The sequence below is a fragment of the Hemiscyllium ocellatum genome, chromosome 14 (assembly GCF_020745735.1).
Source record: "Hemiscyllium ocellatum isolate sHemOce1 chromosome 14, sHemOce1.pat.X.cur, whole genome shotgun sequence".
Classification (NCBI taxonomy): Eukaryota; Metazoa; Chordata; class Chondrichthyes; order Orectolobiformes; family Hemiscylliidae; genus Hemiscyllium; species Hemiscyllium ocellatum.
The window spans coordinates 66051075-66123163 of NC_083414.1; the positions used below are offsets into that span (position 1 = coordinate 66051075).

The following is a 72089-nucleotide window of genomic DNA, read 5'->3' on the forward strand; positions in this document are numbered from 1 at the left end:
CCCTAAAGTCTGCTCCTTAATTCATGGTTGATCTGACTGTGAACTCAACACTACTTTCCTGAATATTCCTCATAACCTTTGACTCTTTTGTGAATCAAAAATCAAACTGAACCTTGACTATGTTCAATGACTCCACTGCATTCGGGAAAGCAAATTTCACAGATTAATGACCGTCAGAGAAAACAAATTCCTATCTCTATCTTAAATATATCTAATCTTTAAATGGTGCTCCCAAGAGTTGGTTCTCAGAGGTTCTGTGGGGACTTTATTCTCTATCAATTATATTTGAAGAAATGTTTTGACCATCAGAACATTTAAGGAGACTTACTTTGTTTGGGATACTTAACTTTTGTGTAGACATCTACACTTATCTGCTGTTATTAATCTTAAAGATTGGGAAACACATTTGAGTGGAAGCAGAGGGTTATTCTTGGAGATTTGCTTGGGATCAATAATGGTATATTTGACAAGTTGTGCCTTTGGAGTTATGGCCATTTGGAGTTTCAGTTCCTCTCCTGTTCCTTGGACATACTGGACTTAGCTTGCACATGAGCTCACAGTCAATAATTGTAATAGAACATTCACCACAGATTATTAGCAGTCTTAGAATAAAACAAGATAAAATGTGTTATATTGCACAGTGAGTACATGTTTCATATTGACTTCAGTTGACTGCTAAAGTACAAAGATATAGGGGAATCTTATTATTTTTGTAGTGCTCGAACAAAGATATGAATTAGGAGAAGTACTAATCATTTGGTTCCTTGAGTCTGCTCTGCCATTCAATAAGATCATGGGTGATCTGAGCCTCTCCTTTCCAGTTTACATCTTTTGACTCGCTTATTGGTCAAGAATCACTCTCATTCAGCCTTAAAAATATTCCACCCAATGTGTTCTGATTTTTGGGGAAAAGAATTCCAAAGACTAATGATCAAAGAAATCAAACAGTGTCTTCAAGTTCCAGTCTCTCCTCAACACTCCCTTTCAGCATCCACTCTCTTAAGTCCATTCGGAATCTTACATACTTCAATAAGATCAGTTTGTTCTTCTAAACTTCAGAGAATGCAGATCCAGCCTTTGCAACCTTTCCTCATGAGACAATCCCTTCATCCTATTTTGATAACAATATTTTTCGTTAAGTTTAATTTGACTGCATTGATTAATCTGCAAGATTTTCTCAGTATTGCTAGCTTGTTTTTGTTTCTTGTGCAATATCTACCTCTGGACTCTAGTGCAGCAGGCCAGAGACAGAAACGTTGGCATGGGAACATGGTGCTGTGTTGAAGTGGCAAGCAACCAGAATCTCAGAGTCATTTAGAGCGAGAAGTTCCACAATGCATTCTTTCAGTCTGTGTTTCATCTACTCACTGTAGAGACCACTTTATAAGCAGTGAATAAAGTACACTAGAGTGAACTACAGCTAAATCACTCCTCTACCTGAGGAGGATGTATGTGGGGCATTGGAAGGAGGAGGTAAATCAGCAAATGCTGCACCTTTGCAATTGCATGGGAAGGGGTCTTGGGAATGGGGGAAAAGTTGGACCATATGTCCCAGAAGGAAAGGCCCCTGCAGAATGCTACCAAGGGAGGGGAAGGGAAGAAACATTTGATGAAATCTTGCAGAGATGGCAGAAATGAGGCTTATGAACCTTTGTTACTGGAACCAAATAGTTAACTTTGTTTTTCTCTTCACAGGTGCTACCAGACTTGTGTTTCTTCATCACTTTGTTTTTTGTTTCCGATCTCCAGCATCAACTGATCTTCATTTTGTTAAACTGAATATTTACTCTTTCTCCATCTTGTTTTTAATGCGCAAGGAATTGGACAGATTTGGGCACTGCCAAAACAGTGGAGACAACTTTGGCCCTGGTGATGTATAAAGAATGCAACTCTTTGTAAACATGGATATTTGACTAATCTCTCCTTCAAAGTTGCATTCACAGGTTTCATGCAATATCAAGTTAGCATTTTAATTTTAGTTCTTAGGTCATTTTCCTTCAGCATTTCAGTTCTCTTGGTAATTTTAGCTTTCATTTTTTGAAGGCAGGTAAAAGTAATATTCATTTATTACAACTTCAACTAGACAGTGAGTGAGTGTAGACAAATTCTTGGACAGTCCAGTACTATAAAAAGAGACACATTTTTGCAATTATGCAAAACAGGAAATCTGATACCAGCTATTGGATCCATCTAATCTGAAAAAATTTAGGAAGTTTAATAATATTTTCACTACAACTTATTTACAACAACAATATATTACATTTATTAACTTTGTACATATAAAACATTAGTGGAGCTGATATTGAACAGTTTGAACTGAGTCTGGTCCTACAAAGACAAGCAGCAGAAAATTAACTCCGGTTTTACTTCAGTTTTCTGTCAGGGCATCAAGTGCATTTTATACAGACTTGCATGCAGTCACAAACAAGGAGATTTGTATCCTCTGGTCCTCTCAGCAGGAACAGTAGTGTAAGATGAGTCACTCAGGTATAGGATAGCAGGTTGACATCATAGGAACCATCCACCTGTGTACAGGATATGCATAAAATATAGTAAGACTACTTCATTCCTATATTCTATTGGTGTCTTAGTTACTTGCCTTTCTGAAAAAAAATCTTTCAATAACTTCTCCTTCTGTACAGAGGTAAGATTCTAAAGCTGTTAACTCCCTTGCAGTACTTCCCTTGAGGCCCTATTTCTTATAAGGGTCTAAACTGTTGAACAAGAATTGCATAGGCTATCACAGCATATCCCCAATGAACACAGAATGACTTTGAGCAGGCCTTACTGGATAGTGATCAGGAAGGGCCCGCAAACTTCAACAATTCTGTCAAACTCTACAAAAATAATTAGAAAGTGTGTTGATCGGGAGTGAGAACATCTGATTTTCTCCCTTCTTAGTCCATAAATGTTGAGATCAACTGTGGCTGTCCTAAAGTGACCTGTCAGCAGATATTAGTTAACCCAGCACAGGGTTACAAATCAGAGTTGCATCAGATCAACACATTTCCACTTCTAAAAGAAAATGTATAAATGTGAGGCAGCACCTTTAAACCTAATAAATATAAATTTAGCTACAATATAAACTTTCATTTCCATTGTTCACTTTCCATTCTAGTTGTTGTAAACATACATTGAGAGGGTGGAACAGCACTTACATCAAACCGTCCAACCCGTGTGGTTGCTGGATTGCTCCGGACCATTTCAGTTAAAACCCACATCTGCTGAACACTGGAAGCTACAACCTCTGGATCCGGTAATCCCTGTGAAAGGATATCTATAGTTGAAATAAAACGAACAGTGTGCAGTGACTGCACCTTATCCTCTGCATCCATGATCTATTCCAGTAATACCTCACACACCATTTGATGCTGACACCATCCTTTACATTGGTTCCTCACTTCAAAATTGAACTTTTCTGACCTATTCAGGTGCTGCCACTAACTCTCCTTTGCCTGCTACTACGCCCTCATTCCCACCAGTTACACAGAACTGTCTTACCTGATGTACCATGGCAGCTGATGGAATTCATAAATCTGGTATCCAAAGCTTGTCTCATTAATGGTGATCATGACAACAACTAGTTCACTTCTCTAGTTTGGCCGACATGTGACCACAAACCCTTAGCAATGTGGTTGACTCTTATTTGCTCTCATTCAAAGACAATCAGACAATAACAAATGCTGGCCTTGCCAGTGACACACATATCCATGAAAGAATTAAAATGAAAAAAGGATCCATGAAAAGGCTCTGACAGCAACCTCAAAAACTGACTTTGGATTGCTCGAATTAACCCTTCATGCTGCTGTAGAAATGTGTAAAGACAGCACAAAGACCAAGACCTTCTCTCCTTCCCATATTTCGGTTAGTTGAATAAAGCAGTGCTCAGGAGCGATCTGCAATTCTAGCTTGATGCAATAATTCATGTTGATAGTGTGCTGCATGACCCTTAAAGAGAAGTAAAATCTAATCTCAGTTTTAAATGCTCAACCCTTGACTTTTAAAAACAGTGACCCAATTCTAGATTCTCCCAAAACAAACATTCTTTCTGCATCTACCCGGTCAAGACCCTCAGGATTTTATATATTTTAATTAAGTCACCTCTCACTATTCGAAATTCCAGCAGGTGCAAGCATACCCTGTGCAAACTTTTCTCAACCTGTTCCCCCCCCGCCACCCCCCCCCCCCCATTCCAGATATTAGTTTGTAAAACTTGCCTGCAATACTTCCAATGTGCTTAATCCTTCCTTTAAAAATGATCAACACTGTATACATTACTCTGGATGTTGTCTCTCTAGTCATATTATGAGTACTATATAAGGTAGTCCACTAGAGTCGAAGAGTGTGGTGCTGGAAAAGCGCAACAGGTCAGGCAACACCTGAGGAATGGGGCAAGGGGCGGCAGTGGTGAGAGGAGAGATGGGTGGGGTTGGAGACGGGGAAGGTAGCTGGGAAGACAATAGCTAGATGCAAGTGGGAGGTGATTGTGATAGGTCGGTGAGAAAGCTGGAGCAGGTAGGTGGGAAGGAAGATGAACAGATAGGACAGGTGAAGACGGCGGTGCCGAGTTGGAAGGTTGGATCTGGGATAAGGTGGTGGGAGGGGACATTTGGAAACTAGTGAAGTCGATGTTAATGCCATATGGGTGAAGTGTTCCAAGGTGAAAGATGAGGCGTTGTCCCTCCAGTTGGCGAGTGGCTTGGACTTGGCAATAGAGGAGACCCAGGACTTGCACGGCTTTGGTGGATTAGAGGGAGGGAGTTGAAGTGATCGGCCACAGGGCGGTGGGGTTGTTTGGTGCGTGTCTTCCCTGAAACATTCCGTGAGTTGGTGTCCTGTCTCCCCGATGTAGAGGAGACCACATCGAGATCAACGGACACAGTAGATGAAGTGGATGGATGTGCAGGAAAACTTTTGTTGGATGTGAAAAGATTCTTTGGGGCCTTAGATGGAGGTGAGAGGCGCAGATTTTACACCTCTTGCAGATGCAATGGAAGGTGTCAGATGTGGAGGGTGAATTGGCAGGGGGCGTGGACCTAAAAATGGAGTCATGGATGGAATGGTCTCTGTGAAATGCAGATAGGGGTGGGAGGGAAATATGTCTCTGGTGGTAGGCTCTGATTGTAAGTGGCAAAAGTGGTGGATAATGCCCTGTATCCAGATATTAGTGAGGTGGAAGGTGAGGAACAGGAGGATTCTATCCATTTGCAGTTGGAGGGGTGGGGTTCAAGGGTGGGAAGTGGTGGAGATGCGCTGAAGGGCATTGTTTATCACATGAGGGGAAATTGCAGTCCTGGAAATAGGAGACTATCTGAGTGGAACTGCTCCTTCTGGGACTAGATATGGTTGAGGCTGGAGTCCCTCTTGTGGTTTAGTAAAAATAACCTTACAACTAGACCAGGAGACCTGGGTTCAAGTCCCACCTGAACAGGTTGATTAGAAATATTCATGCTTGTCAATAAATACTAATCTAACTGAAAAGGAGTCACAGAGAAGTACAATATGGAAACAGACCTTTCAGTCTAACTCGGCAATGCCAACCAGATAACCCTAAATTAATCTAGTCCCATTTGCCAGCACTTGGCCCATATCCCTCTAAACCTTTCTTATACATGTACCCATCCAGATGCCTTTTAAATGTTGTAATTGTACCAACCTTTATCATTTCCTCTGGCAGCTCTTCCGTATACGCACCAACTTTTGCATGAAAGTTTCCCCTCATGTGTCTTTTTAAATCTTTCCCCTGTCACCCCAAACCCATAACTCCAGTTCTGGACTCCAGCTTCCCAGGGAAAAGACTTTGTCTATATATCTTATCCATGCCCCTCCTGATTTTATAAACCTCCATAATGTGACCCCTCAACTTCCATCACACCAGGGAAAACAGCCCCAGCCTATTCAGTCTCTCCCTATAGCTCAAGCCCTCTAACCCTGGCAGTATGCTTGTAAATCTTTTCTGAACCCTTTCAATATTTACAACATTCTTCCTATAGGAGGGACACCAGAACTGCGCACAATGTTTCAGAAGTAGCTGAACCAATGCCCTGTACAGCCACAACATGACCTCCCAACTCCTATACTCAATGCTCTGACCAATAAAGGAAAGCATACTAAAGGCCTTCTTCCCTATCCCATCCACCTGTTATTCCACTTTCAAGGAACTATGAACCTGCACTCCAAGGTCACTTTGTTCAGCAACAGTCCCCAGGACCTTACCATTAAGTGTACAAGTCCTGCCCTGATTTGTCTTTCCAAAATGCAGCACCTTGCATTTATCTACATTAAACTCCACCTTCCACTCCTCAGCCCAAGGCCTACCTGATCAAGATCCTGTTGCACTCTGAGGTAACCTTTGCTGTCCACTACACCTCCAATTTTGGTGTCATGTGCAAACTTATGAACTATACCTACCATGTTCACATCCAAATCATTTATACAAATGATAAAAAAAAGTCCTTCAACTCAATCATTACGCTGCAGAAAGAAGCCATTTGGCCAATCATGAGAATCATTGTGTTGAAGATAACATACAAGCAGGAGAAATATATTGGTAAACCCTAGAAGAACGTCAAAAAAACCTCACAAAAATGTAACTATAAGAAATAAACCACAAGGATTCAGGATATTTGAATGGAGGTGAAACAGGTATTTTGTAAGTAGAGTCTTCAATTTCTTATGCCATATGTATCTGTAGCATTTCAAGCTGTAAAAGTCTGCATCATACTCACGTCACTTAATTTCAAAGGTCGGTCTTGAGGAGTGAGTTGAGAAAGCCATGGTCCTTGTACCTTCTGTAAAATAGAAATCATTACAATCAACCTGAATATCAAAACAGTTACAATTTCCACATTAACATGTTGCATGTTATGTGTTGTCCCAAAGATAGATTTTATAAATATCCAAGATGGCTGACTTCAGACAGATGCTTAGTACTGTACTTACATCCTTGTCATGGTCACATTCGTACATTTTGATGTCCTCTATTGTAAAGTTCAGCCAAACTGGAGATGGCTGCCGGAGGATCAGGCGCACTGTCACGACACCATCTGGTTCAAACAGCATCTAAGGTTAAAGCCCAATATAGAAGGTATCAATCAACTTAACAGCTTGCACATAAGCACCCGACAATATCCCACTGTCTTATTGCACAGTAATTCCAGTAACATTGTGATCCACGCTGTGTGGTTTTAGATATTTGAATCTCATTCATTTTTGGATTCTTGAATTTTAAACAAGTGGTATAGAGATTTTGTGCATCTGAAGGGGTTCAAGGGCTAATTTGAAAGCATTTCTGTAGCAATGCTAAGTTTTTTTTAAAAAAACACTATTAGGGGGAAACTTTTTAGACAGCTTACATTCAAATAGTATAGTGCATTAGGTTTTCAGATAGAAGATTCTGGAATTTTTTGAGGTATTTTGAAAACATCCATGGCTTGGGACAAAAATTTAATAGTTTTATCTGGGGAAGTTTGAAGTAATTTTGACTGATGCTGGATATGTAAACCAGCTGCTCATGAGAAAGGGAGTTAGATGTGAGAGTGTTTAAAAAAATGGTTACCTCTGGGTAAGGAGTTTAGTTTCAATGTTTCAGACAAGAAATATTTGGTTAAAAACCTGAAAGAGTTATTTAAAGCTGAGATGGTCTAAGCTAAGTTGTACAAAAGCTTCAAGAAGAGGCTATCACATTCTAAAAGCGAGGACTCTGAAGCCTTCGTTAAATTAAGCCCTGTGGATGTGAAACAAAGATATTCGCTGGTGTACTGTAAAAAAAATGATGTTGGCATTACTGGAATTGTACTTTATTATATATTTCAAAATCCTTAAAATTGTGTGTGTAAATAGTTTGGTTTATTGTAAAATCTTCATTTATTTTGCAAAATGAACGTGATTCATTATTAAACCCCACCTGCGTTTTTGTTATCAAGTTGAAGGTGTGTACTATACCTTAAAGAGAAAGTGAATGCTGTTTGGACTCAGGGCTTACAAGCACCTGCCATATGACTAGTTAGCAGTCTCAGAGTGTACCGGAAAAATGTAACATTTGGCAGTGAAATAGTTACCCGAGTTGGTTGCTGTTTTGACAACAATTCGAATTTAACCAGTTTAAATTATGTTCCAGGATATTAAAACCCAATCAAGTTCGAATTTATTGTTTTTGCCAACATCAAACCAATGAGATGATCCAATGTTTGGGCTATTACAAAAGTAGGCGTTTTGAAAGTCAGACAGAGTAACTGCCATCGCAACACTCTCTATCAAAGGTACCTTTACATATAAAAATATTCCCAGTAAAAGAGACGACCAGGGAGGTCTTTAGCTGGAAGAAGATACACACTGATGATGATAGCCGCTGTATGGTTTTGAAGTTAAGTTGATGTAATTTATGAGTATTTTTATTGGAACAGTATATTGTTATAGAGTTGGAGAAGGGGGGATTTTAGAGTTGTGAATAGTTGTTGTTTAATGTTCACTTTTAGAGTTAAGGAATAAATTGATATTATTTTCTTTAAATAGTGGAACTTGGGAGTTCTTTGTTACTCATATTTTAACAGATTATGAGGAGAGGTGAGCTTTTCTGGATGTTTAGTTTAATTAACAGAAGGTTTCATCGCTGTGTCATAACACTGTGTATTTCAAAATCCTTAAAAGTTGTGCGTGTAAATAGTTTGGTTTAGAATGGGTTGCAGGTTTTGGTTCAATTAATATGTAAATCCCAGTTCTAAAAGGTGAAAGATTTAAAAGCAATCTAAGTTTGTTCAATATATCATTTCAGTTACATGACACTGTAATGTTTTGCTATAAATTCTGTGTCTTATGGTCCTGCCTGATGAAGGAGCAGCGCTCCGAAAACTAGTGCATCCAAATAAACCTGTTGGACTATAGCTTGGTGTTGTGTGATTTTTAACTCTGTTCAGTAATAATTTGGTTAGGATCATAGTAAGGCAAGGGGAATATCAACAATGTATTGCTTTGCCCATTGTTGCTAACAGTAGCTTCAATTGTAGCAGCAAATTTCAAGAGCTGAGGCAAGAGGCACTTTGAGATTACACCTCTGAACACAACCAAAACACCAGGCATCTCATCACTAGAGAAGCCATACCTTGTAGATGATTCGAACTGCTGCCACTGTGCATCTCTAGCAGAGGGAGTATATGTTGAAGGTTATGGATGGGGGTGTCAATTAAGTCAGTTGTCCCAAATGATGTTGAGCTTCTTGAGCTGTTGGAACTGCATTCATCCAAGCAAGGGGAGTATTCCACCACACTCCTAATTTGTGTCTTGCATATGGTACACAGGCATCGAAGAGTTAGGAGGCAAAGTATTCGCCACAGAGTTCTTGCTGTGTTTGAACACTGGCAGCTTTAATATGAGGAGTTGTGAATGGTGCTGAACATTGTGCAATGAATAAGCCCACTTTTCACCTTACATTAGAGGGAGATGAAGCAGTTAAAGGTGGTTGAGTTTGAGACATTATCCTGCATTTTGTCCTGGGGTGGAAATGCTTAGTCTCAAACAAAAGATAACTATCTTTCTTTGTGCTAGGTATGATTCCCACTAACTCTAGTTTTGTTAGGGCTCCTAATACCATATACAATCAAATGCTGCCTTGACATCAATCATCATTACGCACTTGCTATCAGGATTTTAGCCCTATTGCCCACATTTGGGCTGAGGTTGTATTTAGCTCATGAGATAAATGGCTCTGGTGGCACTCTGAGGACCAGTAAGCAGGTAATTGCCAAGGAAGTGCCAATTGATGGCACCATTATGACACCCTCCAATACTTTGCTGATGGTCAAATGAAGACTGATGGAGTAGTAACTTGTTAGGTGGAAATTGTCCTGCTTTTTCTGGTCAGGATATACCTTGACAACTTTCCACCTTTCCACATTTGCAGCATAGATGCCAAAGTTGTAACTAAATTATTACAGCTTGGTTAATTCTGGAGTGCAAGTCTTATGTGAGGCTAGGTCATTGAATATATTCAAGACTGAGATACATAGGTTCTTGAGTATCAAGGGTTGTGGGAGAATGGAGTTGAGAAACTTATCAGCCATGATTGAATGGCAGAACAGACTCAATGGGCTGAATGGCCTAATTTCTGCTCCAATGTCTTATGGGGTTTTGGATTCCATATATATAATTCTACCACAGCTGATGGCGCTCAGTGCCTCTTAGATGCTCAAGTTTTCAGTTTCTATATCTGTTTGAATTTTTTCTCATTCAGCATGGTGGTAGCATATACGTATCCTCAATGTTAAGACAGGATATGGTCTCCACAAGGACTATGACTACTACCAATGCTGTCATAGACAGATGCATCGATGGCAGATAGATTAGGGGAGGCATGAGGACAGGTAAGATTTTCTATCTTGTTGGTTTCCTCATCATTTCGAAAAAACTCAAACTAGCAGCTCTGTCAGCCAAGACTCGGCCAGTTTGTCAGTCATGGTGTTACTGAGCCATTCTCAATGCTGAACAGTGAAGATCTCCCATGCAGAAAACATTCTGTGCCCTTGCCACCTTCAGTGCTTTCTCTAAATGCTGTCTAATATGGTGGAGAACTGATTCATTAGTTTTGAGATTGGAGCAGCATGCTAGTAGCTGCTAATCAACCCACTTTTGACTTGAGCTTTTCAGACTGCATAGTGTCTAGAATAAATGTTAAGGACTCCCAGGTCTACTTCCTCTCCATTGTACTGCCAAACAGCTGGACCTGCTGTAATGGGAATTGCTTTTAGTTATGACAATTGACATCGGCTAGCCTTGATTTACTGAATTTAAATTCCACCAGCTGCCTTGGTGGGATTTGAACCCATGCAGTTCTAAATTATTAGACCAGTGATATTATTTCTCTGCCACACTCCCCAAATCTTAGTTATCTCAATAAAATAGATTGTTATTTTATGTTCTTCTTTGTAAATAATTTACTGTGTCTAGCCTGTTCGTATTTTTCTCAGCTGTAAGGCATGTTAGAGTTGATAAAGTGTGGCGCTGGAAAAACAGCTGGTCAGGCAGCATTGGAAGAGCAAGAGAATCAATGTTTTGGGCTTAACCCTTCATCAGGACTGGGGAGGGGAAGGGGTCTGAAAAATAAATGGGGGAGAGGGATGGGCCTGGCAGAAAGGTAGTTGGGATGGTGATAGGTAGACGAAGGTAGGAGGTGATTACGATAGCACAGTGGGAAGTGTGGAACGGGTAGGTAGGAAGGAAGATGGACAGGTCGGTCAGCCAACAAAATAAATGGTGCTTGTGATTTCAACTTGAACTGTGATTGCATTACTTAACATGTGTGCGACACGGTGGCTCAGTGGTTAGCACTGCTGCCTCACAGCAGCAGGGTCCCAGGTTAGATTCCAGCCTCAAGTGACTGTCTGTGTGGAGTTTGCACATTCTCGACGTGTCTGTGTGGGTTTCCTCCGGGTGCTCCGGTTTCCTCCCACAGTCCAAAGATGTGCAGGTCAGGTGAATTGGCCATGCTAAATTGCCCATAGTGTTAGGTGCATTAGTCAGAGGGAAGTGGATCTGGGTGGGTTACTCTTCAGAGGGTCGGTGTGCACTGGTTGGGCCGAAGGGCCTGTTTCCACACTGTAGGTAATCTAATCTAATCTAATCTAACTTTAAAATGGGAGTTATAAGAATTTAGTTAACAAATCCATGCTGGTTGCTATGTAGTTGTCGGTAGAAATGAAGCTGACATACTAATTACAGACAGCCTATTTAATAAGTCATCAGAAAGATAAGATAAATCAAAGAAAGGGAAGTGAGGATGGAAATTGTGGAATCTGTAGTCATAATTTTCCTATTCCTCACGGATATGGAGTAGGGTGTCATAAGACTGGAAAATTGCAAATGTGACACCCTACTTCAAAAGATGGTATACGGTCAAGTTCAGTACTATAAACCAGCCAGCTTAACCTCACTGGTGGGAATGCTTACAGAAATGATAATCCTGAAGAAATCTGATAATTACTTGAGTAACTGTGGCTTAATCAAAGGAAAGCCAGAATTAACAGCAAAAATTAGCTAACATGCTTGAGTATTTTGATGAGACAACATAGAGGTCTGATGAGCGTGTGTGTTTTGTGGTATTGCACACATACACTGCTAAAAGTAAATTTATAAAGAGCTGCATAACAGCCTCATCAGCAAAGGTATAGCTTATGGAATAATAAAGGGGACAGAGCAGCATGAATATTAAAATGACAAAGTGATTGATAGTGTTTTTTAGATTTGGGAAAGTCGAAAGTACCTTTTTAATATATTTATCCCTGGGCACAATTTTTAAAATTTTCAGATGATACAAACTTGAAATTATTATGAACTGTTAACACTACAGAAATAAACTTCAAAAGATCAAAGATAGGATGATGGAAAGGACAGACATGTGGCAGGTGATATTTAATACAGAAAAAATATAATTTTAATAGGAATATAAGGAGAAGTATACAAAACAAAGGGATGCAATTCTAAAGGGATTGCAGTACAGAGAGATCTGGGGTATTTATGCACAAATCAGTGAAGACGGCAAGTAGGCCAAGAAAGTGGTTAATAAAGTATATGGGATCCATGAGTTTGTTAAAAAGAAAAGCTATGATAATTGCTGTATAAAATCTCGGTTCATCCTCAACTAACTCGTGTCAAGTTCTGTCCCACGTTTTAGAGAGATTGTGAAAGTGTTTTTTAAAAAAAAGGTGTAGAAAAGGTTCACAAGAATGATCCCAGGGAGGAATTTTTAATTAGCAGGATTGATTGAGAAGAGATTTGATACAGGTGCTCAGAACTGAGGGTTATAGATAGAGTGGATATGTAGACTGATGTAGAGAACACCAATTTGAGATGATTAGCCAGGAGGAAAAACATTTTTAGGCAGTGGGTGGTTAGGACAGAGTGATAGAGGCAGATTCAGTTGTGAATTTCAAAAGAGAATTGGATACTTATCAAAAGAGAAAATACAGGGTTACAGGGAAAAGGCAGGACAGTGGAACCAACGAGTTACACTTAGGGTCCCAGCACAGAAACGACAGGCCTTCTTTTGTGCTGAACACATGGTACAAATCATTCTAATACCAGACTTATCAATTCAGCACAGCACTCTAAATTGAACTAGGGTGAAGTACAAATATAAAGTAAACATTCCAATTATTTCAGTCATAAATTCTATCTGCAGTTACCAAAACACACCCATAATTGATAACAGGGAAAGAAAAAGTAGTCTTTGCAAGTTTGCTATTTAATCAGTAATCTCACTCTATGAGACCACAAGAATGATTGGTGTAGTATAACTAAGTTTTATAATGGTGTTCTGAAATAATATGTTTTAAAATTAGTGGAAAGGAGCTTGCTTTTGCATCTGTCCCAATTTAAGCTGATCTCAGGGTGCATCAGATGTTCCATCCTGCACATTGATGGGTTGAAAGTAAAAATAAAAATAGTTAAATCTTTAACTCAAACAACATGTGGTTTCATTTTCTTCCCCTCACTTTTTAAGGTAATTCAGACATTATCTCATGAAACTCTCTCCAGAATATCTAGCAACAAAAACACGAGACGAAATTCTTCTAAACTTGAAAATCTAATCTTTGTAGGTTTGTAGAGTTTTACTAATTTCATGGAACTGTTTTGCAGGTATTTATTATGGTCCAAATATGGTCTTAGGAGTGTTTTATCACCAGCCATGGTACCAAACATCTTCCTTGAAAATATCTGTTGGCAATGCTGTGCTGTGAGAAGACAGGGGAAAAAATGAGGTCTGCAGATGCTGGAGATCACAGCTGAAAATGTGTTGCTGGTTAAAGCACAGCAGGTTAGGCAGCATCCAAGGAACAGGAAATTCGACGTTTCGGGCATAAGCCCTTCATCAGGAATGAGAAGACAGGACAGGGACTTGTTGCAGCAATTCGTCAACTAATTATGCTGCTCTAGTCACTTGCTAGTACAGACTAAGCACCCAATAGCATAAGTGGTCTACTTTACTATCAAATTTAAGAGCCCTAGGCAAGATACATATAAATTAATCTCTTTCTGATGCTGAGTGGGCGTGCAATCACTGCTCATATTTTGGTGCAAAGATGCAAGATCATTCAGTGACTCTACAAAACAGGTGAATCTGGGAAATTTAAAACTATCACATTGAACATATAAATATGTGGCCATTGAGCCTGCTATGCTGTTAAATAAGACCAATGCTGATCTGATGTTAATCTCAACTGTATATTCCTGCTAATCTTTCATCCCTGTGATAATCAAAAATCCATCCACCTGTGCCTTAAAAATATTTAAAGATCCTGCATCCACCCCCTTTCAACAAAGGGAATTCCAAATTCCTCAGGAAACAAAATGTTTCTTTATCTCTTTTAAATTGACAGCCTCTTCTTTTTAAAACTGTGACCCCTATGTACAGATTATCCTATAAATGTAAACATCCATTTGACATCCACCCCGTCAAGTCTCCTCAAGATCTCATATGTTTCAAATAAATTCTCTCTCTTCTAAATTCCAAAAGGTACAGGCCTCGCCTGTGTCATTGCAAATAATAAACTAATAGTACACTAAGCTGCACGGACAACCAATTCTTCATTTGTGTAACTTTTGATATGCAGTAGTTTAAGTGCCAAAAAGCTAAACAAGGAGAACATTCACCTTCACTTCTTCTAACCATTGTTCCCGGCGTGGTCTCCTCTACATTGGAGAGACCAAGCACAGACTTGGGGACGAATTCGCAGAGCATCTGCTCTCTGTATGCTCCAATCAATACCACCTTCCGTTGCTAGTCATTTCAACTTCCCCAGCAGCATGTCCGTCCTGGGCCTTCTCCACTGTCAAAGTGAGGCCACATGCAAACTGGAGGAACATCTAATGTTCTACCTCAGGAGCTTACAGCCCCAATGGTCTTAACAGAGTTCACCAGCTTCAAAATCTCCCCAACCCTTAATTATTCCATATCCAGCTCTCCCTCTCCTCGCCACCTCCTTGACCGGACCTGTCCTTCTTACATATTCGCTCCACCCTTGCCACTAAACCAATCACAATAACCCTACCTGCATCCACCTGTCACCATTCCAGCTATCTCTCCCGCATCCACCTTTCACCATCCCACCTATTTCCCCCCCACCCCCACTCTACTTATTTCTGAGCTCCCTTCCCCCTCCCAATCCTGACCCAAAATGTCGACTTTCCTGCTCTTCCGATGCTTTCTGATCTGCTGTGCTTTTCCAGCTCTTCATTTTATCGACAATGAGAACACTTAGTTTGTTAAACCCACCTGATCTCGGTGGATGGAAAAGTAATCCTGTGATCCATTCTCAGTGTGGGGATTAGGCATCAAACACATGTCCCGGATGCAGGTCTTCCATTTCAACAGCTTCCTGTCAGACTCTGAGTTCAGTCGTCTTTGAAGACGTACAGTTAAGAATGCGGTGTAATAATTCTTAAATGCAATTGACTGAAGCTGGTCAGTGCAGAGTAATATATTAGTGATAAGAATCAGCTGAATGACAAGTTCCTCCAATAAAGGAGATAAACATGCTGAAAAAAATTAATACAAATAACTCAATAAAAAGAAAAACATAATCATTAAAAGTCACAACACAGAAAAAGACCATTCAGTTTATGGTATCTGCTCCAGCTGAATAAACTAGCTGGCCATCCTAATTCCACTTATCAGCACTTGGTCCTTTGCCTTGGAGATTGCAACACTTCAGGCACTGGTTCCTTTAAATGACTTGAGGGTTTTCACCTCAACCACAAATCTTGGCAGCAAATGCCAGATACCTACCATACTGAGTGCAAAAGTGTTTCTTCATGTCCCTTCTCAGCCTCTACCAATCAATTTAAATCTGTGTTTCCTGGTAACTGACCTGCCTGCTCAGGCAAGCAGACCTATCCACTCTATCCAAGCCCCTCATTATTTTATGTATGTCAAATAAGTCACTCCCTCATCTACTTCTATTCCAAGGAAAATAACATCAGCCTTTCCAATTTCATTTGCAATTTTCAAGCTTTACCAACATTCTTATGAATTCCCTCTATAATCTCTCTGAAGCAATTATATTCTTCCTGTAACATGGTGATCAGAAAGTTCTAGCTGTGGCCTAACCAGTGTCTTCTATTGTTCTAGCATTACATCCAATACCATGCTCAATGAATAAAAGCATCATATACCACTTTATCTACCTGCCCTTCCACTTTCAGGGATCTGTGGTCATGCAATCCAAGGTCTATCACTTCTTCTATCCCTCTCAATTCCCATATTCCTCTATTTTATATTTTTGGGACCAGTCTACTTCTTAGCACCTTGTCAAATACCTTACGAAAAATCTATATAGAAATTACAAACTGCACTTCCCTCATCAGTCTTCCTTGTTACCTCCTCAAAATATTCATGTCAGCTCATAAGACAACTTTCCCCTCACAAAACCATGCAGACTATCCCTGATTTATATGGGCCTTTCCAAATAACAGTTATTCCTATTTCTCATATTGATTCTAGTAATGTGCCCACCATGATGATCAGCCTATATTTATTTGGCTGTCCCTCATAACTTTTTGAATAATGGTACTAATATTCGCAAATCTCCAAATATCTGGTACCATGCCTGTATTTGGTAAGGATTTGCAAATCATCTTCAGAATATCCGCTGCTGCATTCCTTTAAGTATAGGATGTAATTAATCTGGCCCTGGTGATTTATCTGCTTTCAAGCAGGTCAGTCCCTCCAGTATGTCTCTACTTATCATGCTTACTTTATTTAATATTTCACATGACTCTTCTGTCTTCATCAGCCTTCTACTTTGCGAAGACACAGTATTTCTTAAGGACCCTGCCCACATCTTCTGCAGTCTTACACAAGTTACCATTTAAATTTCTGATAGGCCCAGAACTTATCCTCCTGCTCTTGATGCATTGATAAAATATCTTTGGATATTCCTTAATCTTTCCAGCCAATTTGTTTTCATATCCTCTATTTTCTTGATTTCCTTTTTATGTTACCTTTACTTTTTATACTTCTCTAAGTTTCCTAAATTATTACTTAATGAGATTGTCATAAATACTATTATTCTGATTTATTTTACCTTGCATGTTTTTAAAATTCATTTGTGGGATGTGGGTGTTGCTGGCTGGGCACCATTTATTGTCCAGTTGGCAATTAAGGGTCAACTACATTGTTGTAGGACTAGAGTCCCATGTAGGTTGGACCAGGGTAAGGATAGCAGTTTTCTTCTCTAAAGGACATTAGTGAACCAGATGGGTTTGTCTGACAATCAACAATGGTTTCATGGTCATTATTAGATCCCTAATTCCAGATTTTTATTGAATTCAAAATCCACCATATGCCAGGGTGAAATTCAAACTCAGGCCCCCAGAACATTGCCTGAGTCTTTTGATTAACAGTCTAGCGATAATACCACTAGGCCATCATTTCCCCTGAATGACAGGGGACTCTAGATTTAGCAGTCTCACCCATTTTCTTTGGACAGGTCATCACCGTGCCTCAAAAGCTTGGCTTTTGAATGCCTTCCACTGAATTGTCAGTGACTTTCCTTCAAGTAGCCTTCAGGTCAACCTTTGTCATATTATGTCTCAATTTTGTAAAATTTGCCTTCTTCCAATTTTGGACCTTTGTTCTAACATTTTCTTAATCATGCTGAATCTAATTATACAACAAACCTTTTATTAACTGGCACCCATGGGACCAGAAGTGTGCTGGCTGATTAAGAGGTCTACATATCAATGTAAAAACACACTAAGTAATAGAAATGTAATGCAGAGGCACACACGTCAAACCAATGACATTGGAAGGGAAAAGTTTGAGACTCTGAAGGGAGATCACAGAGAGTTAGGCAGAAATTTAAAAAGGAGGTCCTCAAGGGTAGTAATATCTGGATTACTTCCAGTGCTACGAGTGAGTGAGGGCAGGAATAGGAGGATAGAGCAGATGAATGCGTGGCTGAGGAGCTGGTGTATGGGAGAAGGATTCACATTTTTGGATCATTGGATTCTCTTTTGGGGTAGAAGTGACCTGTACAAGGAGGATGGATTGCACCTAAATTGAAAGGGGACAAATATACTGGCAGGGAAATTTGCTAGAACGGCTCAGGAGGATTTAAACTCGTAAGGTGGGGTGGGGGGGTGAGTCAAACAGTCAGGGCTGGCAGGGACAAGGTAGGTCTAATAAATTAAAATGCATTTATTTCAATGCAAGAAGCCTAACAGGGAAGGCAGATGAACTCAGGGCATGGTTAGGAACATGGGACTGGGATATCATAGCAATTACGGAAACATGGCTCAGGGATGGGCAGGACTGGCAGCTTAATGTTCTAGGATACAAATGTTACAAGAAGGATAGAAAGGGAGGCAAGAGAGGAGGGGGAGTGGCATTTTTGATAAGGGATAGCATTACAGCTGTGCTGAGGGAGGATATTCCCGGAAATACGTCCAGGGAAGTTATTTGGGTGGAACTGAGAAATAAGAAAGGGACGACCACCTTACTGGAATTGTATTATAGACCCCTCAATAGTCGGAGGGAAATTGAGAAACAAACTTGTAAGGAGATCTCAGCTACCTGTAAGAATAATAAGGTAGTTACGGTAGGGGATTTTAACTTCCCAGACATCAACTGGGACTGCCATAGTGTTAACGGTTTAGATGGAGAGGAATTTGTTAAGTGTGTACAAGACAATTTTCTGATTCAGTACGTGGATGTACCTGCTAGGGAAGGTGTAAAACTTGACCTACTCTTGGGAAACAAGGCAGGGAAGGTGACTGAGGTGTCAGTGGGGGAGCACTTTGGGGCCAGCAACCATGATTCTATTCATTTTAAAATAGTGATGGAAAAGGATAGACCAGATATAAAAGTTGAAGTTCTAAATTGGAGAAAGGCCAATTTTGACGGTATTAGGCAAGAGCTTTCAAAAGTTGATTGGAGGCAGATGTTCGCAGGTAAAGGGACGGCTGGAAAATGGGAAGCCTTCAGAAATGAGATAACGAGAATCCAGAGAAAGTATATTCCTGTCAGGGTGAAAGGGAAGACTGGTAGATATAGGGAATGCTGGATGACTAAAGAAATTGAGAGTTTGGTTAAGAAAAAGAAGGAAGCAGATGTCAGGTATAGACAGGATAGATTGAGTGAATCTTTAGCAGAGTATAAAGAAAGTAGGAGTATACTTAAGAGGGAAATCAGGAGAGCAAAACGGGGATATGAGATAGCTTTGGCAAATAGAATTAAGGAGAATCCAAAGGGTTTTTATAAATATATTAAGGACAAAAGGGTAACTAGGGAGAGAATAGGGCCTCTCAAAGATCAGCAAGGCGGCCTTTGTGTGAAGCCACAGAAAATGGGGGAGATATTAAATGAATATTTTGCATCAGTATCTACTGTGGAAAAAGATATGGAAGATATAGACTGTAGGGAAATAGATGGTGACATCTTGCAAAATGTCCAGATTACAGAGGAGGAAGCGCTGGATGTCTTGAAATGGCTAAAGGTGGATAAGTGCCCAGGACCTGATCAGGTGTACCCGAGAACTCTGTGGGAAGCTAGAGAAGTGATTGCTGGGCTTCTTGCTGAGATTTTTGTATCATCGATAGTCACAGGTGAGGTGCCGGAAGACTGGAGGTTGGCAAACGTGGTACCACTGTTTAAGGAGGGCGGTAAAGGCAAGCCAGGGAACTATAGACCGATGAGCCTAACCTCAGTGGTGGGCAAGTTGTTGGAAGGAATCCTGAGTGACAGGATGTACATGTATTTGGAAAGGCAAGGACTGATTCAGGATAGCCAACATGGCTTTGTGCATGGGAAATCAGGTCTCACAAACTTCATTGCATTTTTTGAAGTAGTAACAAAAAAGATTGATGAGGGCAGAGCGATAGATGTGATCTATATGGACATCAGTAAGGTGTTCGACAAGGTTCCCCATGGGAGACTGATTAGGAAGGTTACATCTCATGGAATACAGGGAGAACTAGCCATTTGGATACAGAACTGGCTCAAAGGTAGAAGGGTGGTGGTGGAGGGTTGTTTTTCAGATTGTGACCAGTGGAGTGCCACAAGGATCGGTGCTGGTCCCTCTACTTTTTGTCATTTACATAAATGATTTGGACGTGAGCATAAGAGGTACAGTTAGTAAGCTTGCAGATGACACCAAAATCGGATGTGTCGTGGACAGCAAAGAGGGTGACCTCGGAGTACAACAGGATCTCGACCAGATGGGCCAATGGGCTGAGAAGTGGCAGATGGAGTTTAATTCAGATAAATGCGAGGTGCTGCATTTTGGAAAAGCAAATCTTAGCAGGTCTTATACACTTAATGGTAAGGTCCCAGGGAGTGTTGCTGAACAAAGAGACCTTGGAGTGCAGGTTCATAGCTCCTTGAAAGTAGACTCACAGGTAGATAGGATAGTGAAAAAGGGGTTTGGTATGCTTTCCTTTATTGGTCAGAGTATTGAGTACAGGAGTTGGGAGGTCATGTTGCGGCTGCACAGGATATTGGTTGGGCCACTGTTGGAATATTGCGTGCAATTCTGGTCTCCTTCCTATTGGAAAGATGTTGTGAAACTTGAAAGGGTTCAGAAAAGAGTTACAAGGATGTTGCCAAGGGTTGGAGGATTTGAGCTACAGGGAGAGACTGAACAGGCTGGGGCTGTTTTCCCTGGAGCGTCAGAGGCTGAGGGGTGATCTTACAGAAGTTTACAAAATTATGAGGGGCATGGATAGGATAAATAGACAAAGTCTTTTCCCTGTGGTTGGGGAGTCCAGAACTAGAGGGCATAGGTTTAGGGTGAGAGGGGAAAGATATAAAAGAGACCTAAGAGGCAACTTTTTCACGCAGAGGGTGGTACGTGTATAGAATGAGCTGCCAAAGAATGTGGTGGAGGCTGGTACAATTGCAACATTTAAGAGGCATTTGGATGGGTATTTGAATAGGAATGGTTTGGAGGGATATAGGCTGGGTGCTGGCAGGTGGGACTAGATTGGGTTGGGATATCTGGTCAGCATGGACGGGTTGGACCGAAGGGTCTGTTTCCATGCTGTACATCTCTATGACATCACAACTATACTTGATTTACAGCATAAATCATAAATATTAATGCAACTTTGTTTTAAATAATACTTACTGGTAGACAGCCTTCTCATTCGCGCCCTCAACTGACTAATCAAACATCATGGAGATTGTGATAATACAGTACACCTCTCATATTTCATATATATAATTATGATTACTATCTCCAAAAATGGCGATTCACTGCAACTACATCCACCTATCCAGTTTATTTTCCTAAAACTAGATCGAGAATTGTGCTCTCTCTCGTTGGGCTTATCTGCTGGCTAAAATAATTCTCCTCAATGCAGTTCCAGAATTGTGATTCCTTTGTGCCCCTCACACTGTTTGTATCCCAGTTGATATTTAGGTAATTGAAGTCACTAAATATTATCACTACTATTTCTGCAGTCAAATTTTCCTACACGTTTGCTTCTCTCACACTTGGGAATGAAAGTAATACTCGGGAGTTAAAAGGGCATGCTCAGCAGTGTGGCTGCCCCTAGTTTCAGAGCTCAACCCATAGTCTCATTTAATGCTTAATTTTCTATATCATCTGTCCTCACAGCTGTAAACTGATTCTTAGTAATGCTAGGCCCCACTTAGAGCTTTTGCAGTGCAGTGATAAAGTCCTTGTCTCTGCTTTTAATATATACCTTTTCATACAGCCAAATTCCTGCACTATAGATTTTATACTCTCTGCATCCTCTGTCTTTGAATGTCATTCACTAATTTTCTGCCTGCTATACCTTGCTCTGGATTTGCCCTCAGATCCCCATCTCCCTTGTTTGACTTGTACAGGTTCCATCTTTTTCAAAACTCAGAAATCTGATGCCCAACCTGCCCAAATCTGGAACGGTTTAGGATTCTTTAAATCTTCACAACAGAAAACTGACATAACCAAATTAACTTGGATTTACTCCACCTGCAGCAATACATTAACAGTTACTCTGGTTTATTGGCCAAAACAACACGACAGTTGGAGGAAGAGCGCCTCATCTTCCGCCTAGGAACTCTCTAACCACAAGGGATGAACTCAGATTTCTCCAGTTTCCTCATTTCCCCTCCCCCCACCTTGTCTCAGTCAAATCCCTCGAACTCAGCACCGCCCTCCTAACCTGCAATCTTCTTCCTGACCTCTCCGCCCCCACCCCACTCCGGCCTATCACCCTCACCTTGACCTCGTTCCACCTATCACATCTCCAACGCCCCTCCCCCAAGTCCCTCCTCCCTACCTTTTATCTTAGCCTGCTGGACACACTTTCCTTATTCCTGAAGAAGGGCTTATGCCCGAAACGTCGAATCTCCTGTTCCTTGGATGCTGCCTGACCTGCTGCGCTTTTCCAGCAACACATTTTCAGCCAAAATCTCTCCAGACCAGTAATCAATGTTGCATTGCTAATTTCTCACCAATCTTCTTTTCTTGCATCTATATTCTGCATTTCTGTGCCCAAGCTCTGATGCTAGATGCTTACGTAATCTACAGGAAAAATCTACAGCTCAATTGTTGTAATGTCAAACCATCTTTTTAATAGCATCAACTACACCATTTCAGTAAATAAAGAACTATAAATGGTCTCAATATCTTACTGAAGAGTTAGACAGACAGTCAGTTTATAAGATGAATGTGTTGGGTGTGTGTTAGGTAAAAGGGTGAAGAGTTGGAATGGAATATTCAGAAATCTGATGGAGGGGAAGAGGGCCATTGGTGTCATAGAGATGTACGGTGAGTCAGGTGCTTACCAATTTTATAGTTACCCAGAAGTTAGAACAGATTTTAATCCCTTCAACATTTCCTGAATAATGTTCCAAGTAAGTAAAAGTCTCCACTTTAACTCAGAACTGGAGAGTTTATTGGGGTCTTCCAAATGGAGGTTAATTGCCCATCACAAGTTTAAACTTCCTGGACAATTCCTGTGGAACTGGTGGATTGGAACTCTTGATGAGGCATGTCACACATCATTTAAGGCATGTTGCTGCAGCCCCTATGATCCAATCAAATGATTTGGGCTGTAAGCTAACAAATTGTACAATTCAACCACATTACAAACAGCTCAGTTGCCTGGATGGCTGGTCTATGATGCAAGATATCACTAACACCATAAGGTCTCTCCCTCTCAACCTTTCTCTTTGCCTGAGGTATGGTAAACCTTAGGTTAAAGTGCTCATCACTGTCTAATGAGAGAGCACCCATGGGGGCTGGTTTGCAATGCAGAAGACACCAGTAGCATGGGTTAAATACTGACTGAGGTCACCATGAAGGTCTTGCCTTCTCAACTATGCCAGATGTGTGATGACCCCCAGGTTAAACTGATCACCAGTTGTCCCTCTCTAACAGGAAAGCAACCTCTGGGACTGTGGTGGCTTTATTTGTATTTTTAATCAAGAATCTATACACCTGATTTAAAAATGTTCAATGTCACTGCCTTCACCTTGCTGTTGGGACATAAGTTCCACAGATTCATGATCCTGAACAAACTTTTCTTTCATGTCCATCCTAAATGGGCGACCTCTTATTTTTAAACTGTATCCCCTTGATTAGGCCCTCCCACAAGAGAAAACAGCTTTTGAGAAAAATGGCTTCACCTACTGGCAAGAATACATAGTATACTTCCATTTAAGGGGAAGCTAGGCAAGCATGAAGAAGATTGAAAAAAAGAGGGTTACAACAATGGGTTTAGGTAAGGAAAGATTGGAGGGTGCCTAATCAGAACATAAACAACAGCATGGAAGCTTGAGTGAAATTACCTGTTCTGTGCTAATGATCCCATGTCATTCTATTTTCATTTGTTGTATTTTGTAATTTTCCTACAGACTAATTTGCACCAAGCAGGCATGCTGGAGATAAAAAAAGTATTTTATGTCTACTTAAAAATCAACCTGTTCCTACTTCCTCTCATCCATCCAACACCCACCTCCAACTTTGTGAATTCTCGGCTCCTTTGCATCTGGCCTTTCATTCATTGCCCATATTTTTGTCCAATTGCTGTTATTAAATTTCCTCCCTAAACTACCCAGACTCTCTCTCTTTTCAAGAACCTCTTTAAAGCTTACTTTCTCCCAAGCACATGCTACTTATTTAATTTGTCTAGCTATCTGCCTAACCATATAGATTAAAATGGAGTATAAAGGTATTAATATTCCCATTTTCAGTTTTGTCCATTAATGATTATGTTTGAAAAGCACAAGACTTACATACATTTATGATTCTTTCCCGTGGAAAAGTCACCTCAATAACATATACTCCAGGTTTTGCCAAGTCTGTTCTCACATCGCCAGTCTGTAGTGCAATTGGGCTTTTGATTATACATGCAATGCTTTCATCTGCCATTTTAGCTGTGTGCCTAGAACAGGAGATTGGTGTTAGATGTAGCCAAATGAGATTTGTGAAATAGTGCAAGATTGACATTACAATTGGATAGTATTTAACAATTTCAAATTACTTAATTAGAACAATTTCATAATTATAATTTGAAGCCTCTAGCCTTTTATGAAAGATTATTCAACATTATATGTACATTACCTACAAAGCATGCTTGAGATAATAGAGCAGAAAATAAATGCTCCAAAACAAAAGCCTCAATTATAACTGTGATTTCCAGAAGGCATGAAGAGGATCCTTTAAACAAAACATTGATTGTTTTTTACAAAATGGATGTTTGCCAGGTGCAAGTTGGCTGCTATAAACCAGAGAACATACCAAATCCATTATGCCAAAACCCATTATGCCAGAGATGGAACGAATCATTCCATATTTCATTATCTAAAACACACAAAGCTTTTTGACAAGATGCAGACGGATCTTGTTAATTGAAGCGACTTAACCCAGAACCCTAGCCACGTGACTTAAATGCATGGCTTGAACAGCTTTAGCTATCTTTGACGCCTTCCCTCAATCTGCTTTTATCATTAGTAAAGTATCACATTCCTGATGAAGACCATATGTCCGGAAAGTCAGCTCCCCTGCTCCTCGGATGCCGTCTGACCTGCTGTGCTTTTCTAGCGCCACACTTAATGTAAAACATGCCGCGGAACTACACAGTAGCATTATAAAACAAGCTACAGAGACACGTAAGGAAATGTAGATCAGACGAATGTTTGTTAAAGAGATGGGTTTTAAGGAGAAACTTTAAAGAAGGAAATTGAGATAGAGCGATGGTGAGATAGGAAGAAATTGCAAACTTAGAATTTGGGCAACTATTAGGCAGTGTTGGAGCAAATGAAATTAGACATTTTCAAAAGGACAAAACTGGAGGAGTGTAGATACTTTAGACAGTTCTGGGGATACCAGTAAGTTACGAGATATGGGAGGATTGAATAAATGAAGGCATTTGTAAAAAAAGGCTGTGAATTTCAAAAAGAAGGCATGCTGAACTGAGATTGAATGAGAGCTGTTAGAGCAGCGCTGAAACATGAATAGGAGTTGATGAGAGTTAAGACAGATGGTGAAATTTTGAAAACTTCATGCTTATGGTCACAAACTGTTGGAAAGCAGCCAGGAGGGGACTGAAACGCAAATAAACAGAGACAGGAGTGGCATAAAGACAGAAGAAATAGGAGCAAAACCAGTGTGGCAATTGAGCCTGTTCTGCTCATCAACACGATAATGATGGATCTTGAACACCAATTCCATTTTCCTGTCTGCTCTCCATTTCCCCGAATTCCACAAGGGCAAACACAAATTTAAATAAATTTAATGATCAACCATCCACAACTCTCTGATACAAAGAAGAAATTTCTTTCATCTCAGTCCTAAGTGATAGGCCTTGTATCCTGAAACTATGCCCTGTGTTCTAGGCTCCCTCGTCAGTGGAACAATATTTCACAAACAAAGACTGAAAATGCTGGAAAGACTCAGGAGGTCTGGCAGCATCAATGGAGAGAAATCCGAATTAACTTTCGGGGTCAATGTGACCCTTCTTCAGGTTGGGATCCAAAACGTTAACTCTGATTTCTCTCCGTAGATGCTGCCAGACCTGCAGAGATTTTCCAGCAATTTTTGTTTTTGTTTCTGATTTCCAGCATCTGTAGTTCTTTTTTTGAACAATATTTAAATATTTGTGCGGTTCAGCCCCTCTGCCATCTTGGATGTTTCAATGAGACCACCTCTTATTCTTCTAAACTTTAGAAAACCTGGACCTAACCTACCCAGCCTCTTGCCATACAACAAAACCCACAGCCCAGGAATCAGTTTTGTGAACCTTCCCTGTCCTGCTTGCTATAACATGAAGCAATATTATGGAGGTGAAAATAGGCAGTTAAAGTGATACTGTGAATATGACAGCAGAAGGTCATCTCATAGCAAATGTGACTCAAAGAATGCAAACAGACTGGCTTAATCTCAGATAATTGCCGGACAACAGAATCTGTGGAACGGCATCGCAAACAAAGGCTTAGTCTTCCCAACTTTAAACGGAAGAAATATCTTTCATCTAGTACTAAATGTCAGAAAATCAGTCTAAGAACTTGGTAAATCTGAGGTAGTCAAGAGATGGTGGCAAGGTATAGAGTCAAGTTTAGAGTTGTGCTGGAAAAGCACAGCAGGTCAGGCAGTATCTGAGGAGCAGGAAAACCGATTTTTCGGGCAAAAGCCCTTCATCAGGCTCCTGATGAAGGGTTTTTGCCCAAAACGTTGATTTTCCTGCTCCTTGGATGTTGCCTGACCGGCTGTGCTTTTCCAGCACCACTCTAATCTTGACTTTGATTTCCAGCATCTGCAGTCCTCACTTTCGCCTGGTGGCAAGGTACAGCTGGTGTCACCATCAAGCATTTGAAAACTGATGCAATGGTTTTTGATGATGATGCTAAGAGGCAGAATGTGGAGAAGAGATAAACTAACAATCTATAAACTGTTGGAAATAATCAGAAAAACTAGCAGCATTTGTGGAAAGAGAAACAGAACTAATGCTTCAAGTTGATCACCCTTCCTCAGAAATGAGATAAAACAGAAATTTTATAATTTTAAAGTAAAGGATAGGCTGGTGTTATGTCTTCCATAATAAATCTTGCCTTTTGTTTTATTTCCCACCTTCATCCGCTTAAAACCTATTATTTTTCCAATCTTCCCAGTTACAATAAAAGATCATCAATCTGAAACATTAACGCCATTTCTCTCTTGACAAAAAAAGAATTCCAGCTGAATATATCTGGTATTTTCAGTTTTTATATTTCAACAGAAATATTTCCTGTTTGTCTTCAGGTCACTCCAGGGTTTGCTCAATGGTTGTGTCTAAAAATCTGGCTAACACGCACAAAGGAAAAGGGAAATCAGATGTCGAGGTTATTGCCATATAAGTATGATCTTATCTATGGGTTATGATTGCAGAGAATATTATGCTGAGCTGCGATACCTTACATTTGAAAAATTACGACACCACAATATCAATTGAGTTGATAAACACCATTCATAAGGTACGGCTTGCACCACTTGAGCCACAATGAAAATTGTAGTTATTTACAAACAGAATAACTTATTTCATGCATTAAAATTATGTTATTTTGAAGACCAGAAGAAAATGAGAGAGGGGGCTGGCTTTACTTGGGGGGGGGGGGGGGGGGGGGGGGGGGGGGGGAAAGGAGTGGGTTAGTTCAAGATTTGAGCTTTAGTAATTATGCTCCTTTACACAATAGTTAGGTAAAATGGTCTAAGTGTTTAATATCTCACATTATCATAATGTTCTGTTTGTGCTTTAATTGTTTCAGTACAAACTAACATCCATATTTAACCAACAGTCAAGATTAACGCTGAAAGATTTTGAATGGAAATTACACAAAAATGGGTCTTGAAGATTTGAAGTGATGGGACTGTGACTATTCCTTTCAACAGCTTGTTTTATTGTGGGATTGGCCTTAGGAAGGAAGATGGTTGATATGCTACCTTGGAAACAAATGGCCTTTGCAGTTTTTGTGGATAACTGCCTTTACACGTTTTATCATTGCTGAAGTGTACCAGGTACTTCTGTCTGTCAATTCCTAACAAGCCATTTTATGTTTTATAGAACATAGTCTATTTTGCTCCCTTCTTCGCGGTGATTCCTATTCCAAATCTGTTAACAAAAAAAATGCCCCATACAAAATCACATAGCACATCCTTGGAAATCTTTATTCACTTTTACCTATGATAGGTTTACTGGAAGCAACAGGATAACTAAAAGGCTGGCTCTTCAGAGCTCAAAGCATTTTTAACATTGGTTAAAGAGAACTTTGTGGTAGGCACACACAAAGGCAGATAGATGTGTTAAGACCAATAATGGTTTCAAGTATTACTAAATAAATGCGAGGCACATTAATGTAGCATTGTTTATCTAAATGGAGAGTTCAGAGGGCATTCAATATCTCCTGGATCTGCCAACTGTCATGATTTTGCTACAGCGACATAATCGTTACAGTGGAAAAGACAGTGCACAATATACTAAGCCTTATAAGCAGAAATGCGACAATGTCACTAATGCTTCTGAACTTACCAAATACTGTACTGTAGACTACACTTCAGATACAGTCCAACTATATCTGACAGGTGAACTCCTTCATATTATTTTTCTTTCTACTGATGTGTCTGCGTGGGTTTCCTCCAGGTGCTCTGGTTTCCTCACACAGTCAAAAGATGTGCAGGTCAGATGAATTGGCTATGCTAAATTGCCCATAGTGTTAAGTGTTTAAGTCAGAGGGAAATGGGCCTGGGTGGGTTACTCTTCGGAGGGTCGGTGTGGACTTGTTGGGCCAAAGGGCCTGATTCCACACTGTCGGGAATCTAAGCCAATCTAATCTAATACAACAGGTGGTAGCAGAGGGTTGCTTTAGAGACTGAAGGTCTGTGACTAGTGGTGTATCGGTGCTTGGTCCGCTGCTTTTCATCATTTATGATTTGGATGGGAACGTAAGAAGTATGATTAACAAATTTTCAGATGACATCAAAATTGGAGGTGTAGTATACAGTGAAAGTGGTTACTTAAGAGTACAATGAGACCTTGATCAGATGGGCCAATGGGCTGAGGAATGGCAAATGGAGTTGAATTTAGGTAAACATGAGGTGCTATATTTTATTAGGGCAGGACTTATACACTTAATGGTAAGGTCCTCTTTGCTGAACAAAGAGACCTTGGAGTGCAGGCTCATAGTTCCTTGAAACCAGAATCTCAGATAGGATAGTAAAAGCACCATTTCGTGTGCTTTCCTTTACTGGTGAGTACATTGAGTATAGTTGCTGAGAGGTCACATTGCAGCTGTACGAACTTTGGTTAGGACTCTTAAAATTGCGTTCAGTTCTGGACTCCCTGCTATAGAAAGGATGTTGTGAAACTTGAAAAGGGTTAGAAAAGATTTACAAGAACGTTGCCAGGTTTAGAGGGTTTGAGTTATAGGTAGAGACTGAATAGGCTGGGGCTATTTTCCCTGGAATGTCAGAAGCTGAGGGGATGACCTTATTGAGGTTTATAAGGTCATGTGGGGCATGGATAGGGACAATTGACAATGTCTTTTCCAAGGGTAGGGAAGTTCAAAACTGAAGGGAAGGAGTTTAAAGTGACACAGGAAATATTTAAATGGGACCTCAGAGGCAACTTTTTCATGCAGAGGGTGGTGTGCGTATGGATTGAGCTACGAGAGGAAGTGGTAGAAGCTGGTACAACTAGAACATTAAAAAGGCATCTGAAAGGGTATACGAATAGCAAGAGTTTAGAGACATATGGCCGATAAAGCATGGAGCTGGAAAAAGCACAGCAGCTCAAGCAGCAGGGGTGTCAATGTTTCAGGTCAGAACCTTTCATCAGGACCTGATTAAAGATTCTGATCTGAAATGTCTACTGCCCTGCTCCTCTGATGCTGCTGGACCTGCTTTACTTTTTCCAGCTCCACATTTTATTGACCCCGACTTTCCAGCATTTACATTTCTCACTATCTCCAATTAGACAGATCTGGGGCAAATGCTGGTAAATGGGGTTAGATTTATTTCAGATATCTGGAAGGCATGGATGAGTTGGCTCAAAGGGTCTGTTTCCATGCTATATTCATCTGTGATGCTGTAATGCCTTCATAGTGGAATTGTGAGCAATACTGAAGGCTTGGAAAATCTGGGTACAGTTATGGCTGATTATATTCATAGGCAGAGCTAAAGCCGAACAGGTAAAAGACAAAATAAATAGGCAACATGTACCTCATCCAACAGATTTTAACTGGGCAGTTATGAAGTGCGCATACAGGTGACTTAAGAGGTTAACCACAACCAACCAACACTTTATTGATGCGAGATTACATAATGATCCAATAAAAGGGTTTTCTGGCTTGTTGACTGAAGAGAAATTGTTTATTGTTTGTCTGAATTCGTAACAGCTTCATATAAACACTTCTAATACATATAATGCACATTATTCTTTAATTTGAAAATGTGAACTCAAAACATGTAGATGGACATGCAGAGCTTGTTTTTAGACGCTGAGCACATAAAATAACCAGAAAACACATTAACAAACGCTGTATATTTTTCTTCCCACTTCCATCAGCAAATAAATGTCATTACAACCATTTGGCAAACTGGCAGAGATTACCAATCCTATTGCCAGTTTTATTTGCGTCAATTAAATTCAGTTTGCAACCAAACTTTCTTTTCAAGAAGTCCCAGTATACGTATTCCCCACACGGTGATTTTCAGAGTTGAAGGGTCAGGCATCTTTCCAGTTATGTATGTGTAAGAAAACAAACTAAAAAGGTAAAAAAAAACAAATACAAATAAAGGACTCGGGCAAATATTGCTGGTATCAGGCAGAGGAATCTCTATTTTATATCCAGTCGTCTGAAAATTCTGTTGGCAATAGACTACATAACAAACATTTTATTTTTAAAGAACTAAATAGGCTAACAGTGACCAATTTGATCTGAATGGACTGGGCCCAAAACTCACCTAATTCCCCCAGTAGCTACATACTGAGGAAATGACGAGGCTTCGTTAAAAGGAAAAAAAAACACATCCTTACCGCCGCTTTACAAATTTCGGAAGACAGTAAACTCTCAACCACTATTTCCCAATTCTAACTGAACTGACCCAGGATTGCTGGATCAAAGAAGGCAGGTGAGGTAAGGTCAGGTCAAAACGACGCGCGACCATAGCGACCCATGACGTCATCCCGTAAGGACGTGGTTACGTGCTCAGTCCGGCATGGCGCAGTGCGTATTCCCCACTTCTCCCTCCGAGGAGCGGGAGGGAGGTCACGTGGGGCTGGGCCGTTGGAAAAGGCGCCACGCTGCACGTGATATTGATCACGTGGTCATCGTCTATAAATAAGGGGTTCGCCCACTCCCACGTGTAGATATGAAGGCTAGTGTTGGGAGTGAGGGAATTGGCTAGGTTGTTGGGCAGAGTTTATTTTTAATACGCCATGGGTTCCAGTTTGTAATAATAAAAAAGTCCTTCACGCAATGGCGTGTTGTGTGGCACCAATCTAGTTACACTAATGCAGGAATTAATTTTATTTTGTCACGCTTGTACATAGATTTTACGAGCAGAGCTTAGTTTAGAGTGACTTTCAAAGCCAAGCTTTTTGAATGTGAAAACAGCATTAAATTATTAGTCAATATTTAACTGAAGAAGAAATGCTTGTTTGCAAAAAAATGCTTGTTTAAAAAGGCTGTCGTAAAGTTGCATGCTAGAGAAACCGGTCATTATTCCTGAGGTGTAAACATTTAAAAATCCATGTGGGAAACAAATGGGACGTAAACTGTCTGAAACTGGATGCAAATCACTTTGCTCCTAAAGGAATTACCTGGAATGACTGAGCTGGAGCTCAGCTAGATTTCACTGCTCTTGTACTTTGTCAAGAGCTGACAAATGTGAGGTTGTTTTTGGATATCAATTCAAAACTTCAACCTCCCTTTTAAGTGGCTGAATAACGAGCACAACTCATCACTATAAATGTAGTTATGCTTTGCTAATGCAGTATAGCAGTGAAGCTAATGGCTTTCAAACACTCTGTTTTCTTTAGAGTCTAAACACTTTGGCAATTAGTGCTAATTTGCCAAAGCCTTGACTGCTGATCAGTAAACTTTGTTAATTTGCTTACATTCAATTCTGAATTTCCAACATTTTGGTTTTGGCCAATCTGATTTTTGGTAAGCTCTTTTACTTGAAATGTGTTCAATTGAAGCTTGTTGCCATTTCTGGAAAAATTTAGTGGATTTTAAGTGTTCTCTCCAACTGATCCAGTTAATTCTCTACACCACAATTTACACTTTAAAAAAACATATCTGTAGCTTGTACTCTAGTTTCTACAAGTACTATGGTGTACAAGACAAATAATTTGCATAAAGTCCAATCTCTCCCATGTTTGTCTACCAGAGTACTTTTAAGCAAAATCATAAGGGCACCCTTCAGGCAGTGACTAAAATGTTGGTAGTGGGCATATCCATTTATTCAAATATAATGTTTTAACTGGAATATTTAACACCTGAATTGTGAAGCAAATGTAAATTCTGAACTTATCAGAAAACTGGCAGGTAGAAACCTAGCAAGTTGGTGGTATATCATGAATTTACAAGTATCTGCAGAGGGTGCTGGATAAAACTGAAGTCAGTTTTGATGCAGCAATGGTAAAGGGAGTTAAATGAAAAAATACAAAAGTTTCAAGTACCATTCTTGACATCCAATCTTAGTGCAAAGTGGAACTACACATATTAGGCTAATGAGAACTTAAAAACTCCAACAGGTATTATGTGAAAGCTCAAGTTTTAAATCAAATTGTTGGAATTTGTGTAACACTTAAAGCTCAGTCTCATTTGTGAATGTAGACCTCTGTTCTTGTGTCACCTAAATATCTGGAATGTAATTTAAAAAGGTTGGAGAAAACCTGAGCTCCCTTTACTTAACTGACCACTCTGACCCCAACTCTATTAAAAATGCTGCTCCAGTCGCAGGGCTGCTAAACATGAACTTAATCTATTCAAGTCCATAAAGTCTTACATTCTGTTTTCCTTCCAGCCTTGTGAATCTGCTACTTCCTTCCATCCTTCAGTCTGCTGTCCAATTTTTATTAGTGTCTTGGTGTAAAATTGCTTCAGAGGGTGCTTTGAGATTTCTATTGGTGGTGATTGCTCTCCACTCAATTTTCAGAAAACACTCTTATACTGCTGATTACACTGAAATTCTTGTCTGATTTTGGTTTCAGACTTTAACATGAAATTTAAATTTGATTGGCTTCGAAAGGTTGTGTTTTGGTTGAAATCAATTGATCAGATTTGAATTGTTTTTCAAACAGCGATGAAGACTGAGATACCTATTTAATATCCAATAGGCTGTTCCAAAAGAGAGAGTCTTCCAGCAGCTCTGTATACTGGCAGCATTTACTGTACCTTAAGTTTAGAAGAGCACGTTTCTTGCTGAAATGGGATCATGTATTGTTTTGTCACATTCTACCCAGCTTCATAACATGAGATGCACAATTTGATATTTGGGTCTACCAGTTTAAAACTCTGATTAAAACATACCCACATTTCCAATGGAAGCATTAACTATTTCGGGGGAGAGATTGGGAAGCTAGTTTATACATCCCTGTCCAAAGGGCCTGCTGAGATGCTTTTACTGATCAGAAAGCTGCTTCTCAATCTTAATTCTCAAAATTTTTTTACACCTATTTGCAGCAGGCACAGGGTAACTAGTTCACACTGAAGTCACAATTTGTAGCTTGAGACACTCCTTTGTATCGCAGAGCAGAAACAGCTCCTGCCCAGAGTTCTGATAGCTTACATATGAACGTTAGCACCCAATTTCCATCTTGAGTTGAAACTACAATGTATTTGCATGATGGCTGGGCTTTGACATTGCTTGTCAATGCAACCTAATTACAGAGAAAGGTGAAACCACAGTCAAATGCAAGGTGGGGAATTCCTAGCATATGACGCAACCCACTAAGCAAGGAGACTGCTAGTGAGAGCTACTTGACTATTCTTGATGCCCAAAAGATCGATTCTCCTGTGCCTTGGATGCTGCCTGACCTGACCATCTGTGTTTTCTCAGCACCACACACCACTCTGATCTCCAGCATCTGCAGTCATCCATTCATGTTAGTTTTATTACCTGAATAACCCACTTCTCTGAAGTATTAACACCATATTACATTCCAACCTTAGTGTGAACTAAAACCGTTTCAAATTTAACTAAAACTTAAATGGATTAAAACATCCAAAATATAACATCAATGCACTTACTACATAATGCAAAAGTTAAGTTTTCAACAAATTATTCATAAAATGCTACTGAACTCCAAGTACCTTTTAAGATTTCAAACAATCACAAAACTTTTACTAGTTCGTCAATGATACAGTAAAGTGAGGGGTTCCTGGGCAAAAATCATGTAGTTCTGAATTCTTAAGATTTTCCAACATCTAATATATATTTGCCCATTTTCCTCCACTCACAATATTTTGATAAAATGACTTGCTGTTAGCCCCTTTTATCTGTTCAGTCAAGTGTCTACCCTTATGAACCTTACCTCAGGCTTTCTTCAATGCATTTTAATCCGTTTCAAATAGGTTACATTAATTATAATAACATCATTATCCTTCTTAAAAATCACATTGGGTTTCCACAGTTCTGACCTCTATGCAACTGGAGTTACGAAAATGTCTTCATTCCAAACTTAGACTCAGTGAAATAGTTCCTCAATCTTAGTATGTCTCTTGATCCTTGTGTTTTATCCCCAGACCTTATCCCAATATGAGGGAATATCTCAAGAGATGACTTAGCTTCATCCACATTTTATTAACTAGTGGTCCACCACGTGTCAATGTTGTCCTTGTAGGATACAGATTATATCACAACAAAACATTAAAACCTCCCAAGTTGGTTACTATTAACAACTGTCCTGCTTCAAACATTAGATATTTCATTAACTTTCTAAAATCCAGACCCTGATATGGGAGGGACATTCATTTTGGACATTTTCATTTCTCACCAAAGTCCCTGTAATTTGTACTTTATCCACTTAACACACCCCACTCCAAATATCCATCTCTAAGATTTAATTCACCCACTCTGATTCAAAATTTTGAGAATTCTACTCGCCTTGACTCTCATAGACTTGTCCCTAGTATACAGAGTAATTGTTAGTGCATATATGGTAGTGTGACCTGGACTGGGGTCAGCAGCACAGATATGCCATCAGCAGTCTTCAGTTCTCTGCATTGGGAAGAACATTAATCAATTGCTGCTGATCTTGAAACTAACTCAGCATCTGGGCAAAACTACAGAAGTAACTTGAGTTAACTCAAATGCTGTGTTTTGCTGGAACACTTAGTCCCTGTTCACTGGAATTGTTGGATAGTGGACAATTATATAGCAATCTTGAGGTCTCTGTATTACCTTTAGAAAATCCACTACATTGTAGATTAAAGAAATGCAAGGCTGGTTGTAATTCTAAAACAGATTATGGTCAGTTCAGCGTTTGATGTCTGTGATATTTGAGCTTATGGACTGGTACTGCTCTCCAATGTTAATTGTTCGTTTGACAGTCCATGTAGGTCTGGAATTATATTTTCCTACGTAGAAAATAGCACAAACGGACCACTTGACCCTTCCAGACTGTTCTGCAACTGGTTATTTGGACTAGACCAAGACCCCTCTCAAAATATATCAAGGACTCAAGCAACTTTTTTTTAAACTGGTCTAAATTGTGTTCCAGATGGGATTCTTACACCATAGTTAAATAACAAAAATTTAAACTATAAAGCTTTAATAAAATCTACAAATCAACTGTTTCAACATAGCAACATCCCATAAACACACTTGGTAAAAACAAATTAAGGCTATCTTCAGCCCAGGAGAAAAGTTGAAAATGTGATTCTAGCAACACTGAATTGTGTCTCCACTCCAACTCCAAGCCCTAACTCCAACTGAAAGCAAAAAAACTAAAAGCCCGGGTCTGGAAGATCCTGAATACAACTATAGTTGGGTTTTTTGTCTAATTTTCAAAACCATTTGAATCTACTTTCATGGAGTAGACTCCTTAGCACTAAGTTCACAACACTTTAAGAGAACCTGGTGAAACATGCGTCATTTGAGGCATACCATGCCTTAATCCTGATGAAGGGCTCTTGCCCGAAACGTCAAATTTCCTGTTCCTTGGATGCTGCCTGACCTGTGCTTTAACCAGCAACACATTTTTCAGCTCATTTAAGGCATACCATGCTAAGTATGATGATCAATATCTTGTTACTGCTATCTCCATTCCCTTTAGCCCAAAGAACTGTACCTACAGAGATTACGACTCGGGCTGATAATGTCATTCAGGTATTGGAATGCAGAAAGACAGTCTGCTTTAGATTCTTGTGCTAAGCTGATTGTGTTGCGGATATCTTCCGTATGAATATATAGGTGACACTGTAAAGTCTCACTTGCAACACTTCCGTCGTTCAATGTTTTTATGCTGGCTAGAGTGCATCTAATGGCTTGGCCCACCAAACCTGAACTGACACATGGTACCTTTAAAAGAAAATGCCTTTTAAGTTTCAAATCCTGATGCTCCATAGGGGCACATGCCTTTTAATTGTACCTAATCATATGTGTCACGATATTACTTAAGCATTACTATTGTATGTGCTTCCACCATCACTTCTGGCAGTGAAAAAAAATGCCCCATGCATCTCCTTTGAATCAACCTTTCACTTTGAACTGCTGGGTCCTAGTCATCGACGTCATTTATTACCCATTTAAAAAGACTATCCATGCCTCTTGTAATGCTATAAACTTTGATTAGATCACTCCTTGCCTTTGTGATGTTCAAGTAAAAACAAAGATGGTCCTATAACTAATACTACAAAGCAGGCTACATCTGGTCAATTATCATTTTTATCTGCCACTTCTCAAGTCTCCACATCCTCCTGGTATGGTGGGTACCACAACTGGATGCAATATTCCAAATGTGACCTAACTAAAGTTCTTTAAAGCTGTAATGTGACTTGCTGATTTCTATATTGAACGAAGGCAAGCTTTCCATCTACCAACTTTAACCACTAGCATAACCACTTGGAGAGAATGATGGACCTGTACACAGTGACCCTTCTGTGTTACCTTTCTAAAGGATTTGCCATTGACTGTATACTCCCCTCCTGTAATAGCACTTCCAAAGTGCATCACCTAGCATTTGGCTGAATTCCATTCCAACAGCCATTTTGCACCCAAATTCTGTGTTGATTAGCCTTACTTAAATGTACTCCAAACCTTGTAACTGGGTAAATTATGCCATGTTGCAGTGAAGATTCAATTCTTGCCTACCACCTCTCCTCTCCAATCCCCCCACCCCACTATCAAGATGGCAGTAATGTCCCATGTAAAAGTTTTTGAGCAGGTTGCTAGTTGCAGCAGCTCACTGCTTGCCGTTGTTTAGGCTCACTTCCAGCCATGCACTGCCATGATATGTAAACCACCCCTTTAACACCCATGGTCCACAGATTTGGATGTCATCAAACCACCAAGCTCACCATATGTGCCTGATTTTTGTATGAATCCTCAGCATTTCAGCTAGTTAGTGCTTCCTGTTAAAGACCAGGGCTATCTTCACCTTAGATTCTTCTGCCTGGTTGTGTTCGCTGCAGGGAGAACTTGCATCTCTATAATGGAGTTTGCAATCTTAGTTCTCACTGCTTTTACATGCCCTTAAAGACTGCAACCTTGGTGGCTTGAAGAAGGAAGTAGGTTATTTGTTACTGCCCAGAGCATTGAATATGTTGCCAGTTACCTGCCAGATTAGGCACTAAATTCAGGGGGCAATGAGAGATGTCCTAAGGAAAGCAGAATGCTGGTGTGTAGATGGAATAATGATCAGTTAAATTGAACTGAATTTATTGTCACATGTACCAAGGCACAGTGACAAGCTTTATCTTGTGAGCAATTCAGAGAGCTCACATAGGTAGCACAGATATGTAAACAGTGGCAAAAACACATGATACAGGCAAATGTAAGAGTTTCAGTCCATTCAGTAAGGGTAGAAACTGTTTCAAAACCGACTGTTGTGTTGAGGTTTCTGTACGTTTTCCTGGATGGTAGAGGTTATAGCAAAACATTTGTCAGGGTGGGATGGATCTTTTGAGAATGCTGGTGGCCTTTCCTTAACAGCGGGCCTAGTAGATGGATTCTCGATAGAAGGAAGGCCTTTGTGATTGTCTGGGCAGAGTTCACCACTCTGTACTGTCTCCGATCTTAAATGGTATAGTTGCCATACCAGGTAGTGATACATCCAGGCAGAGTGCTTGCGATGGCGCACATATACAAGTTGGCAAGGGTATTTGACGTCATGCCAAATTTCCTTAGCTGCCTGAGAAAGAAGAGACGTTGGGCCTTTGTAACCAGTGCGTCCATGTGAAGAGTCCAAGAAACCTTGTTGTGGATGACCACTCCCCAGGAGCTTGACACTCTACTCGTTTCACCTCTGTGCTGGAAATGTGTAAGGGGGGGGGGGGGGGAGAACATGAGTAACATAAGTCAATGATGGGACCTCCATCTCCAGAATGTAGATGTTATTGTAGCTACTAGGGAGCAAACCCTGTAAGTGAAGATGGTACTGTTAAAGCTCACTTGCTTTCCTATTAATAACGAGAAAACAAGAAAAATACTTAAGTATTAAAGATTCTTTTTTATTGGTTCTCACCATGTGGTGTGCAGCCCAGCAATCCTGAGTGTGTGCTTACACTAGGCAGTGCTGCAAGCTCTCACCTGCGTGATTACACAAGCAAATGCTTTTTCACCTTTTTTTGAGAAAGGTAGTTACAAAAAGGATCATTAGCATATGGTTCTCCCTTTTTATGGTGTTGCCTTCTCTTTGCTACAATTTTGTGCACAACTGCCCCCAATTCAGTTACTGCTGGGATATGTTGGGGCAAGACTTTAGTTACGTACACTCGTTATCTTGCTGTTCACAGCAGTTTGTTTTCTTAGTTTACAATCGGCCACATCCAAACTAACCTGCCCCAAAACCGTTTTGTTTGACATACATTTTAGCTTACTTTAAACTGCTATTATTCTTATAGTCAATGGCACTATGCACCTGACGAAAGCCAACTATGTAGCCACTGTCTAATGTTCAGGTTGTAGCAAAAGTGTCTAGTCAGACAGTAGTGAGGAGAAAGCAGTGGTTTGGCACACATGGCACTAGTAACAACTAGTGTATGTTTGTGGCTGAATAATTGTTTCCTCATTCTCTGCAGAAGGAGCCACATGCATAAAAGTGTAGTTGGCCTTTGGATTAGGATCTGCACCGGCTCATCTAAAAGATGTGCAGTTAAATATTAGGCCCCTGCTTCCTGAGGAGTTCCACAATTACAACATCTTAATGTGACTGGGTATCTGCTGGAGTTTGCTGCTGGCAAGGCATCTGTTAGATTTCTCAGCACCTTCAGTGCATCACAAGTATAGTATTGTTAGCGCGGATGAAATGATATCGGTCCGAGCCCAGAGTGCGGTTCAACAATCGATAATGTTTATTGATACAGTAACACAGGTAGAGACCAACCGAGGTCTGAATCTCGGCTGTCCTGCTGTTCCCGCGCGCTGCTACACATTATATACCGTTCTTTGTCAGGATGTGAGGATTTTGAGTATGAATGGAATGATAGTTCCCCAGCATCGCTGGGGTGGGTGCAAATGGTGGGTTTCCTGCCATCCCAGGAGAGTTGCAGTGTACACACAATAGGGTGCTAATTGGATTATGTAAACGGATCTGGCTACTATCTGCTTGTTTCTGTCTGAGGGCTGGAGGCTAGCACCCCCCCTTTGTTCCTTTTGGGGTGCTGGTGTGTATTAGTCTTGTTTGTTTCTGTCTGGTGGATGCCTGTCCTTTTTTTTTTACATTAAACATAGAAAAATACAGCGCAGTACAGGCCCTTCGGCCCTCGATGTTGCGCCGACCGAAGCCTACCTAACCTACACTAGCCCAATAACCTCCATATGCTTATCCTGCCCATTTAAATGACCATAGAGGGAGAGTCCACCACTGCTACTGGCAGGGCATTCCATGAACACTCAACCTGCTGAGTAAAGAATCTACCCCTAACATCTGTCCTATACCTACCACCCCTTAATTTAAAGCTGTGTCCCCTAGTAACAGCTGACTCCATATGCGGAAAAAGGTTCTCACTGTCAACCCTATCTAAACCCCTAATCATCTTGTACACCTCTATCAAATCTCCCCTAAACCTTTTTTTCTCCAATGAGAACAGCCCCAAGTGCCTCAGCCTTTCCTCATACGATCTTCCTACCATGCCAGGCAACATCCTGGTAAACCCCCTCTGCACTCGTTCCAATGCCTCCACATCCTTCCTATAGTATGGCGACCAAAACTGCACACAATACTCCAGATGAGGCCGCACCAGAGTCTTCTACAACTGCAACATGACCTCAGGACTCCGGAACTCAATTCCTCTATCAATAAAGCCCAGTACGCCATATGCCTTCTTCACAGCACTATTTGCCTGGGTGGCAACTTTCAGAGATCTGTGTACATGGACACCAAGATCCCTCTGCTCATCCACACTACCAAGTAGCCTACCATTAGCCCAGTAATCCATCATCTTGTTACTCCTACCAAAGTGAATGAGTTCACACTTAGCTACATTGAACTCCATTTGCCACCTTTCTGCCCAGCTCCAACTTATCTATATCCCGCTGTAACCTGCCACATCCTTCTTTGCTGTCCACAACTCCACCGACTTTCGTGTCATCCGCAAACTTGCTCACCCAGCCTTCAAGCCACTCCTCTAGGTCAGTTATAAAAATGACAAACAGCAATGGTCCCAAAACAGATCCTTGTGGAACACCGCTAGTAACATTAATCTCCATTCCCGGATTTACGCAGAATTTCTCTACCACTTTTAAATTATACTTGATCCCCTCATACGAATCGCTGACTAACGCAATGTCGTCTGCGAAAGCTAGTGTAGACAATGACAACGCCTATCATCTACACCTAACAACATCCCCTTTTGTCTATCTTCGATAGTGGTAATGAGGGGATCCATCACTATTAAATAAAATAGGTGATAGTGCATCACCTTGTTTAACACCTCTTAAAATACTAATTTTTTACGTCTTACATTTAAAACCTTCAATCTGCGTTACATTATTCTCATATAGGCTAGTTATTAGTTTAATAAATAAAAATGGCAAATGGAGCCTAAGGGCTGTTAAAATTAGTTTATAACCAACGGTGTCGAAGGCCTTTGCCAGGTCAACAAAGACCACCGCTAAGTCTTTCTTCTTCTTAGCTCCTTTCATGATATTCTCTAAAATTTTAATATTTTCCAAGATGAACCTATACCATCAACTACTACCCTCTGAGTCCTTCCAGCCAGCCAATTCCTAATCCAAACCTCTAATGCACTGTTAGGGCGGGGCTGCTGACCTCGTGCTCGTTTCAGAGGAATGACACACCAGGCCAGATTCAAAAGGTACAAGAACTCTTTATTCCGAGAGAGAATCGTTAACGTACAGTGAGCAGTTTCGCTCACTGGAGAAGGCGCGTGTTCCGATTTCCCTCGCGGACCCGACGATATTATAAACCCCGCTCTTCTGAGTGTCCAGGTCCACCTTCCTCGTCGGGCCTCCTCGTTGGTCCATTCGGTTGTGTGCGAGGGGACCTGGACACTCATTGGCCGTACTGAGGTGCCTGTCAAAACCCTTACTATGCCTGTCGAACCCCTACTGTGTTTGTACAATGATTCAGCCCTCATGGGTCCGGTAGTTTCCGTCCCAGTAATTAGTAGTCCATTGTTTAGTCCGTTAAGTTCATTACTATGCGTCTCTCTGCCTAAGCGTATTCCCTGACTGAGACAATAGTTCTAAAAAGGTTGTTCAACAGCCATTATAACTTATCACCGGTTTCAATGGGGATTTACGTCATCGGGGACATTGGCATTCAATTTATCCATAATCTGTTTCGATGGTATAATTTACACCTTTCAACTATTACCGGTTTTCCTTTGTTGGTTTTGAATTCCAGGTGGATAGTCTGATTCTGGCTGACATGATCTAATCATCAGGGAATGTGGTCCCAGACAGACAGTCTTGCAATTGTTAGTTTTCCTTACATGGTTGTGTTTAACCCTTTAGAGACTGAATCTGATAATGTCTGCTGTAGTACTAATAGCACATTGTCTAACCCCAACCTAGGCACCCCAGTAATGAATTACCCCAACATTCCCCCTCTTAGCCTCTTTTAGAGGCCACACTAAATAATACCGTATGAGATACGTAATAAAAAATAAATAATAAAAAACACGAAGCGACCGGGTTCTGGAGTGCCAGCGGACGTACAAAAAAGTTGCACAATAATCAGTACGGAATGCAAGAGACATAGTGCGGAGAGAAAAGGAAAAAATGAGAAAAATAAAGTAGTCTGCCCGCAGAACACAAGCCTGTAGTCCAAAAGACACCCAAGTGTAAAGATGTGTTCTGAATCCTTAGAGTATGTGTATGCTTCCAGCAGTCAGGTACATGCCAGTGAAATGTACTGCGCCCTGGTCCTTTTCGTAGGTCAGAGCTCCTTCCAACGCGACAGTTCGTTCCAGACCTCCTCCAGTGCTGCAAGTGCCAGGCAGTAACGTAGCTCGCATGAATGTGGGCCGCCATTCCCCGGCTAATAGCACGACTGTGCCTGTTTTAGGTAGTCCCTTAATCGAGCCTCACCCCCCACTGGCTAACCAGCCTTTTGTGGGGGGATCTTTATCAAGTTCATGGGCGGTGAGGGCGGATTCCAGACAGCGGCCAGCGGCTCATCGTTGTGATTGGTGGGCTGTGAGAGCAGGCGAATCCATTTAGCGATCTCGGATGATGTGGAGTCATTTGTGTAAGCTGTCCTTGAGTCTTCGGGGCATGCAGCACTTACAACCATGACTGCGGCATACAGCATACATCAATGTGTCGCCAATTTAGATGGTCGAATTGATTAAAGGGGTTTTTTGTACAACAGGCGTGACAATCCCAGGGTATGAGGTAGAAGGATTAATACTGGGTAGGAGGAGGAAAAAAGTGAAAAGAAAAAATGATAGTCATACACAGTGAAGCAATAATGCCCAACGAGGACACGCGAACCCGAACTTTAAAGGAAAAGAAACAACACCCGTGCTAATCAACATGCACCGGAGCCCTGCCCCCCCGAGGGTGCACCGTCCGTATCGGCAGAGAAGAAAAAATAACCCCGTGTCCGTGCTGTAATACTGTACAATTGACATCGTACAAGGGGGAAAAAGGAAAACCACCAGGCCCTCCCCTTTCCCCACGCGTAGCACATACTTAAATAGGAGGAAACCCGATTCCGCGTTCCCCGAGTGGAACCCATCCCACAGCATCCACCCCAGTCGTTTTGCTCCGTTTCAGGAGACCAGATCACATGCGGGCTGTCGTTCTCTCAACCGTCCATGCACAGAAGAATCACGCTCCAACTTGGTGCTGGCGTTGGCTACTGCTGGGGCCACCAAGAGCCAACGTGGGGTTATCTCTCACGCTCGACCTACACGTCTTTCCAGCTGGAGCTCAGTTGAAGACTAATAACGCCACAGTAGGTTTAAATCCGGGAGGAAAGGGCTGCGAGAACGTAATGAAAAGGTGATACCAGATGCAAATTAACGCAAAAGAAGAAATGGGGGACTGGCACTAGCTGTATTGTTACCCGGAAAAGAGTGATAAAAGGATAGGTTTTATGGAAAAGGAAGACATAGTGGCTTGTACAACGGGTACAGGAGTAATTTGTGAATCAGAGGAAAAATCTCACCCCATGGGCTGCCACAGAAGGTCAAAGTAGGGAAAAAATATAAAAATTGGACATGCATTTCTTGGAGAATTTATCTCTCGTTCTATCTAAAAAAAATTGACCATGCGGTTAGGACACACCATCTTTTGCTGAGACATCCCCTTTATTTGCCACCCCAACATTCTCGAAAAACTCAGACTGGAATCTAAAGCTGTTCTCCATTTTTTTTTTAAATGGCTCAGATTGAACAGAGGAAGATTCGCCGGAGGAAAAAATGCATGCAATGCAGATGTGATCAGAAGTCATAACCCGACGGCGATAGATCAGTTTCCATCACAGTCCCCGCTGAGCCAGTTTCCCAATGGGAATCATTTGTGCAGTCTTGTAAGACAGCTTGGTACGGTAGAGGTACATGAGGGCCTGCGTTGTCATGGTCTGTGAGTGCCCGGTCTATGGTCCGGGTTACTAGGGCCCTAGCGCAGTGAATAAAGCAACAGCCACACATAATAAGAATAGCAATGGAAATGCTCAGGCCTAGGGCTAAATGCCCCAGAATAACTCCCCAACGGCCGAACGTCTGATTCAGCCAGTCGATCACCGGTTAGAGACGCCTGATTGTGCCTTCAACTCGCTGGCTAAGGCCCGCAGCTTTTTCAGGGTTCTGGTGAGCTTCCCATCTGGTCCCGTATTATTTGCTATAGAAGTGCAACACATGGAGCCAAACGTAATGCAGACCCCCCCCTCTCTCTGCCAAGAGCATATCCAAAGCCTGTCTGTTCTGCAAGGCCATCAGTGAGGTTTGCGCAAGCTGTTCATGGATTGCATCTACAGCATCTACAGTCAGGTTGGCTAATCGTTGGACGTTATAATGAATAAGGTTAATTTTGTTGACATTCTTATTAGTGGTGACTGGGAAAATGGCAGCGAACAAGGGAAAACTCTCAAAACCCGAGGCTATCTCATCGGCCAGTTTATATTCATCTGGTATGTTTCTGGCTTGCCCAATTGCATCTATCCACACACTGTGGGTTCTTTAAGTCCACAATACCAGTGGATGGGTCCATCCAGCCGCAGGTCCCAACTGTCCGTCTATAACGACCGTGGGCATCAAGTCCTCGCGGGGGCTCTCGGAGGGTATAGTCTCCGGGGGCCCTTGGTGACAAGAAAAGTGGAGCATTGAGGGTTATCAGGACACACCTCCCTTCCCAATTCAAAGGAAGTCAATTATATAGAGTTCTACCCCCACAATACCACCATAGGTCTGCCCGACTAATGGTCAGCTTTGTAGCCTCTCCTTTGGTAAGGTGCCAAATCGTACTACAACTGGATGAGTCTATTGACCCGACCCCGGTATCCCCGGGCCAGTGACTGGGGATTGGAGAAGCAAGTGAAATTCACCAAAGGGTGGATTACGAAGTCCGGTGGAGTAACAGTAGGTGGGGCCATTGGGAAATAATGCTCCCAAGTCTTGCACTTAACCGATGGGTTAGTTTCCGACATCCGCTCGACCGCACAAGCCATTGACCCCGGCTCGAACGGGGTCCTGGTCATAATCAGTCCCGCCCTCCCTTTCGCACATATCCAGCAGTTATCCTGCTGTGCCTGTTCTGAGAACTGGATGACTCGGTCAACCCAGGCATTTGCTTCTGTGTACCCTGTGGCCACTGCCAGCCTCCTACGGGGGTCAGCCAGCTTATGTGTTTCAAATGTGTCAACAACACTCGGCTTAGCTTGTGGGTGGGCCACATTGCCGTCCCCCAAGTTGATCCTAATGTATCCCATCGGGTCCTTCCCCGAGATGGCGACCCCTATGGCCAGGTACATTACCTTGGTCCATGCTGGGTCATAATATGAAGGGCCAATTCGGCTCCTTCCAATCCGATAGCTGCAGGTCTTACTAGACCAATCGGTCATACACAAGGTATTTTTTAGTCCGGCCCTGGTCCGGAGAACCAATGGGTTTTTTCCCTTATGTGTCGTCGCGATCTGTTCCCTGCCTAATGAAATTTTCCGTTGTAACTCCCGATATTCTGTTCGCTTCGGGGTGCTAGTGTATGTCTGTCCCCACCAAACGTCATCCCAGCTGCGACATGGCCCTACATCCCCTGTCCCACGGGGATACCCGTTACATGTATCATAGAGATGCGGGTTACATGAGCAAGGGCACATATATGCTGCATATCCAGTCCATGTCTCTTCAGGACCCCAACAGCCAATTACATCACATAGATCGAATTGAAAGGTTTGATTCTTCTCGGGATTGACATCCAATATTACCTTAGCTCCACATGGGTCATCTGCTGCCCTTACCGAGTGTCTTAGCGCAAAGTATAGTCCCAGTCCTGTCAAGAGGCAACCCATCGGCCCCATCTCACACACCATCATCACACTCCCGCGTCTCCTCCCCAAGTTCGTCCAACGTCGGCGGCTGGTCTTTCGGAGCTCTGGAACAGTGTGAAAAATGGTGCCAGTTATTGTCCCCCTCCCTGTCCGCTCTGTGTTAGCCACCTCAGTGACTTGGAAAGGCCCTTGCCAGCGCTGGTCGGTCCAAGACGTTCTGCTAGGGTGGCGAATGTATACTTCGTCCCCGACCGCTAGAGGGAGGCCTGGTTGGGGCCCTACCTCTCGGGTGTCCAGGACCTGTTTCCTTACTAACTTAACCATTTCATGCAGTACTCGCATATATCTTGTCATATCCTGGTTCATGAAGTCCCACGTGACTTCCCATTGTGGGGACAACCGGGGGCCAGGCATTGGACGACCAGTTAGTATTTCGTGAGGGGATAGGAAAGTGTCCCCACATTTTTCCTGACGCATTGACATGAGCGCCAGGGGCAAAGCTTGAACCCAGGTCATTTGACTCCCCGCCAACACCTTCGCTATCTTATCCTTCAAAGTTCTGTTCGCTCTTTCCACCAGTCCCTGACTCTCGGGATGATATACACTCCCGAACCTGTGACTTGTACCCAGTGCTGCCTCTACTCGTGCTAGATGTTCATTCTTAAAATGGGTTCCGTTGTCCGTACAGATGACTCGTGGAACTCCATGTCTGGGGATTAGTTCGTTCCGTAGCCAGCATGTAATATCCTATTGAATACTCCCGTAAGAAGGGTATGAATAGAGTGTCCTCATCCGCAGAGGATGTCAGCTCCTATGTGCAGAGACGAAGAGTGGAATACTGAGGGCGCGCAGAACACAAGTCCCTTCCCAGTTCAGGGGCAACCAATTGTACCGAATCTGCCCCCCACAATTTCACCACAAATCTGCGCGACTCACCGTTAATGCTGCCTCTTGGCTGCCCGTGAGTATACCCGGGTAAGCCGTCCGGGCTTGGTGAAACAAGTGAAGTTTACTAGCGGGTGAAAAGCAGTGTTTCCCCGACCTGCACTCCGATGTGGGGGTAGGTCGCCGGAAAAACATGTTTTTTGTTTAAATCGTGACAAGGAGCATAGAGAATGATTGATCGAATTTCACAAGAGAGTTTACTGCATCAACATCCAGCAATCACATGCGGATTACCAATGCAGCGACTGAGTTCCAGAAGGTGGAATATTTCAGGTGAAGTGCAGCTGAAATGGAAAAAGGGAAGTTTGAGGTCATGCTCTGCTGGAAATAGGAAGTATTACTTGGTAGAGGAATACAGTTCGTTGCCTACCAGCCAGAAAAAGAGTAATCATTTAGTTCGGGCACATGGTGAATGACACGGGTAACGAGTTGTGAGTACAATCTATACAGGTCGGGACAGAAATCCTCTGTGTAGCGCTGTCCTCTGTGTAAGACAAAGTTTGTAGGTAGTAGGAGGCCTTAAGAGTTACCCAGGGAAAAGAATCATAAAAGAACCTGGTGACCCTGCCGTTTTCAGTGCGAATCTGCGCCTTGCAGAAGGTATGAACAGGTGAATTGGAAAGAACTACTCGCAGTTGAAGAGACTGAAGGATATGGGCAAGAGCTGAGCTTCGATCCCTATGCTGTAGACAAAAGTTGTTGCAACGTGTGCATTGCTAGGCTATTCACACTTGGCAGTCAGTCAGGGACAAATGGGTGAGAACAGAGCATGGCCACCGTAACCGCCTAAGATACAGACAAGTAGGTATAAAATCAAATCTAGCGGTCAGAATGTGGTAGCAGGAAAGCGTAGTGACCCAGACGTCCCAAGCCCGGTAAAAGGGTCTATTGTAGGAACATGAAAGAAAGTGTAAAGATACGCATAATGTATTGACAAGAAGAATAACTGCACAAACCCCCCAGGATCTCACCCTCGTCTTCTGAGGAGGTAGTGTCAGACGGGGAGGTGAGCTCACACCCCCCTGCACAAGGGAGCCCACCTCCAGGGCAAACGTGACTATTAGAGTGTCGTTTTATGCTGCGAGGGGGTGGACCCCCGTCAGGGCTTGTGAACTCTGCGGGGCAGCAATAGGGGCCGCGGACAGTAGGGGAATGATGAGGAAGAGGCCAAAGCTCTCTAACCCTGTGGGAGGTGATTGTATGTATGGCGCTTTCAAGCACAGGTAAAGGCAAAAACGCTCCGGACACTGTAGGTGCAGTGGAAAGGCAAAAGAAAACGTCGGCCAGGTCTGTGACAGAGACAAAATGACAGGCAGGCGTGAGCGCCTGCAGTGCAACAGCGGGGTCCGCAACCTTCAGATTTAAAGTGACTGTGGCCCCGTTTATTATTCGGAGGTCATGTAACGAATCCCGGTAGCAAACCTCGGAGCGTAATACTGGGAAAAGGGGATGAGACGCAGAGTACAGCAGCAGGAGCACAGTGAGTGAAAAGCTTTTGATGAAGAGATGAGGCCAGAAGATGAGTTACTGTGACCTGGTAGAAAACCTCGGAGTATAAGACCTCAAAAAGGGGATGAGGCTCGGAGACCAGCGGAATCTCAGGCCTGCGGACACCAGTTGAATTCGATGCTTCAAGAAGATGAGTGAAAGATAGAAAATGACGATAGAAACGACCTCAGATCCGACAGAGAACATCGAGTGGAAATAAAGGGTGAGCGGGGGTGTAGGATGGGGCACTACATATGGCAATAGAAGTCAGAATGAGATTTCAATGGAACAATTTGATACTGGCTGGCAGTTACAGGCTCCATGATCTAATTATCAAAGAATGTAGCTTCAGACAGGTAGCCCTGCTGTTGCTAGCTGCACCCCACATGGCTGTGAATAACCGTTTGGGGACTGGAACTGGCAGTGTCTGTTGCAGCAATGGCACTACCCTCCCTAGCCCCAGCCTTTAGGACGAAGACAAATAGTACAAAATAAGTGCGCATATACTCGTAAAAAGACGAAAAGAGCGCACATGTGATTGTAATGAAAAGATGAATGAGCGCGCATAACACTTCAGCGTAAGGGAAAATCTCTGGATCTGAGAGAAAGGATGAAATGGGTGTGTAAGATAGGTCAGTAAAAATTGGAGGACATAGGCAGAAAGATGAATGAGTGCCCCCATCTCGTCATTAAAGAATCTGTGAGCATGAGTGTGGAAAAAATGGCTTAAGCACCCATGTCGGCGGACAAAAATGAGTGACTGGTCGCGAGGAAAAAGATGAATGAGCTAGGCCAAACGCTTTACTGTCTGCTGAGTCGCAGGTCCCGGTTGGAGACCTGAGATCTGCGGCCTCCGGGGGAAAAAAGGAGGAATAGGCAAAAACAAGTGGGCTGGGGATGTCAGAGCCTAATGCCAGCTTCGATAATGCCGGGCAAACAGCGGTCGCATGAAAACCACTTTAAAAGGGGCGAGTAGTAGTGGCCACTGTGCCACCGTATGGTAATGCTGCACTGCACATGTTGGTCAGTATTTTCTATTTAAAAGTAAAAAGGATACAACCTGTCGAATAAGATGTAGTTAGAAGCATGATTCATGTCGTCATCATGATGATTTAAGAAGACCTTCCCATCGGATTATCCCATGGACCAGGACAATTGCGCCTGAGTGTCCCTCCGATGTAGTGGTGGCTTAGTAGTTGACCTGTTAGGGTCGCAGACCCCTGAAAACGGGTAGCACCTCCCAGAGCGAGCAATCCTGCCAAGAGTGAGCATTCGCGCCAAAACTAAACGGACCCCGCCCAACCTGAGCATTCACGCCAAAACTAAGTTGACCCGCCAGAACCAAGCTGACCCCGGGATTTACCATCTTAGGACGGCACAACAGTAGTGGTCCGACAATGAAATGCTCCACCATCCCTTACTCTGTCACCTCTCTGTACACCTCTCTGTACCCGTCTCTACCTTTCCAAGTAAAAAAGAAATTAAAAAATGATCGTGGGGCAGTACACAATGTTGGGAGGACAGAAGTCATCAATCCTAAAAATCAATGTGAGCCTACAGGGAAAAAAAAATCCCAGCCCGTTAAATCCAGGGAACGAAACTCACATACTCTCAGAGCTGCAGATCTGCTCTTGTTTGCTGGACAGCTTTCCACGCTCTCTCTGTCTCAGAGGCTGCCGGTGCAGGTCCGCTGCACCCCGAGGCCTCGCTGCCGACGCGGTCTAGCAGGTCCAGACCTGGGAATAAGTGTTCCTGCAACACTCCCGTTCGCCACGTCCGTCAAAATCACAGCACTCACTCTTTCTCTCTCTCTGGGCCGGCCCCACACTGGTTGTCACCCGCATACCTGCCAAGCCACGCATACTGTCGGTGTCTCTATCCCCGTCTCAGCCTGTCGCAGTCCCTGCCCTCTGTCTTAGTAACATGCTCCGAGGCGTTACAGCCTCGGCGGTCCGAGATCAGGTCCCCCATGTCGGATCTCCCCTGATGGGAACCGTGGTAAAAACAGCATCTTTCAAAGCCTGACCTTCACGTGGCAGATCTCTGCTCTTAACAACCGGTCTAAGGCAGACGTCTGTGCGGATAACCCTGTTCAGAAGATGAGATCCGACCTCTGTCCCCCCCGGGGTTCGTCTGGTGTTCACAGCAGGTGTGTGCGGCAATATTTGTCAGTCGCAAGTGCTTACTAATGTGGATCCAGGGAGTCAAGTACGGTCAGCGCTGCAATAGTTAATCACAGGGATGCGCTCGGCTCCGCAAGCCACGCGAAATAATCAAACAACAGGGGCGCGCTCAGCTCCGAAAGCCACGCGAAAGTGAAACCAGTACTAGTTAAAAGGTTAATGGCAGCTTACCAGTCAGGATTCTGCGATGCTGCTGCCAAACTGATCAGTTTTTTGGGTTGGTGAGGGTCAGAGAGCAGACAAGAAACTAAAGAAATTTAATTACTGGAAGCCTTAGGTTTAACAGGCGCTTCCTCACCTTAGAAGGTTTCGGCCGAAGGTTGTCTGCCCCCTGATCCGCCAACGTGGCCAACTTGCCGTGGTCTCTTTCCCTTCCCGCGTCAGGCTCACCAGATGTTAGGTCGGAACCTCGGGGTTCCAGTCTTTGCGAGTTCTTTTGAAGGAGAGACCGCACCAGCTTCTTTAGTTTGGAGCAGAGCACCGTTCATTTTACAGAATCAAAACTGGCAAACTGTACAACGAATTCTACAGCATGCAATTCGTTGGAGAAGGCGTTCTAACCCTTCTGCTCAAATTCGCCCTAATTATACCCCTCGCTGGCCAGTGTTCCCAGTCAGGTGTCCACGTCTGGCCTTCCTGTTGGCTACTCGTTCCCGGGCAAAGCATTCCGCTCTGGTTGGATGGTTTGAGCTGTCTGTCCGTTCGCCTCGGAGCGGGCAGTCCCGTAGACATTGTGGGGCCACTGGTCCCGCTTATTTAATTAGTGGTTTACCAGAAACAATAGTTCATTACCATTTAAGTGAGTAGTTTTGATGGTTCAATTGACAGCTCAACTAATCCAATTAGCAATGTCTACCAGTTACAAATTCCAGAAATACAATTAACAGGTTGTCTATCAGCTAGCCTCTGATCAGATTAGGAGGCCAGCAGTTTCCAGTTCAGTAATCATAGTTTAACCATTTCAGGCCCGGTATTAGGAGCACTTGTTACAGTTTTTTCCCTCCCTAGATCTAGTGTGCCCACCCCACTAGTACAACTACCCCAACAATACCTCAAGGCCATCCGTTCTAATCACTTGTGACTCAATATTCACATCAGCAACAATGTCCTGTTCCTGAGTGAATATTGACGAAAAGTATTGATTTAGTGTCTCTCCAATCTCCTCCGCCTCCACGCACAACTTCCCACTACTATCTTTGACTGGACCGATACTTACCCTAGTTATCCTTTTATTCCTGACATCCCTATAGAAAGCCTTTGGGTTTTCCCTATCCTACCAACTAAGGACTTTTCATGTCCCCTTCTCGCTGCTCTTAGCTCTCTCTTTAGATCCTTCCTGGCTACCTTATAACTCTCAATCGTCCCAACTGAACCTTCACGCCTGTTGGGACGGACCCGTAGGGTTTCGTCTCCACGTGTTCTTTGGAAGGAGAGATCACACCGGCTAGAGTTTGGAGCAAAAACACGGTTTATTACAGAATCAAGACTGGCAAACTATACAACGAATTCAAAGGCATGCAATTCGTTGGAGAAGGCGTTCTGTCTTCCTCTACGGACCTGGAGCAGTTATACTTCGCGCTTCCTCGAGTTCCCGGTCAAGTTCCCCTCGTTGGGATCTCGTTGGTCGGTTCACCTGTCTGTGAAGGGATTAGTGTCTCTATTGGCTGCCCCGAGATACCTGTCCAGTTCCTGCTGTGCTGAACAATGGGTAGACATCCTGGGTTCAGCAGTTTCCGATCTTGTAATTTAAAAGTTTATTGTTTGGGAGGGTTTCCTCATTGCTATGCGTCTGGCTGTCTGGGCGTTCACAATAGTTCTCCATAGTTGAATATACAGGTATTATCATTTAACACAGGACCCGATGGAGTTTGACGTCAGCGGAGGCATTAGCAAGTACTTTATCAATCAAGTGTAGTATCGGTGCGATTTACACTATCCAATAGTTACCGGTTTCCTTTATTAACAATGAGATTGTAACAGGATGATCTGAAACTGACGGACATGTTCTAATCCCCAAGGAATGTGGCCTGCAGTGGCTGGGTTTACTTTACATGGCTGTGTTTTAGCTGGTACCTGACAGTGTCTGCTTTAATAATGGTGCTCCCCTCCCTAGCCCCAATGTAGGTACCCCGATAGCAGATTATCCCCAACATTCCCTCCCTTGGCCTCAAAAGAGGCCACACCCCCTTATGGTATAGGGGTACATCGTGCCCTCCCTTAGTTGTACAGTGAAGTGTCAGCCTGGAGATAGTGATCCTGCAAGGGCTGCAAAGAAAGACAAATAAGTCAGCCACGGAGAAGGGTGTGATGGGGTTGAGGTAACAAGGGGTTGGGGTCGGGAGGGAGAGGTAGAGATGTGTCGGTGCGGGAGTTAGGTCTGCAGTCCACGGAACATCCAAAGGTGTATTCAGGTGGCTAGCAGCTGTCTCAGGCTCGGTAGTGATCAGCGCAGTGTACTGTGGCCCGGTCGTGATGTAGAGTAGAGAACTTCACCGGCACATCAGAGGGCACAGACATGGACCGAGAGTGGTGTAGAGCAGGGCCACGAGTTGAGATGGAGCCTGGTTTAGGTGTGCCCTCATCCGTGTGGGGCCACCCGCCATTGGCTAACCAGTCGTCACCCTAGCAGGTGCTGGCCTGCTGCTGGTCAGTGTCGATGCGAGGCGAATTCGTTCAGTGATGCCGGGTGATGTGACCATCGTAGGCGAGTCGTCGGGGCACACAGTAGTTTCTGATGTAGGCTGCCAGTAGACAGTGCTAGCGTAGAGACTGCCAATGAGCGAAGGTGTTCGTAGACTGTCGACCTAAGCACCCCCGGGGTATGAGGTTAGGATAGGGCAGGAGTGGGAGAGAGACGTAACGTTGCTGACTGACCGGGTGAGAGAAGCATAGAGAATAAGCACCGAAAACGCGTGTACGCTGCTCAAGGCAAGAGCAGCAGTCATCACTGCACCACAGCAGGGGTGTCCTCCTGGTAGTGAGAGACAGTGGCTGGTGAGGGAAGTCATTGGGACTTCTGGAATGGCAGGGCCTTGAGAAATGTACACAGAAATAACTGCAAACGATCGAAGTATCCCACCCCAGGTCAATCGAGGTTTAATGTGCAGGAGATGCAGTGAGGGAAAATGTAGCAGTAGGTTAGAGTGAAGGGGGCCTCGCGAGATGGGGTAGTCAAATTCGTGACAGCCATAATAGTTCTGGATGTAGATGGAAAATCGTAAACCGTAGTACGGGTCGCACAGGAAGATGCTGTGCGTTCCGGCCGAAAAGTTTGGGAAGTGGACGTATCAGGTGAATGGTGTAGCACTACGGCCTGGTAGATGGGTGTAGGGGAGGCGCTGCCAGATAGAGTACGGTCAATCGTGCGCGAAACAAGTGCTTTTAGGCACAGAACTCCACAGCATGCACAAATAATGATAATGGCGAATGAGATGCACAATCCTAGAGCTGCTTGGGCTAGTACAGAACCCTATTTGCCAAAGGTGGAGCTAAGCCAGTTGAGAGCGGGGTTCGACACGCCGGACTGATGTTTTAGTTCCGTGGCCAGGGCTCGTAGTTTAACGAGGGTGGTAAGGTTGCCATCCGGGCCAGTGTTATTAGCAATGGCTGTGCAGCAAGTGGCACCAAAAAAGGGCACAAACACTTCCCTGTTCGGCTAATAGCATGTCCAGAGCCATCCTGTTTTGCAAAGTCATGAGGGAAGATTGTGCGAGTTGTTTGTGGATGGCATCAACAGCATCTCGGGTTAGATTAGTGAGTCGTTGTATATTGTAGTGGAGAAGGTTGATCCGGTTAACATTTTTGTTTACCGTGATAGGGAAAATGGCGGAAAAAAGGGGGAAGCTCTCAAAACCAGCGGCAACCTCATCCACCAGTTTGTACTCATCAGGGATATTCCTTGCCTGTCCGATAGCATCAATCCATACTCCGTCGGAGTTGGTGAGGGCCAAGAGTGGGTCAGCTGCGCGTTTGCGCCGGGCTGAGGAAGTGAGGCTTGGTGGGTCGTTAAAAGTGTACTCCCCGGGGGCCCGTGGGGATATGAAGAGGGGAACGTTAAGGGTGACAAGGACACAGGTGCCGTCCCAGTTGAGAGGCAACCAATTATAGAGAACCTTTCCTCCACAGTACCACCACAAATCTGCGCGGCTTACTGTTAATGTGGCTGCTTGTCGTCCAGTAAGCGGCCAGGTCCTGGTGCAGGCTGTACGGCTGACTGAGCCAACTGGGTAACCCGTGGTGATCGGTGGGGGGGTTGACGAAGCAAGTGAAGTTGGATAGCGGGTGCATAATAAAGTTGGGAGGGGTGACATTCGCCGGCGTCATAGGGAAATACTGTTCCCATGATTTGCACCCGGGCGCAGGTATCGTGTTGGACATTATGTCTAGGGCGCAGGCGATGTGACCATCCTCAAATGGGGTCCGACTCATTGAGACCCGGCCTCCCCCCTGCGCACACCCAGCAGTGGTCGTGGCCTGCTTGTCGCGAGTACTGGATGACCCGGTTCAGCCAGGTGTTCGTTTCTACATAACCCGGTGGCAAGAGCGATTTGCTGTCGGGGGTCGATCAGCTTATTGATATTGCGTGAATCGAACTCTGCAACTGTACGTGTTGCAGGACGCAGGGGGTGGTTGTTTTGGGGTGGAGGCGGTGCGGGGCGAATATACGCGACAGTGGGCGTGGACAAATTTATCCTGATAATCCCCTCCGGATCTGTGCCAGCGACTGCGACCCCTGTTGCTAGGTAGAGTACGCTAGCGTGGTCGACGTGGAGGTTGTCAGGGTGGTGGTCCTGTGCCCAACAGGTGTTGGGTGACCAGCCTGCCATAATCATAGGGTTCGTGAGACCGGGTGCAACACGGAGGAGCAAAGGGTTCCTCCGAGTTAGCGAAGTGGAGACATGACCTCTTCTTAGGGTGATTTTTTTGAGTGAAATTTAGGTATTCGGGGCGCTTTGGGGTGCTGGTGTGAATCTGACCCCACCAAACATCATCCCATGAGGAACACCTACGACGCGTGCGGATGTTTTTAGGGTATCCGTAGCATTTATGCAGGATGCGGGGGTTGCATGAGCAGGGGCACATATAGACGCTGTAGGGCGTCCAGCCTGCTTCGTAGTGAGGTCCGCCACAATTGATAACATCACAGGTCAAATTGGAAGGTCATGTCTCGCACAGGGTCAGCGTTGATGACTACAGATGCGCTACAAGGATCCCTTGGACCTTGCACAGACAGTCTTACCACCATGCAGAAACACAGGCACCAGAGCGGTGGGCTATTCAGTGTCATTGTCGTGCTCTTTGTCGGGCTCAACTTCCAGAATCGGGGTCAGCGTAGGGCTAGGCTTGTATGACCTGGAGCAATGAGAGAAATGGTGCTAGTTATTGTCCCCCTCCCGTCTTACTCGGAGGGCGCCGGCAGCAATCTCCACAACTGGGTAGGGGCCGTGCCAGCGTTTCTCGTCCCAAGTGTTGTGGCCCCCCTGCCGGAGGTAGACTGCATCCCCCTTTAAAGGGCGTGGGGATCTGGGGGTGGCCTGTCTTGCGACCTCAATCTGTTTGGATATGAGCCGAACCATTTCGCCCTGGACCTGCATGTACTGGGTCATGTCCTGATTCATGGCATCCCAGCGTGATTCCCAGTTTGGCGACGAACGGGGCCCAGGCATTGACCGGCCTGTTAGGATTTCATGGGGGGATAAAAAGGTGTCACCACCACTCCTGTCTCATGGAGAATAGGGCTAAGGGGAGGGCCTGCACCCAAGTCATTGTAGTTCCCGCCATGACCTTGGCAATTTTTTCTTTGATTGTTCGATTCGCCCTCTCTACTAAACCTTGACTCTCAGGGTGGTAGACACTACCATAGTGATGGAGTATCCCTAACGTGGACTTAACCCGGGAGAGGTGTTCATTTTTGAAGTGTGTGCCGTTGTCCGTACAAATTTTGAAGGGTACGCCATAGCGAGGGATGAGCTCCCTTGTGAGCCAGTTAACGACCACCGTGGCATCCTCTGTTCTAGTGGGAGTCGCCTCAACCCACCTACATGTGTTGGCCCGTGTGTCTTGGCAAACAGAGTGGGCAGGAGTGCCTGTGGGGCCACTACCTCTCCACCCGGGGGCCGCCAGAGCGGTGTGTTGGAGCCGTCCAATAGAATATCCTGCCTAACTGCGCCCTTATTCTCCCATTCCTTGATTTCAGCAGTGGTCGCTCGACTCTGCAGCTCACAGAGGTGCCTCATGGCATCGAGCGTAACCGCATCCCCCTGGGAGTCAGTGGTCCCCGATCCAGTGGTGGCTGGCACTGGGTGGTTCTCCCCGACCTAAGGGTGACCATTTGTACTGCCAGCTTGGCCGCCCTATCGGCCGCATTGTTCCCCAGCGCTTCCCTAGTATGCAAGGTGGAGTGACCCTGGACCTTTACTACCGCTACCTCTGTCGGGCAATGGACCGCGCGGAGCAATCTGCGCAGGCATTGGTAGTGTTTTACTGGCCTGCCAGTAGTTGTGGTGAAATTGCGTCTGATCCATGCCGTGCCTTCTACGTGGACTGCGGTCCATGCATAGTTGGAGTCGGTGTAAATGTTGGCACGGCAACCCTGACTGAGTTCGAACGCTCTGGTTAGGGATGTAATTTCAGCTAATTGGGCGGATGCAGGCTGTGGGAGTTGCCCAGATTCTATAGTGTCGTAGAGACCATCTGAGTCTCTGACCACAGTGTAAGAGGCTCGTATGCCATCTGATTCCCGGCGGCTACTGCCGTCGGTGTAGAGGTCCCAATCTGCGTCAGGCAGAGGTTCCGTGTGTAGACCCTCGCGTAACCTGCGCTCCTCGGCTACTCTGGCTATGCAGTCGTGAGGTTCAAGGGAACCCCCGTTTACTCCTACCATGTTCCTAGCGGTTCCTCTACTAGGTTTAAAGTTAATGTGTGGCGCTAAGACAGCAGCCTCAATTTTGACCTGGTGGCCGGCTGAGAAGCTGAATGAGTTGGAGGATAGGAAGGCACCTATGCTGTGGTCTGTGTGGATAGTGAGGGGGTGGCAGAGTACTAGATGGGCGGTATTAGTGACTGCTTTTGTAACAGCTGCCACAAGTCTAGCATATCCTGGCTGTCCTTGCTCAATCGGCTCTAGCTTACAGCTGTAGTAGCCTAACACTCGTCTGCAGCCCCTGTCCTTCTGATACAAGACAGCGTTGACTATCCCGTCTGTTTCAGCGACATCTAGATGGAAGTCTTTTTGGTAATCGGGGTGGGCCAGGGTGGCAGCTGCTGCTAAAGCCTGCTTCACTTCCCTGAACGATTTCTCCTGGTCTGCAGTCCAGTGCAGCTGACTTTTTTGAGTCTTTTAGCCCCAACTTCCGTAATCATGTCTCTGAGGGGGGAGGTGATGGTGACAAAGTCGGGGACATACGTGCGGGAGTATCCACATAATCCCAGGAAAGACATCATGTCCTGTACAGTGGCAGGGGTGCCGTAGGAGAGGATTGCCCCCCGGTGTGCTTCCGAAAGGGTGGTGCCTCCCTTCCCTACCAGGCGTCCCATAAAGGATACCGATTTGCGGGCTATCTGGCATTTTTCACGTTTAACTTTGAACCCAGCCATGACGAGGGTGTCTAGTAAAGAGCGGACTGCGTCCAAATTTTGGGTATCTGTCTCGCTAGCTATGAGTAGGTCATCAACATTTTGAATGACAGTGGTGTTGTCAGGGAGCGTCATTTGTTGGAGTATGGGGGTTAGGGCTGCACTGAATAGGCCAGGGGAGTCTTTGTAACCCTGCGGGAGACGGTTGTACGTATACCTTTCCCCATCAAAGGTGAAGGCAAACCATTCCTGGCAATCTGGGTGGAGTGGAAGGCAGAAGAAAGCGTTGACTAAGTCTATAACCGAGAAAAACCGATATGCGGGCGTGAGTGCCTGTAGGGCAACATAGGGGTCCAGGACTTTCAGGTGGAGGGTTTCGGTGGCTTCATTTATTTTGCGGAGGTCATGGACCATACGCCAACCCTTGCCCAAGCCTTTAGATATAGGGAGAATTGGGGTGTTCCAGCCTCCTCCTTGGATTTGTCTGAGGACCCCTACTTCCAGCAGGCCCTTTATTGTCGGGCGAATACCGTCTTTCTGTTCAGTGGTGAGGGGATACTGTGCTATCCAGATACAATGCTGTATCGATGGTTTCAGCTGTAGATGAACTTCCCCTTCTAACCGTCCAGTGTCTTGGGGATGGACCGTCCAGAGGACAGGGTCCGCGTCTTGCAGCAGTTGTGCCGCTCTCCAGTGGTCGACATTGTCTAGAAGGGGGGATCGATCTACGAGCACCTTCTCGTAGATGCCTTCTTCTAAAACATCGATGGGCCGTCTCTGAAAACGCCCGTCTAGGAACACCTCGTCAGCACCTATCCCTGTCTTGTGGTACTGGCATTGCAGTGAGGCCAGGACCATGGGACCTAGGTTGTGGGCTTTAGATGTGGGAGCTACCGCAATCGTGATGTGCGGGGCAGCTTGTTCCCCTAGCTGATACCATTCATCCTGGTCGGAGCGTAGAAGGACCGTTGCGGCAATGCCTTCCTTGCCTGCAACGAAGTATGTGATTTGGACTGTCCCTGTTCTCACTCAGATGGGCATTGAAACGGTCGTCATATTCGAGGTCGTAGTGGGCCACATAATTCAAAGTGACGTGGTAGGGGTCCCTGGGGGGATGATATGTATGTGAGGCTGGAACGGATTGGAGCCACTCTGTGAACTCCCCTAACACACCTTTGTGGCGTGAGGCATACAGGAGGTGAAGCCAGTATACCGTGAGTCTTCTGAGGTGGGGGTGAGCAAAAACTGTCCCACGTCCCCTAGGTTCAGGGAGTGCTCCCCGGGCCAGAGGAGTCGCAGCCCTTTGGGTGAACAGTGGATATAGACGCCTAGCTTAGTAAGGGCATCCTGCGCCAGCAGGTTGACTGGGCACTTCGGGGCGAGTAGCAGGGGTATGGTGATCTTTTGGCCTCCGATAGTGATAGTGGCTGGCATAGTGTAGGGTTGATGTGCAATCGTCCCCGAGAATCCCACAGTTTCCTGTACCCTGTCAGATAAGGTGAGTCCCCTCGGCAGTCTGTTAATGGTGGATGCAGATGCCCCAGTGTCAATGAGGAAGAGGAATTGCTCCCCGCATACTGAGGCGCGGATCATAGGAGGCAGGCTCGGGGGTGATGGCTCGAGGCACAGGGGACTGTAAGATTCTCGTGGGCACCGTCAATAATCTCCGTCGGACCAGTGGGAGTAACCGTAGTCTCCGTGGTGCCTCGTCATTGCGCCCTGCGCTAAACCCTGAATTCTTCTGCCCCTGGTCTGAACCCAACCATTCATTCTAGCTGCGTCCCTGGGCCTGGTGTCAAATTGTCACCTGTCTCCTTCCCCATTGCGGGGTATTGAGTAGCGGGGCGTAAAGTGGTTCTCATTGTGCGTGTGGCACTCGCGGGCAAGATGTCCGGATCTGTTACAGGACCAACAACGAATGTTGCGGCTGCAGTCATTGGAATGGTGGTCTGTTCCCTTACATTTCCAGCAGTGGATAGGCTGCTGGCCCCTCCTTGGCGGTCGCCTGTCATGGGGGGGCAGGTCATGGTCCTCAGTGTCAGCCCTGTCTGGGATGAAACGTGGGTGGCCCTTGGGTGCAATAGGTTGCTGTGAGCTGTACATTTGGGCGGCCAGCGAGACGAGGTCTCGCGCCGCGCCCTTAGCCCCCACCTGCTCTAGGATTTTGCCAAACTGCTCCATGAGCTGTACTGTTGTCTTAGTGACCTACCCTTCGGCTTTCGTCTTTTCAGAGGTAAGGTATCTTGTCAGGTAGTGGTGGACCTGTTTTCTCCATAAATCATCCTTCATTGAGTCCACCCGTACAAGGTCTTTTAGCTTGCTCTGTACTGGGGAGAAAATAGCTTACCAGTATGGACTCTGCAACGTTGCTGCCAAACTGATTTAAAAATACTGTTTGTGTTGGTGAGGATCAGGGAGCAGACAAAGACTGACTAACTAAAAAAAAATTTACCTACTGGAAGTCTTTGCTTTAACAGGCGCTTCCTCACCTTTTAAAAGTTCGGCCGAAAGTTTGTCTGCCCTCCGGTCCGCCAACGTGGCCAACTTGCGGTCGTCTCTTTCCCTTCCCACGTTCAGGCTCACCATCTGTTGGGACGGACCCGTAGGGTCTCGTGTCCACGTGTTCTTTGGAAGGAGAGATCACACCGGCTAGAGTTTGGAGCAAAAACACCGTTTATTACAGAATCAAGACTGGCAAACTATACAACGAATTCAAAGGCATGCAATTCGTTGGAGAAGGCGTTCTGTCTTCCTCTACGGACCTGGAGCAGTTATACTTCGCGCTTCCTCGAGTTCCCGGTCAGGTTCCCCTCGTTCGGATCTCATTGGTCGGTTCACCTGTCTGTGAAGGGATTAGTGTCTCTATTGGCTGCCCCGAGATACCTGTCCAGTTCCTGCTGTGCTGAACAATGGGTAGACATCCTGGGTTCAGCAGTTTCCGATCTTGTAATTTAAAAGTTTATTGTTTGGGAGGGATTCCTCATTGCTATGCGTCTGGCTGTCTGGGCGTTCACAATAGTTCTCCATAGTTGAATATACAGGTATTATCATTTAACACAGGACCCGATGGAGTTTGACGTCAGCGGAGGCATTAGCAAGTACTTTATCAATCAAGTGTAGTATCGGTGCGATTTACACTATCCAATAGTTACCGGTTTCCTTTATTAACAATGAGATTGTAACAGGATGATCTGAAACTGACGGACATGTTCTAATCCCCAAGGAATGTGGCCTGCAGTGGCTGGGTTTACTTTACATGGCTGTGTTTTAGCTGGTACCTGACAGTGTCTGCTTTAATAATGGTGCTCCCCTCCCTAGCCCCAATGTAGGTACCCCGATAGCAGATTATCCCCAACACGCCTCATCTTTACATAGGCCGCCCTCTTCCCTTTCACAAGGGATTCCAATTCCTTATTAAACCACAACTCCCTCACAAGACCTTTTACTCCCTGCCTGACTGGTACATACTTATCAAGGACATCCATTAGCTGTGCCTTGAACAATCTCCACATATCATTTGTGTTCTTCCCTTGAAACCTAAGTCACGCCTCACCGCATCATAATTTCCCTGCCCCCAGCTATAACTCCTGCCCTGCAGTGCACACTTATCCCTCTCCATCACTAGAGTAAAAGTCACCGAGTTGTGGTCACTGTCCCCGAAGTGCTCACCTACCTCCAAGTCAAAACACCTGGCCTGGTTCGTTACCTAGAACCAAATCCAGTATGGCCTCACCTCTTGTTGGCCTGTCTACATATTGTGTCAGGAAACCCTCCTGCACACATTGGACAAACACCGACCCATCTAACGAACTCGAGCTATAGCTTTCCCAGTCAATATCTGGGAAGTTAAAGTCCCCCATAACAACCACCCTACTACTTTCACTCTTCTCCTGAATCATCCTCGCAATACTTTGCTCTACGTCTCTCGGACTAAAAGGAGGCCTGTAGAAAACTCCTAACAGGGTGACCTCACCTCTCCTATTTCTAACCTCAGCCCAAACTACCTCAGATGGCAAGTCTTCCTCCATCGTCCTTTCCACTGCTGTAATACTATCCTTGACCAGCAATGCCACACCTCCCCCTCTTTTACCCCCACCTCTGATCCTACTAAAACATTTAAATCCTGGAACCTGCAACAGCCATTCCTGTCCCTGTTCTACCCATGTTTCTGTAATGGCCACAACATCGAAGTCCCAGGTACCAACCCACGCTGCAAGTTCACCTACCTTATTTCTTATACTTCTGGCATTGAAGTATACACACTTCAAGCCACCTTCCTGTTTACAGGCACCCTCCTTCGAGATCGATGCCATGTTCCTAACCTCCCTACACTCAAGGTCCTGTACCCTAAAGCTACAGTCCAGGTTCCCATGCCCCTGCAGAGTTAGTTTAAACCCTCCCAAAGAGCTCTAGCAAACCTCCCCCCAAGGATACTGGTGCCCCTCAGATTCAGGTGGAGACCATCCTGTTTATAGAGGTCCCACCTTCCCCAGAAAGAACCCCAGTTGTCCAGAAACCGGAATCCCTCCCCCCAGCACCATCCCTGTAGCCATGCATTTAACTGTTCTCTCTCCCTATTCCTCGACTCTGTATCACATGGCACGGATAACAAACCAGAGACGACAACTCTGTTCGTTCTAGCTCTGAGCTTTCAACCTAGCTCCCTGAAAGCCTGCCTAACATCCTCACCCCTCTTCCTACCTATGTCGTTGGTGCCAACGTGGACCACGACTTTGGGCTGCTCCTTCTTCCCCCTTAAGGACCCAGAATCACGATCAGAGACATCACGTACCCTTGCACCTGGGAGGCAACATACCAATCGTGAGTCTCTGTCGCCCCCGCAAAACCGCCTATCTGTGCCCCTCACTATTGAGTCCCCAATAACTATCGCTCTACCTTTCTCCACCCTTCTCTTCTGAGCAACGGGGACAGGCTCCGTGCCAGAGGCCTGAACCTCATTGCTTACCCCTGGTAAGTCATCCCCCCACAAGTAACCAAAACGGTATACTTGTTCTTGAGGGTAACGGCCGCAGGGGGTCCCTGCACTGGCTGCTTCCTCACAGTCCCCCTCACTGTCACCCAGCTCTCTATAACTTTCGGAGTAACTACTTCTCTAAAGCTCTGATCTATGACCACCTCTACCTCCCGAATGATCCGCAGTTCATCCAACTCCAGCTCCAGTTCCCTAACGTGGTCTTGGAGGAGCTGGAGATGAGTGCACTTCTTGCAAATATAATCAGGGACGCTAATTGTTTCCCTCACCTCATACAGGTTGCCTGCGCGTTTTTATAAGGAAAAAAAACCTTCCCAGGTAAGCTAGCGCGACACCAGTTTCTGGGTCCGCTAGACGCTTAAAAAAAACTTTTAAATTTTAGCCGTTAAAAAACAATAACTGGACTATACCGCGACTTAAAAAAAAACACCACCAGACAGCCGTATTGTGTCAGGATGGTTCTGTATAGATGAATATGGGTGTGTTTCAGTCAGTCTCTTGATTTGATTAGGAGATGGGTTTCCATATTAATTAGCTCTGGAGTTTCGGTCTGATTGTTATGTTATCTAGGTGGGTAACTCTAGTTTATCTCGCTTAGCCTAGGGATTATTCCTCCGTACCTTCAGTGAGGCCGTTACCGGTAGTGAATACCCTTGGTGAGAATTTTAACTACTGTCTGGTCCTAGAAACTTCCAACCCGGTTAGGCTTTACCGTAGGTCTATAGGTCATCCTTCAGTATTACCCCTTTCACCTATGAGTGAGAGCGGCTCACCTTGGGCCAACCAAGCACCTTCCTACCGTTTGTAGTTCTTAACACTTCACAATAATAATCCCAATATATCTTAATCAAATAACTGTTCGGCGATTTGTGTGTGTATGTAAATTTAAAAATGTGATTTCTTGAAACATAAAAAAAATCAATCTACAGTTACTCTTAGCCTTACGATTTCCTTAGCTCAAAATCCCGATTTAAAGTCGCGAGTCAAGATTACTTTAGTTTCTTAGATTCTTAAGTCAAAGTTCCGATTCAAAGTCGCAGGTCGAGTTTACCTAGGATAAAGCAGAGCTTAGTTTCCAAAGTGTCCCTCGGGGATCTTTTGAGCAGGCTGCAAGTTAGTTGTCTCTTGTTTGAGATCTTTTGATATTGGTTCAATATGCACGAATGTGTCTTTTGTAGCAAGCCTGTTTTGGTTCAGTGTCTCTTGTCAACTGATGGCAAGAGCGATTTGCCTGCTGTGAAGCTCTGCTTATATCCCTTACAAAGTAGGTCAAGCACTTACGTCACTAGTTCTGAGGACTGGGATCAGCTGTTTTACACCCGCTTAAAATGGTGCCGCGGTCAGCATTTAACACATGCTTGTTTTAAAGGTCGCGTTTAATATCGTGAGCATACAATAGTACCGTGTGGTTAGCATAGGGTTAGTGTGCAAACTTCAAATAGGTTTATCTGTTAAGTGTCCGAAGTGGGCTTTTCAATGTTGATGATTCAGGTTCCCGTGACAAATCTTCCTTGGATTCTCTTGAATATCCTTGCACACCACTGACAAGATCTCCACCCTCCATTGCTAAGTCCAGATTCTGCATAGCTGTTCAATGTCCTTCAAAACAGTACCTCCTATTAATTGATAGAGGGTGCTGATCAAGAGTAAAGTACTCTCCATGTTCTAAAGTACTCTGCTCTCCACTTCTGACTTACAGGAAGTTAGGGTAGTCTTTTTCATGTAAAAATTCCCTAAGCTGAAAATAATGTGATTCCTCCTAGATTGTGTTTCTAGTTCAACTGCTTGAAAGACATGGACCTGTCAAATAAATCTTTCAAACAGAGACTAAATGCAGAATCCAGCAATCTTAACATTCCTACTATGGGATTAAAAGGGGAAGTTTTTTTTTGTAAACTGCCCTCACTTTGTCTCTTCATTCTTCATGCTATAACTGTGTTAAGGACCATCTTTTCTGCAATGGTCCATAAGCCCTCATCATGTCCATAAACAACAAATTAATGAGGGGGCATTTTGCGTGGGGGGCCTCCATATCCAGCCAAATTGGGAATCAGCTACATAGGATAATAGGGACTTTTAAAATCTGGAAAATGCATGCCCCCATCCCCGTGGAAGCTGCAATAAGAGGCCACCTATGACGCCAGATAAAGAGCCAAGCCAACTGCTAAGCCTCCACTGTGCTTGCCTAGGCAGCATCAAGGGCTGTGCAAGGGATATAATAAACAAAGAACATTCATTTTGACCATAGCTGTTGTACCAAAGACTATACTTGTTAATATTTCTCTCTGCTACAGATCTAATCTTAGAAAAAGGCGGTGAGGTACGCCTGTAGAGTTGTGAACTAGGGAGAGTTTACAGCTGCACCACCTGAGGTCGCCATAACTCTCAAAGCATGCATCCATCCCCAAATCCATGACAAACAAGTTAAAGAAAGCAGTGTTCTAGAAATACTTAATTCCTCTCGGATTGAGATTCTTTCTTCTATATTCAACAACTTGATAACTAGAGGGAGCCAAATGGCATCAGTATCTTGTGGCCAGCAGCAGAAATGACTACATCACCTCCCCCTGAGGTCACCAGACTTCTCAAAGGGACAGCATGCACCCATCCCCCAACTCCCTGACAAACCAGTTAAAACAAGCAGCTTCACCAGTCTTAGAAATATATAGTTATTCCTTACCGTTGTGACAGAGTTTGAAACTTGGCTAATTAAAACTATCATCCCAGAAAAGCTAACCTCACAATGTTAAGTGCGTGTGTGAAAGAAAACTCCACTTTCCACTTTGAAAGAAAGTAACAATTTTTCAAACTCTTAACACTAAGCAAAACTACTAACGGAGCCCCCTTCTTAATCTGTATCTGACCTCTACTCAAAATGTTGCTTCAATAAAATAATTATTAACCATCAAGTTGACTTAATCCCTCAAAACCCATAGTCTATTATGCAGTTTTCCTTGTGATTCTCCCAAATCTGTTGCTTCCTTCTATCCTTCTGAATCTTTTCTCCCTGGGCCATCTTGAATGATTTTTTTTCTACCAAAAAAAGGTATAATTTGATAGTGCCGTTTTGTGATTTATTTGAGAGCTCTTTCAATTGACATGCTCTTAAGCTTGATGATAGTTGCCCTCTAATCCCCAAAATATCCTTTTTTAAACCCTCAACATGGTATCCCCTCATTTGTCTGATCTTTCAATGCAAGAAAATTCAAATGGCTTTTGATATTCTGGTAATTCTTTAATAGGCTTAAAATCTTATCTGGGCTGCCTCAACATCAAAACACAGCCCCAAAATGATAGTATGCAACTATCAGTTGTCAGTGCATATTGCATCAGTGAGAATCACAGACACATGCTGTCATGATCTCTCAGAAAAGGCATCTCTTCCAAGAGACCATACACTTTTTTTGACTTTGTAACACTTACGGACTGAGATTCTTTCCTTGTATTCAACAATTTGATAACTGGAGAGAAAACGAGAGGGAGCAAAACAGCTAGTCTACAAGCTTCTGGCCAGCAGCAGAAATGGCTGCTGGGAAATTTGTTCAAGCTACTTTAAACTCTGTCAGAGGTTAAAACAGGAGCCAGGACATGTTATGACCTCTCCTGTAATCTGTGAACGACAATATCGTGTTGAACTTCAACGGCATGACTATTGCATATGTGAAGGTGTTGGCCGGACAGTAATTTGATACAAAAGTTGGAAGTTGGTGACCTGTAAACTCAGGCTGGGATTGAAAATAACCATATACGGTTCAGTCAATTCAATGGGTCAGTGCTAGAGGTTTCTGGAAGAATGAGCACATTTCCCGCCTCAGAAGACTGTGTGCAAACTCCACACATTCTCCCCGTGTCTGCATGGGTTTCCTCCGGGTGCTCTGGTTTCCTCCCACAGTCCAAAGATGTGCAGGCCAGGTGAATTGGCCATGCTAAATTGCCTGTAGTGTTAGGTGAAGGGGTAAATGTAGGGGTCTGGGTGCGTTGCGCTTCGGTGGGTTGGTGTGGACTTGATGGGTCAAAGGGCCTGTTTCCACACTCTAAATAATCTAATCTAATCTAATCTAAAATATTGGGTTACAGTTGTCAGTTCGTGACAAAAGTGTCCTTGAAGCTTTCTTCAGAGACAAAAACCCAGATACACATTCCCAGCTTGGCGAACAGAACCACAACAAAAACCTGAGACTAAGTTTACGATGAGTGAAAATTAGCCTCTTCACTCAAATTAGGGTAATAATTTGTTTCAAACCAAACTTACAAAGTTAGTTAAATGTGAATTTGGTTAAAGTGAAGTTAAATAGAGTTGAAGTTAATAGATGAAGTAAATATTACGTGTTTTGTATCAACTTTCCAAAAGGGTTTGTTAATTAAATTTGGAATTGACTGTCGTATAAGAATAGAATACCCAGGAGAACATCCTGAAGTGCTTATTTTTGGGTAACACCTCCCAAAATCTTTGTGCGATTTCCGCTGTCTCCTACAATCTAACTTCTCTGCTCATTAAGCTTCCCTGGCTGATTTTAGCCCTGGTCCTACCTTGACTGACTGACTACCAGCCTGGAACATAGCAACAATTTGCTCTGTCTTTGCAAGACTAATTGAGTTGTTACCTTCCACGCCTGTTAAACATGAGCATTAGCTTTTCCATAACTTCTCCTCCTCTGGAATTCTGAGCACTTGGAAGAAATGCAATAATGGAATATCAATGTTTTCCATAACTCCTCCTCCCTGAATCTGGGAAAGGTCCAATGTCCAGCAACAAATTAAAAGTGTCTTCTGGCAGTTTTGAAAGGTTTTTTTTCCATAACTCCTCCTCCCCTGCAATTCGAGTGAGTACATTGCCTCCTTGTAAATTGTGTTCTTCCTAAACCTCCCTGGTTGAAGATTGCTGTTCAGAAAGCATTCCTACAGGTTGAGGTTTTATACAAAGTGATGTTCTATTTTAGATCGCTATTTTTGAACCAAATATCCTACCTGATAAAAGATTTTCAATCTGAAAATTCAGGATGCAGTATGTTTTGGATTTGGCAAGGCATAAATGTCACTGAATGGAAGTCATCAGGCTGACTTGGATCAATTGTTAATGGCTTCTTGTCCAATTGATAACATTACAGATTCCCCACAGTAACCCAGATTGGGACAGTGTCATTGAGCTTGAATTAACCCTAGTGACTAACATGCAGTTGGGGAATTGTGGGTCTGTAATGTGGTGAAAGATTTTGTGAAGTTATTGCAATAACATCTGGTTGTTGGATTCCTTTCCTCAAGCTGACACCCCAACCTGTCAGACAAAAGGTTAGAGAGAGGTTAATTCACGTGAGTGCAGTGAAAAGTTTATGAAGTCACCACTTAGGATACCATCTTACAAAAGGTACCTACGTGCAAAGTTTTCTGAATAATTGAGAAAAATCAATAAATTCAGCATTGCAGACCTTGAAGTAAATAGCACTGGACTTTGTGTTGAGGACCCATTGATTCCTTGCTGTGGGCCTACTGCAGCCCTGCTCAGGGCATTTGAGCTCCATTGCAGCCGATGGATTGAGTTCCAGAGACTGGGATCCAGGTGTAGTGAAGCCAGGAGACATTAATCCCAGCCCCACTACTATTGATGATCCTCTGTCTTCCTCACAATGACAGAAAATACAAGTATTGTAAAGGAGAGGGAGGAGGACAAGGCTGGCCTATAGTATATAGGCTCTGGAGTCTGAACTCTCACTGCCATGCCTGCACTGGTTACTAATGGCAGGTTAGATATTGGGTTAGAGGGAAAATGGTAATGGGTGTGTGTGGCTGGACTCAGGATTTGGATCTCAGCAGTTCACCAGGAATTGTGTAACAGCAGAGCTCAGTCCATGGAAACTGACCCTTAGTGGTGTTAGTTGTGCTGGGCAGTCTTCTGCCAGTCAACCTTCACTGCTCACCAGAAAGTTGTCTTTTTTTCTGCTTTGAGCTGTGTTCCTATGGTTCCTTACCTAGTGGTCACTCCATGGAGGTTCCTCAGCAGGAGCAATCATCTGTGATTTAACTTTTCCAGCTCTTGACCATTGACTGATCACCATAGGGCTGCAGGGTCTGGCCTTATAACTCTGGCCTTTTTATTTTTCCCCATGAGACTGTACCTTACTGATTCATTTGTGCCTGTTACGAGGTCTTAGGGTTAAATTCCTCCCTCTGAGCTTTGTCTGTCTGGTTTTGTGGCACAGGTGGTGACAAATTGCCGATTCCTGTCATCCTTAAGGGTCCGCCGCCCAACAAATGTCTCACTTGGCTTCTTAAACCAGTGCATGCTGGATGTTTTTCACAATTAATGTTGAAAGTTTAACTGTAAAAGGGAAAGGTTAGTGTTGAAGCAATTGTCCAGACTCACTTTATTGTGTGATATCATGGGGAGTACACTGTCCCTTAGAACAGTCAGGTGATGCTCCAGATAGCCTCTGATTTATATAGTCTTGAGCTGACAGTTACTCAAGAGACATCATTATGGGATAGTCACTAGATGAGCCACTTGAGCGTACACCAGGCAGAGTTGCCAAAACTATAACATAACAAGCTATTGTTCTCAGACCTTGATAATATATTTGACAGTTGATAACGTTGGGCTGAGTTGTGCTTTCTACAGAAACAGTTCATGAGCGATGTGATAACTAGCAGGCTTGAGTTACCCATGGCAACAGGCCAAGCCAAGCTATAGCAACACAATGACTAAAATGGTTGTAGATGTAGCTCAGCTTCCATAGTGAGGAAGCATGACAACATGCTATTGTCAGAGAAATTAGCCAATTGAACAGAGACAGCACAAACATGGATTGGCTAGAATTATTACAAACGATGCTACTGGAAGAGAGACTGACCAGGTTGACACACAACTGACTCTGTATGTCTGTACAGGTGGACCAAGGATTCTCTTTCTAGAGCAGTGAGCACAAGCTTATTTTATAGGGGCACAGTTACGTGGCGTGAATTACAGTACAATCGAATAAAACAGTGGGAGGACGACGAGCTGTCCGGTAGCAGCAATCAGTCTGTGACTGAATCAGGAGATTCTGATCCTTTTGAGAGGAGGTGCTAATGTCTCTCATCTTGACATTGGGTTTCTATTATGGTTAGTCCGCAAGTAAGGTACCATGGCAGCATCCGAGGAACAAGAAAATCCTCATTTCGGGCAAAAGCCCTTCATCAGGAATGTGGCTGGGAGTCTCTGGTGAAGAGGTAATTGTGAGGGGAGGGTGGGCTGAGACAAGGTAGCTTGAGTGCTGAGTAGGTGGATGGAGGTGAAGATGATAGGTCAAAGAGGAGGGTGGAGTGGATAGGTGGGAAGGAAAATTGACAGGTGGGACAGGTCAGAAGGATGGTGCTGAGCTGGAAGGTTGGAACTGGGGTAAGGTGGGTGGGGAAATGAAGAAACTGGTGAAATCAACGTTTATGCCCTGGGATTGAAGGGTCCCAAGGCAGAAGATGAGTTCATCCTTCAGTCGGTTGGTGAGGGAGTGGTGATGGAGGTGGCCAAGGATCTGCATGTCCTTGGCTGAGTGGAAAGTGGGTTGAAATGTTCAGCCACAGAGCTTTGAGGTTCACTAGTGTGGGTGTCCTGGGAGCTGTACTCTGCACTGCTCTGAGAAGGTGTCTGGTCTCTGCAATGTAGTGGAGACTGCTTTGGGAGCAGTGGATGCAATAAATGGTGTGGAAATGCAGGTGAAACTTTGATGGATGTGGAAGGCTCCTTTGGCACCTTCCTACTGTTTGTAGTTCTTAACACTTCACAATAATAATCCCAATATATCTTAATCAAATAACTTCGGCGATTCGTGTGTGTATGTAAATTAAAAATGTGATTTCTTGAAACATTTAAAAAAAAGAAATCAATCTACAGTTACTCACTCTTAGCCTTACGATTTTCTTAGCTCAAAATCCCGATTTAAAGTCGCGAGTCAAGATTACTTTAGTTTCTTAGATTCTTCTTAAGTCAAAGTTCCGATTCAAAGTCGCGGGTCGAGTTTACCTAGGATAAAGCAGAGCTTAGTTTCCAAAGTGTCCCTCGGGGATCTTTTGAGCAGGCTGCAAGTTAGTTGTCTCTTGTTTGAGATCTTTTGATATTGGTTCAATATGCACGAATGTGTCTTTTGTAGCAAGCCTGTTTTGGTTCAGTGTCTCTTGTCAACTGATGGCAAGAGCGATTTGCCTGCTGTGAAGCTCTGCTTATATCCCTTACAATGTAGGTCAAGCACTTACGTCACTAGTTCTAAGTACTGGGATCAGCTGTTTTACACCCGCTTAAAATCGTGCCGCGGTCAGCATTTAACACATGCTTGTTTAAAGGTCGCGTTTAATATCGTGAGCATACAATAGTACCATGTGGTTAGCATAGGGTTAGTGTGCAAACTTCAAATAGGTTTATCTGTTAAGTGTCCGAAGTGGGCTTTTCAATGTGGATGATTCAGGTTCCCGTGACACCCCTAAGGATGCTGGTGCCCCTCAGATTCAGGTGGAGACCATCCTGTTTATAGCGGTCCCACCTTCCCCAGAAAGAACCCCAGTTGTCCAGAAACCGGAATCCCTCCCTCCAGCACCATCCCTGTAGCCACGCATTTAACTGTTCTCTCTTCCTATTCCTCGACACTCTATCACATGGCACGGATAACAAACCAGAGACGACAACTCTGTTCTATCTCTGAGCTTCCAACCTAGCTCCCTGAAAGCCTGCCTAACATCCTCACCCCTCTTCCTACCTATGTCGTTGGTGCCAACATGGACCACAATCTGGGGCTGCTTCCCCTCCCCCTTAAGGACCCGGAAAACACGGTCAGAGACAT

General features: G+C 43.8%; 1 protein-coding gene across 4 annotated transcripts; it reads right to left on the bottom strand.

Annotated features, from left to right (window-relative positions):
• Positions 1-2264: 2264 nt before the first annotated feature.
• On the bottom strand, positions 2265-31147 carry nicn1 (nicolin 1). 4 transcript variants are annotated; one of them, XM_060835243.1, is made up of 7 exons: positions 31009-31147; positions 24240-24384; positions 15266-15451; positions 6943-7062; positions 6729-6791; positions 3159-3263; positions 2265-2525 (listed from the first exon to the last, which is right to left on the bottom strand). In XM_060835243.1, exons 2-7 carry the CDS (start codon positions 24369-24371, stop codon positions 2484-2486), a joined length of 648 nt encoding a protein of 215 aa, XP_060691226.1. In that variant the 5' UTR covers positions 24372-24384; positions 31009-31147; the 3' UTR covers positions 2265-2483. The 4 variants fall into 4 exon arrangements, 3 of the variants coding, with proteins under 3 accessions (XP_060691226.1, XP_060691227.1, XP_060691228.1); XM_060835244.1 differs by lacking the exon at positions 31009-31147 and adding an exon at positions 30936-30966; XM_060835245.1 differs by lacking the exon at positions 2265-2525 and having other exon boundaries at positions 3163-3277.
• Between the last annotated feature and the right edge of the window lie 40942 nt (positions 31148-72089).

Coding starts and splice junctions, on each gene's coding strand:
- nicn1 (XM_060835243.1), bottom strand. CDS start 24,371: ATGGCAGATGAAAGCATTGCATGTATAATCAAAAGCCCAATTGCACTA. Junction 7,063..15,265: donor TTTCCATCCACCGAGATCAG/GTGGGTTTAACA, acceptor CTTTAACCTTAG/ATGCTGTTTGAACCAGATGG. Junction 3,264..6,728: donor GACCTTTGAAATTAAGTGAC/GTGAGTATGATG, acceptor ATCCTTTCACAG/GGATTACCGGATCCAGAGGT.